Genomic DNA, 71,770 nt, shown 5'->3' with positions numbered 1-71,770 from the left:
TTAACAAAGGACTGCACAGACCTGTGGTTAAAAAGTCTGCTTTCTATTTCAAAGTACATAGGTCAAATTTAGTAGGTACTTGTAGATTTATTTTTATATTTTAATGGGCCAGATTCTCAGTTTGTGTAAATCAGAAGAACTCCACTGATGTTAAGGGAACTATGTTAAATTGTATTAGCTTAGTATCCTGCTTCACAATATTTTTTTCTCTTTGTATTCAACTCAGCCTTCAGTACTCATGAACTAACCATTTGTTTGTAGTCTGTAACTTGATGCCTTTTTAAAAAATCATTATAATTAAAAATATAACGTGGATTTTTGAAAATTAGTAGGGTCTGTGAAGGGAAGGTTCATCTTTTCATTTGCACATTGTCCAAACAATGGCTATACCTAAAGATGGCCTATACCTAAAGAGTTAGTTAGGCTATAGATCTGTCAGATGCATATATCTTACTCTATTATAAGATAGAAGACAGACTGAATGCAGCAGAGCTGTGGGCCCTGTTAGGTAGCTAACGGCTGATCGGGGCTAAAAGGGATAAGCAGTGGAGTGAATGGACATGGGAAGTCTTCCTAGCAGCTTCCAGGAATGTTTCTGGTTGAGTCACAGTCATTTCTGCATTTTATTCCTTTTTATTCAGGTAGAAATGGTATCCAAATTAGTTGAATAGGGGTCACAAGGTTCCATGAAGACAGAGACAGGCAAGGCAGCAGTGCCCATGCCATTCAGGCAGTGCACTCACCCTTCCAGCAGGCAGAGCTACTAAGTTTCCCTGTGTCTGTCCTCTGAAAGTCCCTCTAGCAGCTCTTTCACTGAATGCTAGATTTTTGTTTAAAATTTTTACAGACTGATTAAGTTTGCAATGTTTTTAAAACCCTTTAGAAATTTATAGAAGTAACACCACTTCTATGCTGAATGAACAAAAGATTATTTGAAAAACAGCAACATAAGGAGAGGCCAGTTTCTGAGCTGCATACTACAACTATAATCAAACCTTCACATACAATTAAAATTATGATGATGTTTCACCAGGCCTATAAAAAATTAGGATTTGTGCTATGTGATTCCAGCATATGTATACAAAGCACAAGAGACTAAGAAATGTAATAATAAAAAACTTATACGACAGTGTGTGATATTGAAAGGACATTTTCTTGAGCTTTTCCTCATTTCTCTTCTTTGCTTCTCTGGCAGCAAGCTTGCAAATTCAAATTTGAGATCCTATGATTTTATTTATCACGTAAAGAAGACATGCATCTAAAAACTACCCTTTCATCTACTATTTTTTAGAAGATTTTAATAAATATTTCTATACTTTCATATGAAGTTCAAATACTATTTGACTGGTACTGCATAGAACAGGGTGACATTTCACACCACTTATATTAGCTTAGCTCACATTTATCCAACTTTGTGAACAGATTCATTTGTTGTAGTTGGATTAAATTTAGTGCAGATAGCCATGAAAACAAGGTATTTTTTAAACCAAGCTAGCCAAATTTGTTCTCATTTACCTCCTGTGGAAAGCCATTAACTTTCATGAGTAGAAAGGAGAGCTGAAATTGGTTTTGCATAGTGTGGAAATCGCTTCAATGCTCTGCAACTCCTTCCCTTAAGCTTATCATGGTTAAGACCGTATGAGATGACAAATGCAACCAAAATTTCGACAATGGATTTTTGGCTAGAAAGCTGAAAATCTTCTATTTAATTGAACTCTTTGTAAGATCAAAAAACTCCCAGAAAATACTATATTTATTTAGCTCATTTGGTTAGAGCAGCATGCTAATAACACAAAGGTTGTTGGTTCAGCCCCTTCAGAGTTGGACTTGATGGTCCCTATGAATGCCCTTTCAACTCCGAATATTCTGTGATTTGAGATGTATTTCTCAGTAGGTGCAGAATAATTGAAGATAGGAGCTTATGAGTACATGAGAAAGTGAAGTCCATCATGGCCTTATCTCTTCAGCAGTTAAACCACAACACAGTGGAAAAAAAAACTGCACATAAATCCTTCACTGTTCCAGAAATGGTGAAATCATGGATATTTTCCCTTTCAGGATGAATACCATCCAAGTTTCCCATACTGCACATAGATGAAAATGTAATCAGCAGTAAGAATGGAAACACATAGCACAGGTTTTGATTGTCTAGAACTTAATGATGGTGCTGATAGAGTTGAGTGTTTGTGGGAAAGAATCATAGGGAAGGCCAACAAGGCAGATATTCTCATAAGACTCTGTTATAGACAAGCTAATCAGGATGAAGAGGCAGAAGAAATATTCTATAAGCAGCTGGCAGAAGTCTCACAATCGCTAGGCCTTGTTCTCATAGGGAAATTCAGCTTACCAGATGTCTGCTGGAAATACAACACAGAGGAAATGAAACAGTCCAGAATGTCCTGGAGTGTGTGGAAGAAAAGTTCATGGCAGAGCTGGTGAGGGAGCCAACTAGGGAATGCACTGCTGGACCTATGGTTTGTGAACACAGGACTGTTGGGTGATGTGATGGTTGGATGCCATCTGGGGCACAGCTATCACAAAATGATTAAGTTTTCAGTTCTCAAAATAAGGAAAGTGGCTAGCACAACTGCCACCTTGGACTTCCAGCAGGAAGATTTTGGCCTGTATAAGAGACTGTTTGAACGGCAGTCCTGAAGAAGAAGCTCAGGAAGGCTGGACTGAGCTTCTTTCCTTCTTCAAGAGGGAAATCTTAAAGGCTCAGGAACAGGCTGTCCCCATTGGCCAAAAGACAAGATGGTGGGGAAGACCAGCCTAACTGGACAGAGAGCTTTGGCTGGAGCTGACGAAAAAAATTAAACTTTATGACCTTTGGAAGAAGGGGCAGGCAACTCAGGAGGACTACAAGGATGTTATGAGGTTCTACAGGGAGAAAATTAGAAGAGCCAAAGTCCAGACAGGACTGAAGCTGGACCTTGAAATGCAAGTAACTTTGTGTTGAAAAATCCAGAGAAAAAGCACTATCAGGAGAAAATATGTTCCTTGATCCAAAAAAAAAACATTTCTGTTTGCTGATCTGTGAAGAATGTTAAAAAACATGTGGTTTTGTTTCCCTTGTAGAAGAGAAAAATATGTTGAAAGATCAAATCTTCCAACAATTAAATAAGAATGCTCCCTTGCTACTCTAGTAGATCCTGAAAAGTCCCCCCAAAAAGATCAATTTAACTGAGGAGTTCTCAGATTTCAGTACAATTAAATACAATACAGACATTTTGCTGGACCGTCTGTGAGGAGATGTCTTTATTAGGAGACACAGTGGCCCTGCAATCCCTTCTTCACACATGTATCACAGCAGAGGCTTCTTATTATATGACTGAGACCATCCAAGCAAAGTTCTCCCTGCTTCACTTCCAATTCACACAAAAAAACCCAACATTTGGCCTTGAAATATTCGCAATTTCCCCAAAGACACTGAGACATGGAAAAGTCCATGATATCCACATGTTTTGCCTCATGTGGGTGGCCACCTGATAGCCACAGACTTTAGTGTAAATGCCACTGTCCCAAGTTTGCAGATACTTCTCTCAGATTTTACACTGGAAGTCTTGGTTTGGTCTTTGGTGTATTACATTGAAAAATTGACTTTTTTTTTGCTCAGAAATGTTACATATTCCATTCTACCGTGGTATTTGTAGTATGTCATGAACTTTATCAAGACAGATGGAACACAGTCAGCCAGATTTCACTACTGCTTCTTGGGTTTCTGTTTGTTTATTTTAATCTTCATTGTGTCTGAAATCTGCCCTCAACCAAACAAAGCACTTTGATCAGGCCAAGTCTTAAAAAAAGAAAACAAAACACTGGCACAAGAATATTCTTATGCTATTGGTGATTAATATGTATACAGTGTTAGTTTAGTGCCATCAAGTGACCAAAAATATGAAACAGCACTCCTATTTTTTCCGGGTTTTTGTTTTGTTTTGTTTTGTTTTTAATCTAAAGAAAGCTAATATGTTGTCCTTTCAATATAAGCACAAGCAAATAGCTTCACAAGCAGTTTATCACCTACATTTAGGGCATTTCAAGAATGAAATTTTCAAGTAAAAATTCCAAAGTTAGTTTCAAAATTTCCTCCACACATTGATACCTCAAGGTCTCCTCTGTTTTCACAGTTTATGAGGTTTGAAGTACTTCACTCACCTCTGGCTGAAATCTTTGCTTTGTAGAACTCAATAGGAGATGTCTCCAAGGTGAAAACTCATAACATTTTTTATTGTGTGGCTGTATCCAAAGGCTTGGATAGAGGGTTTTTTAATGAAGGACATCATAAACTGTGTGTATCAATTTTTATTTTGTTTTCTAAAATGCAGTAGCTATCTCTGTCAGAAACAAGAATCTTAAATGGATTGAAATGAATGCACCAAGAAAAATGTTTAGGTTTTAATATGTCCACTTACTGTATGATCAAACTGTGCACAAACAAACATAGGTAATGTAAACTTCTAAGAAAATATTTCTGGAGATTATTTTTCCATGTTTTGTCTGTCTAAAATAAATGTAAATACATTTCAAACACTCATTAATGTATAAGATGTAGTTTTAGTAGTAGGTTTCTGATTTATTAGAATGGAAACAATCTCAGAAGCATCAATCTGAGGTGGAGTGAGTTTGTTTTGTCCTGGCTATATCACACTGATTTCCCAACAGAAGACAGAAATGTGTATCAGCCACCAGGTAAACTTAAGGCCTAGAACTGGAAGAAAAGCAATGCAAACACTTTACTAAACACACTAGAGAGTGAAAGGAGAAGATGGCAGAGCTTCCACAGACAGAACAGTAAATAGAAGTATTTTAAAAGTCCCTGCTCATGCCTTGGTGTGCAATAAACAAGCTTCAAGGTTACTGGTCTGGCAGGGCTTGCTGTGGTTGAGAGCAGAGCAAAATATCACTACAAATCATATTTGTTACCTGGTAGTCCAAGTAGCAGAAATAGCACCACAGGTGATTTTGTAAAAGTATTTTCTTGATAGTTTGTTGCATCTCCTCCTTTACAAATTAATTCCTGTATCATCTGCTGGCAGTTGGCACTTGTGGTTACAGCTTCTGGTGAAATATAAGCAAGAACAAACCTTTGTGGTGTTGCTATTTCACAAGAGCTTGTGGTTAACAGTTAGAAAAACCCTGCAAAATTGAAAGCTCTGCATATATCTCCTAGTTTTTAGAGTACTTTCTTGTGTTGGGTGGCAGTGTCCTAAGTGCAGGAGAGCTGTGTAATCAGTATTCATATATTTAGACACTGCAGAATATTTAAATGTGTGATAACTTCCTGTCTATTCATTGTACTTCCTCATGGTTTGTTTCTGACTTTCCTATGAAATGATAAAAATGTATTAGTTAAAAACTAAGTTATAACTAAACTAATATATAAGTTAAAACTTTCTAAATATCTTGAGAAAAAGGTGGGGAGAAAAAAGTTGTCCAATATCTGGAGACACATAACAGTGACAAGAGCACAAATAATATCACAGACCAGAGAAATGCCTGTTGCAAAGATATATGCATTTTCTGGCAAAAAAACTGAAATACATTTTTTAAAAATACAATTCCTTTAAACATCTCTCCTAAATTATAAGCTTTGAAATTGTGAAAGGTTTTGGTACTGTGATTGATTGAGAAACACTGGTCAGAGTAGAGGAAAACTTGAATGTCAATCAAATTCTGTCAGTAATTGACTAGTAGAATCTTACCATGTCCATCACAACATTTCCTTTTAGTAATGGCATTTGCTTATGCTCTCATCACTTAATTTAGACTTCTGGAGTCTTGCTGGTTTCCTTGACTTTCTTATCATCCAGGTGCCATCACCAGTGACTAATATAGCTCAATTGCTGTAATTGGTTTAATGTCATGAGCCACAATATCCTGTCACATATTATACAAATACAAGCAAGAGATGGTCCTTCTCCCAGAGAAATAACTTTCTTCTTGACATAAAGAGGTAACAAATCCTTACAGTCAGATGAAGGAAAATAATCAGAGTTAAAACCATTCAACACACAGGTACAACTGGCTAAAAGAATGCAGCCACATGTAGGACATAGATATGGTGGTCCATATAGTGATGAAAAACTGTACCCCTGTCTTTTTTCTTCTGTTCCTGTCTTCTGAAACCACCACAGTTCATTGCTTAAGTTGCCAACCAGAGTGCTCTATCCTTTAATGCCTGACCATTACAGATGCTGAGCATACATGCTTCCTTTGAAGCATGGATTTCAGGTTCAAAATCTCAGAGGAAGAGTAGGTACCTTTTGCATTAGACTTCTAAAAATTCTTGGGTACTGGAAGTATGTCTTTGCAGCATGTGAAGTCTTTAATGTTTACCATCCAAGAGTGACAAGCCAAATACTCCTTCATTGTCTAAGCCATCTTTCCAATATCCTTTTAAAAGAAGAGATCAGGTAACTTGAACTTCTTCCATTAATGGTCTTTCACTTTAGGAATTTCAAAAAAACCTAAGTATCAGAAGGCATACAGCATGAAGAGCTGTTCAATTTATTTTCTGCATATTGCTGAGTGATGTAGTCCTAAGTACTTTCTCACACCCTATTCGGTTCCAATTCTTTGAACAGAAGGCTATTGAAGTCAAGCTATTATAATGAGGCAGCAATATCAAGTACTGCATTTTTCTCTTTCATATCATACCAAGTAGGAATTCTAAATGTGATCCTGTAAAAACTACCATATGCTTATGAGTACTGAGCAGAAGCTGTAGCTTGGTTTTGGAAATTTTTCAGAAAACACAAAACCCCAGAATTTCACCTCTGCTCCTCTTAAAATGCAAAAGACTGCTTTTCCTCTCTCCTTCGAACCAGTCAGCTGATAGCAGATATGTTTCCACCACAATTAAAAGCACAACTTACAAAACAGCTATATGAGCAGTGTCATTCATGTCCAGGGAACTTTATCTCCACAATGATGCCTGGCGTCCAGCCTGTCCAGGCATGTCTGATTACTGTGAGATCAACATGGTCACAGAGATTTTGAAATGCTGAAAATGTGCTAAAGTTACTCCTGCATATGTGTGAATATGGCAATGGGTAAGTTTAATCTTCATGGCAAATTTGGGGTTGCTGTTAACAAATAATGCAGACATGGCTCATTTTACTCAGGTGTAGTAGCTGTACCTTAAAATTGAATGTCTAATCTATGACAGTCATCTGGATGCTCCACAGAGTGAGCAGAGATCCTATAGGAAGCAATCCATTCCTCTTAGGTGTGATGTCCAAGGTAAGAACAGTGAATCACCCATCTCTCTCCATGATGCACAGTAGAAGCCTGAGAGACTACCTTAGACTAAAGGCTTAACTTGCATATTGGCTAAATTTAGATGAGAAAAAATTATCCTTAGTGCTTCAAGTGCAATTATTTCCTGAAGAGATTCTGTTCTAAACAACTGCTCTGAATAGAAGTGTTGTTTATATTCATTTGTCACTTCTGCAGCTGCAATAAAAAATACATATAACTCTATTGACTGGTGACAGAGGAGAAAGCATTTTCCACTTTAGAAAAAAATCTAAATCTTACATACAGAAATACAGTCATAGGACTTATCTATTATACATCATACAAAGCATGCCAAGTTTTCTACATGGGAAAGAAGAAGGAAAGGCTTTTATATATTTGTTGTATGTTCTTCAATATAAAAACAGTCTAATTTGTTTATGCAGGCCTTAGCTGTGCTGATCTTGTATCTCCTCAGTTGATCACAAGTCTTAGCTTTTAGATAGGACTTACGATAACATAGGTTTGCTTTTTATCTTTTCTGACTTAGGAAAAGCAGGATAAAGTCAACCAATACACAAGAATATATGTCAAAGAAATAATTCATTCGTATACATGTCTGAAAATTAATCTAAATTATGTATTTGTTTTACTGATTTAAAATGGAAGCATGAATATTATTCTTCAGTTCTTCTTTGCAGCAAGAATGCTGTTGGACAGAGAGTTTAAGTAGCTACTACATAAATAGCCTAACACATCTGGGACTATTACCTATGCAAAAAATATAGGCATTTAAAATAGTCTTCGCTGAAAAGTTTTAAGAGTTTTAAAAGCCAACTGTGTAAGCAAATTAAACAGTTTAGCTCTTCATCTCAATCCTGCTTTATTTTCCCTCTCCTACATCCCAAGAAAAACACCCTCTGCCAGAACACTGAACCTGTAGACCAAAAAAAGGGAGACTTGTGATTTTAGCATTTACAGAGTGGGATTTAAACATCCCTTTGTGTTTTATACACATATATTCTTCGACGTCTAGTCACACACACTTGCTCATGAGCAAAGGAATAAAAAAATGTATTTATCAGCTAACTAATGTTCTGCCAACAACTTAACTGGGCCCATTCAAAATGAGGCAAAGCCCAATGACATTACAAGTTACTTTTTAAATTTAGATTTAAGTGATATGTTATGGTGGTGGATAAAATGGAAACTGGTATTTAGTCTGTAAAGTTTATTAAATACTGCTTTTGCATAGAATATCTATCCTTAATAGGTGCTCCCTCCTTCCCTGAGACTTTTCAAGTTTTCTCTCACCACCACTATCCATGTTTATTTTCATTACTATGATATAAATTACAGCTCCATTGTTCTATGGACTATATGTAACAAGATTACTAAAAGGCCTTTCCTTAAAACTCCAGCTATACTGAAATATGACTCAAGGGCTCATCCATTTTTCAAATGAACATTTGTGGCACCACATTTAGCAGCTCTACAGCAGAGCAGAGTGACTCATGCATCTAATGACATGAAGTATGTATGGGTGTTGGAGGGAAGCCAAGTCATCAGCTCCATAAAGTAACTGGAACACTGAAGGGGTGTGGGAGTATCTTACTCGATGAAGACATTGGGCTGTTATTTCCATATAGTTCACATGTGTTCCGATTCTGTTTTAATAAAGTAAATATATTTTTTTCTGTTACAAATTTGTCTCTGATCTTTAAAATTTACATGCCTTTAAAGAGACTAAATCAGTATTATTTTCTTTCCCAGCAGTGCTGAAATATAAAAGTGTACCAAACTATTTCTGGATTACCATGCACTCTGCCTTATTTTATGAGTCCTCTTCAAGATGCTTCCAAAATGAAGTGCAAGGATCTGTATATGCAGTGTGTACCAAACCAGTGGCTGAAAATCCAGCCCTGGAATTCTAGAGAGATTAACCTATGAAAACCAGCTTAATAATGTTAGCAAAGGAGCAGAGAGACCTGAAGGAGATGCAATCCTTCAAGGAGTACTAAAACCAAACCAATTTATAATCAAGTACTGTATTTCAGAATGGGTGTGGTTTAGAAGGATTTCACCAGAAACATTTATTTTACATTAAATTTTCAATTTAAATTGGCATGTAAAATAATTGTACAATTTTCTTACAGAACATCTTTAAACGTTGATGCTTTAAATTTCTCTCTAGGATTATTTTTTTCTCCATTTGTTTATTGATAAATTTGGTTTAATTAAAATTGATTTTAAATCAAACACACACTGTGTACACTTATAAATTGACTTACAACTAGCTCAAAAAAATCTTAGCAGAATTTAGTACAAGAAAGGTGATTACAAACTAGTTTAAATGTGTTCAGAATGGAGCCGGCAATTCTATCATGAGGGTAAACTTTACATGATTGTTTTTAATCTAGTGGATTTTCTGCATGTACCCCCAGGTTTTCATTCAGATCAGGGCAACAATAGATGCACATCTAATTGTTGTTGATTTTGTTATTGTTACTGTGGTAGAAGCAAGATGTACCAGTTAAGGATTTATTTATTATTCTAGGCTCTGAGTTCACACACAGTGAAAAGACTGTGTGTGTCACAGAAAACTGGGACCAGTGTTTCCCTTGCAGAAGTTAGTCTATCCTAAACTTCTCCTGAAAGCAAAACTATTCATTCATATCTTTCAAAAAATGCTTTCTTTACAAAAATGCAAACTTATTAAATCATTTAAATGTCATTGTAACAAGAGATAACTATGTTGTTTTTTTCCCCCATTACAAAAATGTGTTTCTCTTTTCTGACTAGTTCTACTAACAATAAGCTAAAGTACTCTTTACTAGTTTTGCCTTTGGTTAACGTGTCATAGTTTGGCTATTGACATACCTTTCAGAATAAATATATTATTGGATGAATCCTTGACCTACACTCAGAGTCTTTTATACTCCCAACAGGAACTTCACCACTGACTTCAACAGTTGAGGTTAAGCCTACTCTGAACATGTTTAAAAATGCCCAATAAAATAGAACGGATTGACAAGAAACACTTCAGCATTGTATTTAATGAAGCTTTTTAGATACCTGAAAGACAAAGCTTTAGTGATTAAATACCATGGGGAATATCTGCCAGAAACCAAAAATGAAAAAAAAAATTAAAACCACTTGGAATATTTGAAGTCAAATGCCAGGGATCCAGTGAACCTAGGGCAAAAAATACAGGTTTAGGAGTACCCCAGAGAGATGGAGCATATCATAAGTGATAACTGTATATTAGAATGCTAGGGAAAATGGGCACAGTAAATCAGGGGATGATGATTCAATGCGTATTGAATTCAGGAAGAGACAAAAGATACTGTTCCTGGTGAAAATTAAAAGGAGGAAGCAAAATTACATTATGATTCAGGTCTATTTTTCATAGTAGACTACAGCTGTACTCAAAAGGAGGAAGTTGGTGTTTTTTCTGATGTATTCTGAGCAACTAATGAAGGTATTCAAGAAGCTTGCCCATGAGATAACAATGGATTTCAATCACTTGAATACCAGTTTGAAGAACAATATGGCAGGACACAAAATGTTCAAGTTATTGTACTATTTTAGGGATGAACTTTTGCTTCACAGTACAAAGGAAGTTACAAGAGGCACTACCAACTGGAACTGCATGACAAGTAGAGACAAGCTCACTCCGATCTTAAAGGCAGAAAGTAAACAGAGTGAAAGTGATCATGACACATTTGACCAAAATAGACTTCCCTACTCTGTGCAAAAGAGGAAGAAAAAGCATGTCAGCACTGCCAACTAAGGACTGCATTGTTATGTAGAAATAGTTAAGCTAGCTTTAATCAAGCTAGTCTAGGTACTAAAAGCAGGCTCATCATAACAGCATGCCATTCTATATGAGTTAATTAACTTCCTTTCTGTACAGTCTAGGCCTGAGCTCAGTCATTTAAAGCTAACCTAGATTTTCTACAGAGAACAATAGACTCATTTTTAATTAAACATACAATAGCAAGGTATCTTGATGTGAACAAAAGGAAGAAAAGGAAGCTTAAGTAGACTGTATTAACATCACATTAAAAGCCCTTCAAAGATTTGAAGAAAGAAGTCACAATAAGGGGACATAACTGAAGGGTAACATAAAAGAATATTAATAAAAGAATAAAATTACAAAGCCTACAGTACAAAATGAGTGACAGGTAAGAAAGAGTATAAAATGCAACAAGAAAATATTCTGGAAATACATTAGAAGTGCCCAGATACTTAGCTAAATTTATCTTACCATAGAGCTTAAAGAAGGAATGAGCTAAAATCTATATAAATTTTATGTAATCAAGTTAAAAGGGCCTAAAGAAATTTACTTAATAATATACCAAAACCAATCTCTGAATTGCTAAAAGGCTATATAGGTTTAAAGAGACAAGAAAAGGATAAAATTCATCTATCTAAGGAAAGCTGGTCTAAAGCAATCCAGATTTATTTTGATGTCAAAGAATAAGCTAAACTAAATTTCACGATTAAGAAGTTACCATAAGGTTGTCAGGAACAGATGCTCTCACACTACTCTAGTGCTCTTTTTTTACACTCAATTTCACTGATTCGGTAAAAAAAGAGGAACAGTAAGTATCATAGGTCTTGAGTTAAGTATCATTTAGACATTTTCCCATTACAGTTTCATTAAAACAAAAAGCAAGAGAAACATAATTTTCATGAAAGTACTAAGCAATTGGCATGCTGCTTACAAAAATCAAACTTGGAGAGAACCTGCAATGAGAACCCCTCTGTTGTCATTTCAGTTCTATTCAGTATTTTCATTAGTGATTTGCAAGATGCAACAGAACATACATATATTAAAAAACCTCTCACTACCGTGAGAGCTAGAAGACAGTATCAAATTTCAAAACTATTTCAAAACTATTTTCTTAACTAGGATAAATGTCTAAAGTTAGCAAGATTAAATACTCATGGTTAAGGCAAAATATTAAACCTGAGAAGAACTTACATATATACGAAAAAAAAGTGGAGAACTAGATGGCATTATGTTAGAATCAGTTCTGAGTAGAAATTTCTGTCACAATAAGACAAGCAAGTCCTTACTGGGGTATATTTATGAATGTTCCTCTCATGTGTAACACATGGGGCATAATTACTGCACTCTAGTTGGTGCTGATGCCTTATATCCTAAGATAAAGCCAAAAGTCATACTGGAAAGAAAGCAGAATAAAGCTGGAAGAATAAATCATTTATGAGTGTAGTCTATAAGAAAAGTGAAAAAAATGTTTAGTCTATGAGAGGATGATATACATATCCTCACATATAAACAATTATATGAATAAGTATATATTTATACAAAATATTTATTAAAACATATGTGAAGCACATAAATACCTTTCACCTTCAAGTACTGCATTCAGCTCTGGGGTCCTCAACACAAGAAGGATATCAACCTGCTGGAGCAAGTCCAGAGGAGGCCACCAAGATTACTGGAGGAATGGAGCACCTCTTCTCTGAGGAAAGGATGAGAGATTTGGGATTCTTCAGCCTGGAGAAGAGAAGGCTTTCAGAGTGACCTAACTGTGTCCTTCCAGTACCTGAATGGAGCCTACAAAAAGACGGAGAGAGACTATTTACAAGAGCGTGTAGTGACAAGGACAAGGGGCAATGGCATCCAACTAAAAGAGAGAAAGTTTAGATTAGATGTAAGAAATTCTTTATTGTGAGGGTACTGGGGCATTGGAACAGGTTTCCCAGAGAACTGGTGGATACCTCATCCCTGGAAATGTTCAAGGCCAGACTGCATAGGGCCCTGAGCCATCTGGTCGAGTGGAAGGTGTCCATGCCCACAGTGGGGGCGGGGGGGGTGGAACGACATGGTTTTTAAGGTCCCTTTCAACCCAAACCCCTTACATGATTCTGTGATTCCATGATTTCCACTAGAAATATGACAAGGAATGCAGCAAAGAAAAATCAGGTTGGCTATTGGATAAATATATATATCCACAGATGCCATTAGAAGTTTGTACAAGGTACACACAAATGTTGCAGATTTTCTCCAAACAGGTGCTTTTACAAATTGGTTAGAGATAGGTGATGAAGCAGATGATAGAAGTGGTTTTCAAACTGTGATCTGTTGCCCTCTTAGATTCTATCAAGTACTCCTGAAGAGGACTCTGAAAGACAATTAGCCAAAATAAACCTGCCTTCTGTAATACAACAGTTCTCATATTTATGTCCACAAATTGAAAATATTTGAGTAACACTGATCAACATATACGTGAATCCATCTGAGTGCAGAGAGTACATCAGACAATCTCTTGAGGTCTAGAAGCCAGTAATTCTTTTAATTTCTATGTGAAAAATTATATCCTCTCCATGAATCAATTTTCCTAACCTATAAATAGGCAAAAAGCAGGATTTTTCTACTGCACAAGAGATCGTGTCTGTAAACGCATAATAAATTGTTCAGATACAGTGGCAGTTCAATGCATTGAAGGGTTTTTACAAAAAGTAAGAGATTTTACTTAACTCCTCTTTCCATAGAGGTCTTTCTAGGCAATGATAGCACTTGAACAAACGGCATGAAGCTGAGTCAGGGGAGTTTCAGGCGGAGTAGGAGGAAAAGGTTTTTCAACTAAGGGGTGGTTGGGCACTGGAACAGGCTCCCCAAGGAAGTGGTCACAGCCCCAAGCCTGACAGAGTTCAAGAAGCGTTTGGACAGTGCTTTCAGTGCGTGCTGTGACTCTTGGGGATGCCCTCTGCAGGGCAGGGAGTTGGATCCCTTCCCACTCCGCATATTCTGTGATTCTAGGCTTTGAACACACCTCCTGCCTGGACAGCTTCTGTCACACGCATTACGGGCACAATGATCTCACTGCAGTGGCACTGCATTTAAAACTTTTCTTTTAGTCCACGTAACGAAGCTGTTTCACGATGTAACACAGTGTGAGCTTCTCTCCGTGTGCGCCGCGGAGGCCCCGAAGGGCCGCAGAAACACCGCAGCCCGGTCGAGGGCGCAGAACTCTCGGCACCGACTGACTCCGTTTCCCCGGCCTTTTCCCTGTGCCACCTTCCTCCGCCTCTCCGGCGGTATAAACGGGGCGGGCCGGGCTCGCCAGCCCGGCTGCGGCCGCGGCCGGCCGCTCTCCCCGCCTCCCTGAGGCGCGGCCTGGCCGGGCCCGGCCTGCTGTGGCGGCGGCACCGGCGCCTCGGCCGGGCGGCTCCATGGCTTTCATCCGCAGGCGGCGGCTGGAGCGGGAGCTGTACTCCAAGGAGAGGTGAGCGGCACTGCCCCACCGGCCCCGGCCGCCCCAGCTCGGCCCGGGCTCTTCGGAGGGCCCGGCGGAGCTGCGGGCGGCGGGGCCTCCGGAGAGGCCGCGGCGCAGCGCCGGGAGGAGAGCCCGGGCGCTGTGCTGCTCTCGTTGTTGTTACTGTTGAGATCAGGAGGCTGATGGTTCCCCTGAGTTAAGGCTGAAAAGGGTGTCGAAAGGACCTGGGAAAATAGGAATGCTGCTTGCCTTGCATGAAAAATAGCGTCTTGTAGATTTTTGAATGTTAGTTTGTTCTCAGTTGTGCTTGTGGCATGGAGCTGTGCTTCACTGTAGTTTGTTGTAGTATGTTGTGATATTTTTTCCTTTTTTTTTTTCCTTGAACACTGTAGTCAGTGTACTGTCAGCCCTTGAATTACAGGCTCTGTGTTGTCTCTTTAAAGCGTTAAATTCAATTTGCGGGCTCCTGTTTGCTGACTGTAATCTTTGTTTTGTTTCTGAACGTACAACAAAGGCTTATCACACATGCTTGAGTGTATCCTGAATTTACTCTCTTATTTTTAGGTAGTGTCCCACTTTCTTTTGCCTGGCTTAGCTATATCTGTCTTGTCAAAAAGTTTCAAAATCTTTTGCAAGCCTAATATTTCCCACTAGGAAATCTGTATGCGAGCAGTAGGTCACATAGGTCACAAAGCAGAAGGACACCACCTTCTCTGCGGGGGGATCAGGGATCCCCAGTTGTTTCCTGCAGTGGGAACCAGGGAAACAGCAAGCTGGTCCTGTGAGAGCCCTGCGCTAATTCCTGGTGCAGGTCTCTGCTGGTTACGCAGCACTGTTTATTGTTAATGAGAAAACCACATGATGAAGAGCTGGACTCACTCTGTCCATATAAATTCTGATTCATAGCTGTACAGCCCATGAAGCTACCTACCACATCCTCTGAAGTGTTTTTTTTTTTGTTTTTTTGTTTGTTTTGTTTTTTTGTTTTTTTTTTTGTTTGGTTTTTTTTGTTGTTGTTTTTTGTTTGTTTGTTTGTTTTGTTTTTTTAAGTACAGATGTGTTCTGTGTCACGTTTTATCTTCTTGTATATCTTGTTGCTTTGCGGGGGCTGAGTTGTAAGGGGCTGCAGGCAGAAAGGACAAACTTCCAGTGTAGAAGGAAAAGAGAAATATTTTGAATTGTAAAGGATGCATCTTACTTGTAGGAAAAACAAGTAAAATGACTGTGTTAGCTGTGTTATGGATTTAATGTAAATAGTCTTTATTTTATTTTTTTGGGGGGGAAAGCTGAGAAAAAAGGCCAAAAATCAGACTTGTCCCAAAGAACCCAAATGGGATCCAGATCTCTTCTAAAAAGCCCTGAGAACAAACTCAGCATATCAGTGTCAGAATTATTGATCTACAGTTATTGATGAGAACTTTTTTCTTTGCTCCTACTTGAAAGCATATCAGGATCTTATTTGATCTTGTAATTTGAGCGCTTCATGAAAGATCAGTCTCATTCTCATCTGCACTGGCAACTTTTCCTATATCTGAAAACCTGTTTCTCTTTTTTTTCCCCTTGCCTAACAATTGATAGTAATATAAAATCTAAGTAAATTTATATGTGTTGTACCCTATATCAGGTCCCTCCCTCTCCCTCTTTTCCTGTGCTTTTCTCAGTTAGAAAACATTAAAAGCATTTAAGTGATTTAAAATATTTTGAGTTTAGAAATATCAGATCAGAAACATTTTTGTATTTTTGTTGCATTTTGTCCTTATAATTCTACCTTAAAACAGCAAAAAAACAGCTTGCTATGACTTAATTGAAGGGACACATTCTGAGAATTTTTTTACCTAGGTGCTGGGTAGCTGTTAGAGACACCAACTTCTGCTTGAAAGCTTTGCTTGATCTTTGTATCCTTGGGGTAGATATTTACTAGTGAAATGAACAGGACTGCTTAAAATTTTGTGGCAACTGCGTTTGATGTGTATTTTGGTTTGGGGTTTGTTGGGTTTTTTTTGTTTTGTTTTTTGTTACTTGTACACTGCTTTCTACAAAACTTTAAGCTATAAAAGTTCCAGTTAAGAGTAGTATGAAACTTTGTAAGTAAGAAGTTAATCTTCTTATACAGTTGCTTTGGGGGGGGAGGAAGATCAGATTAGTTTTAAGTGATCTGAAAAAAAATATTTATTCGTAACTAATTAGTCCACTTTAATATTTAGTTACATAAGCCTTCTTTTCTGACTATATGCCATTTTCTATAAGAAAACAAGAAATGCTGAAATGTCCTATGTCCAGTTCAGTTTACTTAATCCCTAAAATATTCATCCTTCATGAACAAACTTAAATCCCTAAAATATTCATCCTTCTTTTTTACAAACAATTTTAGTTACAAACCATCAAATTAGATGATGTGGTGTTTGGCTCAGGTCATTGCTTTCTTTATAAATTGATTTCTCACTTCTGCTGGCAGTATGCCCAAATGCAGACAAGTGTAAACACTTGGTACAGGGTTTCTCTATACAGTGCTGCTGGTTTGTCTTGCACCCTGCTCGCCTTCCTGTGTGAGGGGTTCATCTCTTCTGCTGGATACACCACTCACATGAAGCAACCTACTGGCAGCATGTAGGTGCTGCACATGGATCTTTGGTGTGATGGTTGCTTGGACATTGGATTTATAGTTATTTATTTTATCAGTAGTCTTATCTTACTCTCTTGAGACAAAATATGCATAATGAAGGCCTTTATCCAAAGATCAGCAAATTAGTCCTACAGCTGGCGTATACATAATTTGTTCTTGTTGGGAGGAGGAGGTTTAATTTTAGAGTTGGTTTTGCATAGCTATGTGATGCTGCTAGATTGGGCTGCCCTGCTTTTTCATCCCTGACAGTTTCCTTCTGTTATTAGGACTGTACTTCCTTTTTCAGGTCAAGTGATTGTGCAAGGTGGGTTGGATCAGCTACTTGAAACCCTTGAGTCCAAGTAGATTTCCAGCATGTGCTTTTCTGATGAAAGGACAAAAATAGTCAGGCTTCAATCACAGATTATGAATTTAAAGCAGATCAATGGGTATCTTTTCTGGGTGGTATAAACAGGATTTTGCCAAGGCACTGGTCCCAGCATGGTCATTCCTGTGTCCAGTTTGAATAAGTCCAGTGCTTTGGTTGGTAGGTGAAATTGGTATATAAAATAAACTGTGGACTTGTTTTGTTTTCCACTCAGATGTTGAATGTCTTAGTTTTTTTCGAACTGAAGTATAGAGGGACATGCGCATCAAGCAAAGTAACAGTAAAATTCTCAAGTAGACTAAGCCTGATGCAGCACACTTCTATTTGGAGGATATTTTGTAGCATCTTGGTAGGAGTTACAAATCCCAGGTAGTAGTTTGTAAAGGGTGATTGGCTTCTTGGCTGCATACTCAGAACAATGCTAGGAATGTTTGGGTGCCTTTGGGTTCCCAAACCTTGTGCATTGGGAATGACCTCATACAAGCTGAAGTTTTGCAAGTGTTTTCTTTCTACTTAGTGCCGAGTTTTCTTATGTGTCTTGGGTGTGTTCTTGACTCATACTCCTCAGGCCTTTTCTGAATGGCAATTATATGGTGGCTCTTTGAAAAAGGATGTGAGTTCTGTTTTTCTTGGCAAGATGGTTACCTTTTTCTTTTTTTCTACCTGGAGGTGCTTCTCAAAGGAATACTGATTCCCTTCACAAGAAAATACCTTCCAACTGACTGGTATATGAATTTTTCAGTTATTCTTACTACAGTCTTTCTGGGACTATACAAAGACAGGAATTTGAAATAGATCTTCAAGCAAAATTATGTTGGCATGCTTTAATTTACCTCTCCCCTTAAGTGTAGGTGCTTAACTTTTAAGCTCAAACAGCTCCTCATAGACTGTTAAAAGATTAACTCTTTGCTCTACCAGATTCTGTATACTTTTAACACTGTGGGGATTGAAGATGTTCCAGCACAAAAGCTCTTGCAAGCCTCCATCAAAGTTATCTGGGGGGATGTAAGGATGTGTGTGTCTACACTGTACCAGTCATCCATTGCTGTAGCTCCCACCTCCCAACATATACCCTCAGACAGACAGGCACAACTATGGCTGAAAATCTTTTTTCCATTTTGGATCTGGGAGACTCCTTGTGTTATTTAAGTTGGTGGTGTTGGTTTTTCCAGCTGTGTGAGTTGTTACAATAAAAGATATTCCCTTATCTTGCATGTTCTTCCTTCTTCCCTCTCCAAGCTGCTGCTGCTGTTGATTTTTGGATGCACAACTTGCATTAAACCTGAGATGTAACAATGTAAGTGCCTTTCCACCCACTCTAAAGCTTAAGGCTTTGCCATAGTGGCAAAGTGGTGGCTACTGATTTATTTTACCCTGGAAAGTGAAACTGCCTCTTTCCTAGCATCTCTTGATAGCAGAGCTGCTGTGGGGGTTTGCTGCATTCCAAGGGGTAAAGTCTTGTTCCTGACCACCTTGTTCTTGTGCCTGACTCTTTCTCATGGTACTGTTTCTGGTATTCTATGTACCATTCCATGTGCAAAACTATCCTGGGAAAACTCCACAGCTCTGAATAGAAGCTTGCATTATGGTTTGTCTGCTAATGTGATAACTTTTTAAGTCAAAATTGGCTGGTCTCCACAACTGAAAGTAGTTTTTGAGACATTACAAGTGTGTGTGACTAGCAAAGTTACTGAAGCTGCTTTTTTTTTCCCTTCAATTTCCATTTTTCAAATATTACACATAGTAAGAAAATACAGTCCTCTGAAGGTTTATTTGCTGTTGGTGAGATATTGAGGATAAAGGCTGGACTGTTAAGAGGCTATAGTATAAGACATTGAACATCTTGCAGACTCTCAACCCTTATAGCTCCTTCCATGCATGGGGTTTGAACTTTTTTGAAAATCTTGTCTAATTTGTCTCTGGGTCATTTTCAGAATAATATATTGGGGTATTTTTTGGTAGTGTTTTTTTTTTTGTTGTTTTGTTTTTTTTTTTTGGTTTTTTTTTGTTTTTTTATAGATTAGTATGTCAAGTTCATTGTAGAAGGAATAAAAATGGTCAATGATCCCTGAAGACATGCCTGTGGCTTACTAACTTGATCAATGTGTTGCAAACCATTAAATAGCATAGTGACCACAATATCTGTGGGTATAAACCTGTCTTTATTAGGGCACAAGCATAAAAACATCCTATAATGTGTGAGTTTTATTGCTGGATTTCAAAGGATTTTGTGTCAACAGATATTCAAATTGCTTTCCAAGCTATAGCATTACCTTTCTCTAAGTAGATTTTTAATAAAAACTCATTAATGATTTATACTTGGGAAGTTTCAAGTAACAATTGGGCTATTAATTTTGAAAATGGATCAAAATTACCACTTGCTGGTAATAAGAAAAATGTCTCAAACTTGATCCTTTTCTGTTTGCCTGAAAAATAACTTTGTGATATTTCTTTACTACTGTATTACAGGAATACAAAGATTTAGAGCCTCAGGCAAAGGTGTTTAATAGAAAATGAAGGGATCTGCTACAAATATGTAAGAACAAGAACTGGGCTTTGTTTGTTGGTTTGTTATTTGGTTGGGGGTTTTTTTAGATGCTGGTTCTTCCTGATAATTTAAAAGTGAAAAAAAAAAATCAAAACCCTTTTTCGTTTTAGATACCAAAGGATTTTTGTGCATTACCCAGTTAAAACTTTTGATTTGCCTGTCTAACTGCTTAGATTGAGAGGTTTTAATGTCTTGGGATCAGACTTGAAGGCAAGGAAGGGTAGACTGGGGACCCATTTACTTATTGTTGCTTGTCAATCTTGACATTGATTTTTTTTTTTTTTTTTTTTTGATTCGGGTTGCTATTCCAGGTCAGTGTGATAAAGTCATAGGTTTACAGTGTGTGCTGTTAATTACACAGCACTGGGAACAGTACACCTGCTCAGTGGCTGAAAACCAAAATACAGTTTTCAACTCTTACAGGTTTAACCAGTTTCTTATACAGGGTATCTCATGCATTCTCTGCCTACTGTTATTTGTTGATTTTTTTTTCCCAAGTCTTTCTGTTGTGTGCAGAATTAAATTACTATTTTAAATGTATGTTATACATGCATACAAATCCTTGTTGTAGGACCACATAGCAGTTGATAGTATATAAATTTGGTATGCCAGTCATCTTGATATCACAAGTGTCTGCCTCCTTTAGCTCTTTGAAGGCAGTCAGCCCAAAGCCCAACTGCTTAGTTGTGTGTTGAAGATCCCCATTGCTGTAATTTTATAGCTATTATGAATGATGTCCTGTTTTTTTTCAGGCCTTCACAACGCTGTTTGCCTACTTATGCAACATGCCAGAGACTGATCTGTACCCTTGCTATCTGTAGATACTTGTTAAACCTCCTGGCAAGCCTGAAGTATCATTATGTGCAGTGATGGTTCTCAAGAGGGACCCTGTTGATACAGTGACTATCAGTGGCTCTGTTTATTATGTGAAAGATATTTCTTCTGTGAAGATACAAGGCTGACACTGTAATCTAGTAACATGTGATGAAACTTGACTTTTCTTTGACAATTCTATGGTTCATTAACACAGGCAAATGAAATTGAAATACTTAGAGCAGTAAAGACTGAGATGAGTTGAGAAATTCCAGAAGGTTAGTCCAGAGATCATGCATCATAATCTTCAGAGTTCATTATTAGTAATAACTTGAACTGGTCTAGATTTGTTAGCCAGTAGTGAGATGCAAGTCTGAAAATTTTGCTTTCACTTACAGTATCATATTAATTTTAAAAGGGGCGGTTTTTTTTGGCATAGTCTTGGGACAGGCAATAAGTTAGTTCCAATTGCAGTGGGTGCTTGAGAGAAGTAGAGACTTATGATCGCAATTGTGGAGATTTTATATCTGGGCTCTGTCTGCCTGCAGAAATGACTTGTTGCAGCCTGAAAATATAGGAAAATGCAGTTAGAGTAAGTGGACTTGCAAGTAGAGTAGGAGCAAGCATAGAAATGCTAGGAAGAGGCTTCCGAACATGGAAGGCTCTGCAGAGAGTGGGAGGGGAAGATAAAAATGCAAAGTGCACTTGGCCTGTATGATGGACAGTGTTTGAGGAAAAGTGTTTTAACAACTTCCAGCACAGCATTGCAACCCATTTTCCAGGCAGCAAAGCTGATGTCAGTGAGCAGGAGATCATTGCACAGGAGGTCACTGGTCTCCAGCAAGAAGCTCTACAGTGATGCTGTCTCTGTGAGCCTGGAGAATGAGTACTCATGTGGAAGAGACAAAGAGAGAATAGCAAAAGGATAAACTGCATGCTGCTAGAAAATATGATATTTAAAAAGGAGTAAACATACAGTTTCCCCACAGTACCTATTTAGCCTATATAAAGAGTTTATCTTGAGTTTTTGTGCATATCTTTGCTTTTTTTTTTTTTTTTTTTTTCTTCATGACACCTTCTGGTTCAGCAGCAGTAAGTGTTATGCTGGGGAAATAATATCTCAAATTCTTAAATTCTTGCCTACAGCTTCTGGTTTTGGGAAGGTGAATTGATTTATAAAGTGACAAGTATACAAAGATACAATAGTTTCATAGAGATAGTTATACTGAAAATTTTCAAAGAGAACTCTCTTGGTTTATGTATTTTGGCTTATGTTGAGCATATTGTAGTTACTGTGAATAACAGCCAATGTTTTCATATAAAAACATAGCTTGTCTTGAATACATGAGGAATGACTGCATTTACCAAACACTTAAAAATCTAGTAAATACCAGTGCTGTCAACAGGTAAATTTGGAAAGAATATAAAAATGTGAGGAGTTTGTTAAAAGAATAGGTGGAGACAAAGAAAAGAGCCCAAGAGTGAAAAATTTCAGAAACTAATTCTATTGAACAGGCATTGTAGTTTTCTTGGAAAAAAACTATTTGTGGGACCACAAACGCCATTTCTCTGAAGCTCATGTTCCCTATGTCAATAGTGGCTTTTTCTTGATGAAAGAGAATAGATTTTTTTTCAAACAAACCTGGGTGCTACCTTTATTCTTGACTTTTTTATTACTTTAATAATAATAATTATATGTATAATACACATATATATAGTATGCTTATACATACTAGAAAGAAGAGCATTTTACTGGTGAATTGCTCTTTATACATCCTAACATAGCTTTATTAAAAAGCTTTTAAAATGTGATAGAGCTTGCAAGATCTGAGTTTGCAAAATCAGAAATTTTAAGTTTGTCCTGGATGATTTCAACTGGGTGATATGTTGAAAAATGGGATATAATAGGATATGAAACATAGTAGCTTCCCCACAGTTAATGAGTATAATTCCATATGGCACAGAATAGTCCTTGGTCAGCTAGGGTCAGCTGTCCTGGCTGTGTCCCGTCCCAACTCCTTGTGCACCTCCAGCCTCCTCACTAGTGGGGTGGAGTAAAGCAGAAAAGGCCTTGACTCTGTTTAAACACACTCAGTGCTTAAATCTTTGAATTACCAACAGTTTTCAGCACAAATCTAAAACAAAGCCTCATAGTAGATACTGCAAAGAAAACCAAGCCAAAACCAGCACAATGGGATCATAAAAAAACTGTTTTCAAGAGAGGAAAGTAAAGATAAGGCCATTTTAAAAAAGCAGCAGAGCAGTAAGAGTATCTTGGAAGCACAAACAGTTTTGAGTATATAGACTTACTGTTACTTGTAGTTGCAGTAAAACCTGTATTATGTTCTGTTTAAAATAACAACCACAACACAATCTTTAAGTGGACAAGATGTATTTTCAGTAGCACTATTTTCTTCATTGTGAAATATGCTTTTTAATGAACAGGCTGTTCGATTCACTCAGTTCACTTTGTGAACTCTTGACATAGTTATGGCTGTTTGAATACTGCTCTGGGGACACGGTGTTTATTAGTGTTTTCACAGGCATTTCTAGTGAAGCACATCATGAGCAAAGTACAAAAAGCTCAAAATGTGGGTGTAAATAAATACTAAGTACTTGTGCAGATCAGGTCAGCGCTGCACACAAACAAGTTGTACTTCCAACTGGGATTGTTTTTGCTTCTCCTGCTGTGCCAGTATCCACTGGCATTCTTCTCTACAGCTGAAACACTTAGTGACTGAGTGTTCACCCTGTTAGAAAGTTGTTGAGTTTTGATCACTTGCAGCAGTTTTAGTTAAGTTGGTAGAGAAAGCATTTTCATGTTCCCCCTAATCTGGCCTATTTGCATTTACTTGGTACCAGCACTGGCATTACTATGATCCTGCAATTAAATACTTTTGAATACTTCAATTTCCTATTTTTGTTTTGTTGTTGTTGAAGTTGGTTGTTAATCACATTAGTCCATGAACAGGCTTCCTGGGGGCTGAGCAGAGCTGTGGAGGAAGTACAAAATGTGGTTGGTGAGGAAGGTAACGCTTCCTCAGAGGGCATCCATTGAGCGACTCAGTCATGTTGTAAAATCTGTGCCAATGTTGTCACTTAACATTTTAGACCAGTTTAATTTGGCTTGGCTTCAAAACAATCTAATTCTATCCATTCTAAGTGATTAGTTCCTGCCCTTCCTTTTTGTGTCATTGTATATTTTGCCTGGTATACATTGATCAGGGCTGAAGCAGAAAGCCTGGCTATATTAGAATAGTTTCCACCTAAGACATCAGAATCAAATATCTAACCTTATATGTGTTGGAAGAGCATCAGCTGATCTTCTTCACAGATACACAGATTTTCCATATAGGCTGTTATTTTAAAAAGCTAAATGAATTAAGTATTGGGGTACAGCAAAGAGATCAGTGAAAACTTTCCAAACACCCGATATGTTTTATTAAGAGTACTAACTGTTACAGTATTTTCTCTTAGAATAAAAGATTTTTGTTTTTAATTTGTAGGTTTTCACTGCTTCTTCTGAACCTGGAAGAATATTACTTTGAACAGCACACAGCTAATCATATTATAAATAGAGATTGCAAAGATGAAAGGTACAAAACTCTTACATACCGTAATTTACTGGAGTAATTCTAGGCTCATGTATCTCGAATGCATGCACAACTTTTTTTTTTATTGTTGTTCCTTTTAGAAAATTCAGAGGCTCCCTAAAAATCTGTTCCAAGTCAATTATCTTTGAACCAGATGACAGTATCCAGCCCATTATCAAGGTAAGCAGTGCAAACTTAAATTCCTTGGTAACTAAAGATTCTCTTGAAAAAGCTTTTAACAAAGACTGTGTATTTTTATAACTTGCTGCAGATACCGTTGCGGGATTGCATTAGTATAAAAGCCCCAGAAGATAATGAAGCAAATAACCCTTTCACACGGTAGGTAAATTTGGGATACTGTATTTATTTAACTTCCTTTAAAGCCCAAATTCCCATCATTTCAAATATCATATTTACATTTTAGGAATACATCTGGAGGGATTTCTGTTGTATGTAGCCAGGTAAGACATGCATATAATAGATTCTTGATGTATAAATGGGTGAGGTTATATAAATGAGTAAGCTTATGTTCCTTAATGGTATTTTTCCTCAAAGCTGTAATCCAAGAGTGGGAAATTAACTGAAAACAAAACTAATTAGTGTTAGCATTAATGTGAAGCTGTTGATGCTGGAAATTGCAAACTGTTAATGACTTCATTAATTCAATAAACTGAACATTTTTGCCATGTGCATTTTATAATGGAGCTTAGGGAAACCTTAGAATTGAATGAAAAAGGAGAATGAAGTGTAATAAAACTTGTTATTAATCATCTTTAGTTTGTTTGCTTTTGTTACACTGCTTTCATCTGCTTTCTGCAGCATGTTGGGGTAATGGCAAAGCAATCTCAGTCCCTGTGGTTCAGCTTTGTGAAAACTCTGGACTGTACTGTGTGTCCACCAAATAGTTTTTAGAAGGTGTCCTGAAATATTGTCATCAAATTTCAGTCAAGAGTTGTGATTGTGGATGTATTAATACTTAGAGTTAACCAAGGGGATACACTTTAAATTTTGATAAATTTGAGTTGATGGGTGTTCCAAAGCTGTAAAAGTTAAAAAAAAAAAAAAAAAAAAAAAGTTTAAAAAAGTTTGTGTTCCTTTCAGGATAGAACAGAGTTGAGGCAGGAAATATAATACCAGTGCCCAAAACTGATGGCCTTGCTAACTTACATGCTGCTGCAGTCAAAAACAAACTCAAGCATTTAATACTGTCTATGTCAGAGAAGTTTGTGGTTTGTTTTGTAGTAACCAGTATATTTAATTTAATTTTGAAACTGCTTCTGTGAAAAATACACTGTAATCTATTTCTTGAGTCTGCAGGTTTTCGGTGTACTGAGTGATTTTTAAAAAAGTATTTCTAACTCCTCCAGGCAGTGCTTCCATTGTACATCATTACTCTATGTTCTGAAGAACAAGAGATTATAAGAAACATCTTATAAGAAAGAGGAATTAAGTTTCAAGATGGCAAGTGTGGTTAGCACCCCCACTCCTCCCATTTGTAGCATGCCAGTCATCTTCCTATCTCTGAGGAAATGTTCTGAAATGCTTGGGTGGCATCATAAATACTGGTATTTTGTATAAAAGGCATATGGACTTCAAGTGTCAAGTAGTCACTGGTTGTAATTATGACAGATCATTATCTGTTTAAAAATATGTGGTTTTCTTAAGTAGAATTTTGGCCTTGTAGGAAACCACACATAGGGAATACTTGGACCACCTTAAACATTTTTGCCTTTTATAATCATAAAAAAATGTTAGTACATAGCTGGATAAGCAGCTTTTCTTTATGTAACAGACAACTTAGAACTAATGGCTTTAAAATATAGTAAATGGGAATAATAATTTGATATTATTTCAGTATTTTTTCTTGAGATAAAACTGGGGAACATCCTCCAAAAATAGGAAATTCATATACAGTATGCTTAAGTTTTTGCTCAGCTTACAAGTAAAGAAAACCAAACCATTATGTCTACTTCTTATGTAGAGTGCTCAGTATATTTATCCTGCAGAAGAGCAATGAATGTGAAGGAGGTTTCTCATTCTGATTCTCCTATGGCCTGATTCAGGTCTGTACATAATGATGTCAGATGAAAGACACTAATTACCATTGGTTTTTAATGTAGCACTTAGAGAGGAATGCTGAGCGTGTGGGCTTCCGAGCCTACCACTTGCTTTGGTGTAGCTGGATGTTTCTTGGAGCAGTCATGGGGTGAAGATTGGTTCTGTCAGTTGGTGGGAATGGGGAAGGCTGTATGTAGCAGCCAGAAGGGTTCTGAATGAATCTGGGAGTGTAGAACTGCAGGTGTGCTACCTATAGGAAGGAAACTGAGGCACTGGGAAAGGACCTGTGATCAACCAAGTTTCTTGGGCCAGGAGTAGAACACAGTAGGTTATGCAGTTGTCACCCCAGGACAGCAGTCCCAGTATATTTTGTTTAGTTCAGAACCAGTCTTGAGCTTAGGCCTGAAACTTAGCAAATTTAAGCCTTCTCTACAGACAGCAAAAGCATAACTTGTTTCTGGCTTGTTGCCTTTTAGATGGTGGATAGTAAGGCACACCTTACAAATTAGTGTGCTACCAGTCAGGTCTTTTTATAGGCGTTGTGAGAATGTTCTGAAGAAGGAGAGTAGTTTTATGTGGGTTTTGGAGAGGAAAGATTTCTCAGAGATGAGGCTAGCACCAGAGAAATAAAACTGTTCAAAAGCGTGGTTGGATGAGGGAGGGTATCTGGTGTTCATTGTGGTTGGAGCTGGAAGAGAAATGTTTAGCCGTAGAAGAAAGGCATTAATTTGAGAAAGTTTGAACAGTGTATGTTGCCAGTCTGGGGTAATTCCTGTTTGGGCAGAACCTTGAGCCACTAAAAGAGAGGGAGGATCTGCCCCACTGAATGTAGCTCTTTGAAGATCATATGATTAGGATAAAAGCCCACTAATCAACTGTATAAGTAAGCCTGTGAACAAAATTGGACTCTTGCCTTCCTTGCAGTTAGCTGATATAAAAGCTCATTGTTTTTCTGCAGTTTATCTAGGGTAGTTAAAGCAGGATATTACAACTCAGTGTTTTGCTTGCTTAAACAGTGTTTTTAGCTTTGTATTTACCAATACTTCTGATTAATTTTATTAATTTTTTAAGGTGTAAATCTGTAGTGTCTTACTCTTTCAGGTTTTTCTCATTAAAGAAAGAAATGTTATTGCACCCTATAAAACAGTAAGAGTAAGTATATATTTTTTTCACTACTCTTAGCAAAGTGGAGTTTTGTAAGAATTTATGTTCTCATTTCTGAAAGAGTAAGATAATTAGCATTTGAGAAATATGACAATGAAGCTTTAAAAAAATTAATTGCATATTGAAAAAAACATGTCTGAATTCTTCTGTGATGGCTTTCTGATACTTCTTGGAGGACATACTGCAGACTTGACACTTGCCATTTACCTTGATGTGTAGCTCTATGGGCTCAGCAGTCAGAGCTGTCAGCTGACTGCTTGTGTACAGTGGACACTGCATCCTGGCTAAGTGGCTCCTCCTCAGTTCTGCTCAGACTGAGATTGCTGAGATTCTGCTCAGATGAGAGATTGCTAATTGATATTTCCCAGCTGAGTGTTTGTCAGTTCAAAGAAATGGTAGATAAGGCTGCTCACAACAGAATTTGGAGCTTGCTCCTGGCTGCTTTCTGCTGATGGGGTTGGTCTGCTCTGATTCTGAGCCTGGAGGCTTCAAGGCGTACAAGTATAGGTTCTTTGCTTAAATTATGAGATTAATTAAGACACAAACACAAAACTTTTATTTTTCAGAGTTAATTCACATTTTGCCCAAGAGTTGAAAAAGACAGAATTATATTTCTCAATGTTTTTGTTTAAGTAAGAAACTTCAAGAATGATGGAGTCTATAAGTCTGTATTACTGTAGTGAAGAGCAGAGAGACAAGAGAGGATCTCTGTTTTCTCAACAAGGGCTTTGGGTTGGTTTTGTCATTAGATCTGCCTCTAGGACTTTAAAAGGTTTTTTCCTTTATTTTTTTTATTGTGATAATTCTTCATGTGTTGAACCTATTTTGCCTTCTAGTCCTTCTATGATTTGTTTTGCAGCCATGTGCAAGATTTATTAAGTATCAGACAAATACCTTATCTCATTGCCAACACAGTGGAAAAGGAAAGAATCAAAAAGGTTGTTTGGAAAGGTTTTCACTTCATTTTGTCCTAAGTTATGATTCATCCACAGCTAAAACATTTCTGACCGTTAACCATCACAATTTACTTCACTGAAGTGCAGCTTTTTTTCCTGCATTTTAAAACAAGAAATCTAGTTCACTTCCAATCTGTTCTGATTTTCTTTTCTGTTGCTGCTAAATATCTTCTTATTTAATTGTTGCCAGTTCCATATATGTCACTGAGTGCTGGAATTGAGTAATACATTTTATCTTCCTTGTCTTTCTTTGATTGTTTCAGATCAATTACAAAATACTGAGCTCTTGTCTTTGAATATGACTGGAGAGCTACAGAGACAACTGCTCACAAAAATTGTCACATTGTTGGCTGTAAGCAATAGTTGTAGACCATTCACTGGGATTTCTGAGAGCTGTGTTTTTTTCCTTTTGAAGGAAAATGATGCTCTGGGTGAAATGTTGCAATGCTTTTATCTAAATTGCTACTGAATTTAATGTCTCCCTATAATCCAGTTCCATTTGCTTTTCAAAGCATGCTTTCCTCTTGCATTGCTGTCAGTTCAGCTCAGATAACATACATTACACTGAAGATCATCTACATTTTCATATCTTCCTTCCTTCAGTTTAAAATTAATCCAGCTGTATCTACTGACCAATGTCTTGCTTTAGTCTTACTGATCACTTCATTGCTTTTTTTTTTAAAGTCTAGCCTGAGAAATCACAAGATGCTACAGAAACATGTTGATATAGTTTTATACTACATTCAGGGGTCATGAAAGTATTCAACAACCTTTGGTAAATATGAGTTGTGAGTAAAGTTAGTGCCAATTGATCCATACACATGCTTTTAATATACTTAAGTAAAAGCAGGAATGTCTACTACAAAATGACACTTAAGAAAGCTGGGAAAACTTTGTAGGAGAAAAAATGAGTGTGCCACATAAGCTGGTTGATGTGTTAGTGAGGCTTTTGTGAATGACTAGTCAAAGTAGACTGTGATTGGATTTGGGATCTTTTCAGCTCAAAACTACTTATGTAGATGAGAGTGACTAACTTTTTTAGCCTAGTCTTTAAAGATTTGATGGGCTGGTGTCTTTCATCTATAAGAAATACAGTAGCTGTTTAAAATGTTACATGTCATTTGTTAGTTCTATATTTGCATGTGTTTAAAATAGATATTAAAATAGGCAGAACAGCTACTGATTTTCATTTGCTGATGTTTGCACTATAATAACTTATTCACTTCAGAGCTATTGTGCTGTGTTGTAGTAAACAACACTGCACAGAGAGCTTTCCCCAGGCAAGATATATTTGTAAAGAAAAAAGATCAACATCTGTTTTTGGGATCTTTGAGATATAACACAATCTTTAATAGCATAGTTTTACTAAGTTTTAGAGTTTTGTTATTTAGGGGTTTTTAGTTTTGTTTAATTTTTTTCCACAGAGTTCTGCTTGACATTAATTCACAGTAAATGTGCTTTTAATTTTAGGGTAGAACAGAACACTTTTTCCAGCTGGATGTTGCTGGGAAAGTAGGAGATGTTGTGCAAACTCTACATCAGGTATGTGGCTATTTGATATCCCTGCATAGCTTATCACAGCATCTTTTGATTTTTAGTGTAGAGGTTTATTTGTGCTCAAGGTGAAAACCTTGGAGTATCTATTTTTAAAATGTGGACTTGAACACAGCATCTAGTTCTGACAGCTGTTGTAAGTGATCCATATTAGCTTTCAGTTTGCAGGGTGGTACTAAGCAAAGTAGTAACCTGGCAGTAGAAGTGAATAAATATGTCGTACTTTAAAAAGAAATCATAACAGATCTTTTAGTATGCCATCACTAAGAATGCTGAAGCCCCTCCTGTTTCTCTTGACTTCTGAGCTGTGTGGGACACCTCTGTGCTATTTCACTTAAAGCTCATTGTTTAGCTTTACAGGGCTTCTTGTCTAGATAGGATGGGAGATCAAGCTGCTATGGTGAGTATCTGATTATTTCTAATATCCCTGCTTAATAATGAAATTGTGATATCACTGTTTAATAATTAAGTTCTCATTGCATTTGAATCAGATACCATATTAATTTTTCTTTCCTTCCACATTAGATAACTGCTATATTACAATCACGGTTGGCTAGAACTTCATTTGATAAAAACAGGTACTTTTCTAATCACTTTCTTCTTGGAAATCATTTTCATCTTGTTGGTTGATTAGTCTACTGCACTGATAGTTAGATGGCTGGTTGAGTTACTGAAAGTTCTCTAATTCAGAGAGTTAGCTTCTTAGTATTCTGAAGTATCTGGAATGTAGAGTGGGAAATTCTGTGTTGAGAAAATGAATGTGTTACTTTGTCTCCGAAACGTTTCATTTCTATGTGAATTTCCAGCAATTGGGTATCGGTATATGCCAAATAAAACTATAGTTCTAGAGAAGTCAACTGGCTTACTGCCCTGAGACTGTAGCAGAATGTAGCAGTGTTCCTTTCTGGAGTGCCTGTTAAAGTGGTCGTCCCAAAAAAGAACTTTATTCCTACGCAAAATAGACTTACTGAAGTCCCCATTCTGATGTCCCAAGGCTATAAGCTAACTAAAACCTTTCTAAGTAATTTAAGGGTGCCTCTACCAAAGTAAGAACTGGAGGTAAACTTACTCCTTTTCTTCACTTGTAGATTTCAAAGCATTTCTGAAACGCTGCATATGGAGTGTAAAGCAGAAATGGTGACGCCACTGGTGACTAATCCAGGGCATGTGTGCGTTAGTGATGCTAACTTGTACTTCCAGCCTCTTAATGGATATCCTGTAAGTGCCTCATAGATGGTCTTGCTTACAATGTGAGCACGCTGCCCTGCTAGTGGACAGTTTTAATTTTCTGTACTTTTTCTCTGAAATGCACGTAGAGTTCATCTCCAAGAATACTCTTTTCAGTTATATTTAGAAGGTCATTAGTTTTCCTTTGATCTCTGCTGCATTCAGTGTATCTCTTCCGCTGAGTCTTCATTCTATGCTAACTTGCTTAGTTTACCTCCTACTGACAAAGCACAAAATGCCCTTTACTCATTCTCTATTAATAATTTGAAGATCACTATTTGTTACATTTTATTTAAAATAAATTTTTCAATCTTAGTCTGATACTGTTCCAACTTAGTGACAGGTTTATATACATGTAGTTTACTTTGGGAGCTCTTAGCTAGATTTTCTATTAAACTGACCATTTCTTTCTCTGGGGGAAAACTGAGTGCATGGTACTGATGGATTACTGCTTTGGAACTTTATCATAGAAACAGAAGTGATTGTCTCAGCAGGCCACTGACTTAGCTATGATTCTGTGAAATACCTTTAGTATGGACATGGCAGTAGCACTATCACCAGAAAACTTTAATTCTCAGATTAATTTTTTTTTTCCAATTTGCTTGTCATCATGTGAGGTTGCATCAGCAGCCCTGGTGCTGCTCCAGCTGGGTATGACTGGTCCTGCAGACTGGTGGAGCAGTCTGGCCAGGGATGAAGTACCAAGCTAGACCCGTCCTCTAATCCCAGTGCTGAACTGCCAGTTCCCTCCACAGGGCTGAGGACTGGAGCATACGTCTAGCGCTCTCATCCGCTGGTACCCTATGTGGAAAGAAAGGAATCTGCCTAATTTGAGTGCCCTAAGGACAAGGAAAAGACAAGCAGAAGATTCAGTGGTGTCTGGAGACTCAGACACAGGGAAAACAAAGGGAGATCTCTGAGTAAAGGAATATTAAATTAGAGAGATCACGTCTGTGACAAGAGGAAGGAATGTTTGGAGCTAGTACAGAGAGTGGAAAAGGGATTTGGAGAAAGTGTGTTTGACAAAGGAGGAGGAATTTGGGGAACAGACTTTATAGCAGGGCCTTTTGCTATATGCCAAGGGTAATAGTTTTAAACTAGAACAAGCTTGATTCAAACTAGATAGAGGAAAAAAATGATTTTTACAATGAGGGTGGTAAAACACTGGCACAAATTGTCCAGAGAGGTGGAGGATGCCCCATCCCAGGAAATAGTCAAGATTAGGTGGGACCACATTCAGAGTAACCTGGTCTAGTTAAACATATCCCTGTCACTGCAGTGGGGTTGGACAAGACAGCCTTTAGAGGTCCCTTCCTACCTGAATTTTTCTATGATTCGAACGTGCTGGAAGTTAAGTCCAAGCAAGGGAAAGGAGTTTAGGGGGATAAGGGTGCCATTCTGGTTCCACCCGCCAGGTGGCACCCTTGGCACAGTTTGCCCAGCAGCCCAATGACTTCCTTTTAATACAGCGTATTGTGCTCTGCTTCTCTGGTGCATGAGCGCTGCCACTGGCCACAGACTCGGGGATAATACACTGCTGCTTACTTATTCCTGAACTGCTCTGCTGCTCAGGCAAAAACCAACAGCAAAGACAAGCTTCCTCTTTCTAACATAACTGCTTAGCATCACTATTCCACTGCTAAAATTACATGGATGGCTATTATTTTCATATTGCTAGTATTTGTAGTCAAGAAAAACTTCAGATTTTCTGAGGAGGGTAAGGTAGAGTTGAATAAACCTACAAGAATGTCTCCATCTTTTCTTCCCCCTCCCTCATCCCCCACAGAAACCAGTAGTACAAATAACACTGCAAAACGTGCGTCGCATCTATAAAAGACGACATGGTCTGATGCCACTGGTAAGCTCAAGTATTTATTTTATTTTATTGCCTTGCTGTATGTATGGTTTCATAAACAGACCAGCTGAAACAGTCTGCATCATTAGGTAAAAGCCATGTGTTCTTAAAACCTCTGTATTAAATAGTAAACAGTACTCAATGATCCTTTCCAGTTTTTTAAGTGTTTTCCTTTGTTGTCAAAAAGATGAAAACAGAATGAATTTTGACAAGAATGAAAAACTTCTTTCATAAGCAGTCAGCATAGGAGAAGGGAGTACCATTAGGAAGCAATTAATTCCATTTATTTACCTATCACGGGATAGAATGAATTTCTTTCTCTTGGTGTATTTTCTCTGGATTGATTAATGGAGGAAGTTTGGTCTTTGCTTCATATTGAGACTAAAGTGGAGTGATGATTCCTGCTGTACATGACTGAGGAATGTCAAGAGCTCTGCAGTGAAACCTCAGTTGTGTGCTTTCAGTGTTAGCACTGAAATTTCAATCTTGTAAAACTTTTTTGTCTCAAAACACATTTAAACCAAATATACTTTTTTTTTTTTGCCTAAGTGAATGGAGTAATGCAAAGAATTAAATGTCTATTACCTAGGCTTAATCAGTCCAGACAGAGCCAATCTATTGGCTCAGTGTAAACCGAATGCTGTTGTGATTGGAAATAGAAAATTGAATATGTTACATTCTTTGGGCAAAACTGCTACCCAGTATAGAGTCATAAGTCTTAGATATTAGTAACTGGAACATTCTGTTAAAAACCACAAGTACTACAGCTTGTTAATAATTGCTCTCATTTGTTTTTCCCCCTTTTAACATTTCAGGGGCTTGAACTATTTTGCACAGAAAACGATCTGTGTTCTGACATCTACTTGAAATTCTACAACTATCAGGATCGAGACGAGGTCTATCGCCTTATTGCAAAATATATAGGTTTGGAGTATTTATTTACTAATGTAGTGTGTAGTACCTTGTGAAGGGAAATTTGCCTGCATTTTGCTTTGCTGTTGTGTGGGAAGAATGAGAAAAATAAACAGATATATAAGCTGTAACAATTTCTAATAGAAATAAGCAAAGATCAGAATGAATGTTGTGAAATGGCACCAGTTTGGTTGTGTTTGAAGAGTTGGGTGTGAAAGCTGAGGAGACATTATTGAGGCAAAACTAATTTTTTTTTTTATTTGCAATTTGATATACACTGTCATTTAACAGTCCCCTTTCCCCCCTTCAAAAAAAATAAAAAAACCAAAACAAAAATCAAACAAATGAAACAAACAAAGCCACAAAGCACTATCTTCAAAGCAATGGATAACTAAGATCCACTCAGATAAATTGTGTTTTGCTGAAAAAAATATAGACTAGCTTGTGTATGGATCCCCCAAGTCGTCATTTAAGACCCTATTGAGAAACTTCCTGCAATAGGTGGATTTCCAATGCACACATAAGTACCTGAACTTTCCTCAGTCTTAGGAGTGATTGATGAAAATTACCGTTCTGAAACAGCTGAATTCTCATTTATATTAAATCTTGTATGCATTAATTCCTAGAAAGTGATGGTTATTTTTTTTTGCAGATTATAAACAGAAACTTCCTAAAATGCGTCCTGTGGAAAAAAGGGAGAAAAAGACTGAGATTTTTCTGTAATTTGAAACACTGAAACTCATATTTACTGCCAATATTGAAAATGTTTATGTAAATTTCCTGGTATTTTGTTATTGTACCAGGACTCTAGTTCTGTTCCAATGAATTTATCTAAATATCAGTTGGCATTTCCCTCCTGCTTCACAAAGAAAAATGGAAAGGCCACAAAGGAATAACTTTCTTTTAGAACTATTTTTAGTAGATTTTAGATTTTTCTTTGGAAAGGAAATAGATTCTGACATAATTTTCTCTGCTGTTAAAATACCTGCAAGCTGTTACCGTGCTTCAGACTTTCTCTGGATAGTTTTCCAAGGTGAATTTCCAAGGTGTAGATGAAAATGCTGATGATGTTGGAGCTTAGAAATAAAAAATGGTGAGCCCTTTCCCTAAAAGTGTTTGTAGCACCTTGGTATCTCTCTGGCAGCAGAAGAGCCTCTCTTTGAAGGTGCTAATGCTTTTTACTTGTAGAATTTAAAGTACTAAAGTGAAGGAAAGATTGGAATGTCTTTTCAGCCTATGCTGAGCTAAAATAGAGGTCTGCCATAATCTAATCCAAGTTTCTTTCTTGCCATCATGCCATGGTTGCAGTCCTTCAATTCTGTTTAAGGCACTTGCCCAGGTGCTGTATATGGAATCAATGGAAGAAAGTTTAAAAATAAATAAATAACCCAGTTTTCCAGCAGCATACCTTGACATTACAGCTAATAAGCAGGGTAGTGCAGATTGAATGTACTGAGCTCCTGCCTATACTTCAAAGAGAACTCCAGGTGCATAATTCCTGTTTTTTTGAGTGTGGGCTAAGTTTTCTTTTCCTCTACTTTGTTTCAGTGGATCTGAAATGAAATCCTGTTCATGTACATACATGACTTTTTTACTGATAGTGGGCATCCTTGGTTGCAGTAGGAAAATACAATTCATTTTTTTCTTGACTCAAGCAGAACTGCTTCTAGAAATTTGAAATTCTAAAGGTTACCAGATTGCTGAGAGTTGTTCATGGTCTGCAAATATTTTTCCATCCCTATGTAAATATTCATCCATTCTTACTGTGTTTGGTTGCAGCACTCCTTCTTAATGTTTTTTTTTTTTTTTGTCAAATGCAGTTGAGACCCTTGTGCAGAGATATTAAAAAATGTGTGAAGTATGGTAGCTACTAGGTAGCTGAATACTGTTGTGATTGGAAATAGAAAATTGAGTATGTTGCATTCTGAAGTTGCCAGTTAATTCTGACTTGTTCTATTAAGAAACTGTGTCCTTAATTATTTTAAAGTATCTTGCATATGTTAATCACATTATAATTTGGGGGCTAAAATCCAAACCTCACAACTCTTAATGTTTTATTTTATTTTAGAAAATCATATTGCAGAGCACACAGCTGAAAGTTATGTGTTGCAGTGGCAGCGAGGACTTATATCAAATTACCAGTATCTTCTCCATCTCAACAATCTGGCTGATAGAAGCTGCAACGATCTCTCCCAGTATCCTGTATTTCCTTGGATCATAGCAGACTACTCTAGTTCAGAGTTAGGTATGTGTATATATATAAAAAAGCACGTTAGTGCATAATGACCAACCTGAAATGCGGGGGAGGGGCTTTTGCACTGCATAAACTTCATGTTACATCAAAATTAACCTGGCATTAGTGGTCTTGGGTGTTTTCCTGTGGACTTACCCCTCTCCTTTAGCTTAGGGGACAAAATACCTCACCTTTTTCTGTTAAGTATTGCACTACTCAGATACAGAGTATGTACCAAACATCTGCTTGGTTGCTTTGTAGATCAGCAGTACTGAGCATTCAAAGACTTTCTGTGATTCTTATAAATGGAAAAGAAGCAGTAAAATGTGTTTTGAGTTTTTTGTTTTTGTTTTTTTTTTTTGGAACAAGTTAGATGCACTGAAATGTGTAGAATCCAGGTGTTTTTTATATATCTTAGGATTGCAGATTGAATGCAAGAGGCTGACAAGGCTCCTGCCTAAATAGGCTCCTTGATTAAGGGTCTTAGTGCAGTTTGTGTTGGGATTTTGTCCTTTTTAAGGATTGTGTCTCCCTGCAAGAAGCAGAGTAGGGGAATCTCATGGAATTCATCAGCACCTGCTCAAACACTTCAGTCTGATTGTATGGTGGGACTTAACTGTAGCCTGATGGAATGGTTAATGAATAGGAAGAAGATAATACCAGCTGCTTTTGTGTCTTTGGTAGCAGTACCTTGATTACATGATAATACTTATAATAACTGCCCCATAAATTAACTATTAGTTCTTAAGCAAGAGGTTTGAGATTATACATACTTGGAAACAAGATGAGTAGCCATTTACAGTAAGACTTAATGGGATTGCAGTTAGTAGGGAGGGAGAAAATTAGTTACTGGAGGGGTTCTGTGTTGGCTTTTGTTTTCTTTGTTGCTGCTTGGATAGGTTAGGGGGTTTTTTGGTTTGTTTTTAAACGTTGATTAGAGTACATTAAAGTCTAGTAGAATGCTTAGAGTCTATAATCAAGCATTTGGTTTTGTTTTTTTTTTTAAGATCTGACAAAGCCTGAAACATTTCGTGACCTTAGTAAACCAGTTGGTGCCCTGAATAAAGAAAGGCTGGATAGACTTGTGGTATGTATATCTTGGCACTTATATGCCAAACGTTTTGTACCTTATACATATTGGCAATAAAAGGAGCTTTGTCCAGCAAGCTTTAGGGATTATGTCTTATGAATTATTCTATCAAAAGTTAACTATAAACTTTATCAGAAGCATACCCCTAACCATTCCACATTTATTTTGCAGCTTAATTTCATCAGAACTGTTTTTTCCAGTACTAATTTAAAATTATTTGAAACCATTTCCTCTCTCTTACTACTTTTTCATACATATATACTTTTAAAAGTTTTGCATTACTTTTAAAATAATATCCTGAAATCCATTTAATACATATATGGTGGCACTGAGATGCTATAAAATACATAGATTTATGAAACTTCAAAACCCATGGATTTAAATGCATAATGTAAAACACACATTTGAAAGAAATAAGAAAAAAGTAGTAGAAACCTTGTATTTCCATTTAAGAAAAATACTGAATTTGAGAGAGAGTACTTTAAAGGGAGGAAATTTGGATCCACGGAGGACAGAGCACTAACTTGAAAATTCTATATACTTATAATAGTGTACCAAGTTTTTCTATTTCTCAAAGTGGGCAAGCTTTCCTTTCATAAACTGTCAAACACATACGTAGAGACTAAGAAGGTCCTCAGTTACTTGGCTTTTAATTATTTGTGTAAAATTGTCTTCTATGGAAAGTTAATTATTCCAAAATAATTTACAGAACATTAGAAAAAATACTGCCAGAATAATTCCATTATATTGATGAAAAAGATTAAAATGTTTCAAAATCATATAGCTTCCTAAGATTGTGAAATGCAAGAGAATATGAACAATATTGTGTTTACAGTAACAGTAAATAAAGTCTTCTTTCTAAGATCTGACTTTCCTCAAACTGTTATTGGCTTCATGCTTACTGCAGTAAAAGTCATTCTGTTTTACTATGGTAGGTTTTAGAGTAATGCATCGGAACTGCAGACAGGAAGGAATCTTCTAGGCTGATGGAAGTCAGTATGTTCTTCCATACTCTCATGAAACTTCATGTGAAAGACAGAAAAGGAAACATTTGTTTGCACTTCTTTGAATTTGAGCCACTGCAGTTATGGGCTAGAGTGAGAGGAAAAAAACACTGAGAACATGATAGTTCTGGATGATCAGTTATGACAACTATTTTGCCATATTGATTTACTGCTCTGATTAAAGCTGCAGAGATATTAGAACTTAAAAGTTTGTTTTATCATTAGAAGAAAAATTGAGGGTGGGTGGTCCTAACCTGTGTCTTTAAAAAGAAAAAGTGTGTATGTGTTCAGTATTGAGGGAAAGCAGCAGTGCTGATTTGAAACAGACGTTTCTTTCTTCTTTCTATGCTGCAGACACGTTACCAGGAAATGCCAGAGCCCAAGTTCATGTATGGAAGCCATTATTCTTCTCCGGGTTATGTTTTGTTTTATCTCGTTAGAGTTGGTAAGACACCTTTTATATGCTCTCTGAGCAGACAGTTACCTCCAAAGCAGACAAGGTTTGGAGCAAGCTGATGCTGTTTTTCTCTCTCCTTAGCTCCAGAATACATGCTCTGTCTGCAGAATGGAAAGTTTGATCATGCTGACAGAATGTTCAACAGGTTTGTTTACATTTTGTCTATAACTAGGCTGGTTTTGTTTTCAAATATGCATCAACAGGGAATGCAAAGACTTAAAAATATTTTTTAAAATAATGTGTGATTGATCTGTCTTATCTAGCATTGCAGAAACCTGGAAAAACTGTTTGGATGGTGCAACAGATTTCAAAGAGGTAAATAAATGGCTGGAAAATTATTCAAATCTTCTCATCTGTGAGAAGAAGCTTTCTCATCTACTGTTGATTTGAGAGTGTTTGGTTGGAGTGTGTTAGGTTATTTTTTGTTGTTTGTTTTTCAGTTGTGTGGGTTTGGTTTTTGGGTTTTTGTTTTTTTTTTTGTAAAGCTGATGACTGCATTTTATGAATCCTTTATTAACTGTATATTAATCCTATATCAACTCCATGTTTGCTCATCTCTGCCTGCTTTCTGGCTTTTAGTTTAACAGAAGTATCATTGTGAATGTTACTGGAAATACATGGGAATTACTAGAGTGTGCATTAAGGCTGAAAAGACAATTTTATGTATTGTCTGCTGGAATCTTGTAAGGATTTGGCTGTATTGCAATGCTACATTCAGAGAGTTAAACTGTAGAAGTAGTATCTTGGGTTTTTGAGCCTTTAGAAACTCTAACTTGTAGAATGTGTTAAGAATAATAAACTGTCACATAGTAAATACTGTTAAACTCCTTTGTCAAAGTAATGTTATTTAATACAGTGATGCTTTAAATAAATAGTCTACAGCCATGGTGGTATTTAAATAATTTATTTAACTTCTGAAATTTGTCATAATTTTAGTTTTATTCTAGATTTTAGTCTTGACTCTTACTTGATGTCTTAAAAATGAGAAAGTAGCTATGCAATGAGAGTTCTGAAGATACTAGTAGATGCTATGGATTATTATGTCACACATTACTTGTTAAAAATGTGTACCACTCTGAATTTAGCAGTTTAGCTCAGAGAACTGACTTGTAGAGAAAACCTGGAAAGCCTGCCCAACTTTAGGGCTTGACATATGAACTTTAATAACTTTCTTTCCACTGAATGATCTTTTTAAGTGTTCAAGCTAATATTAAAACTTGGTTGTTTTTTTGTTTATTTTCTTTTTTTAAATTCCAGTTGATTCCAGAATTTTATGAAAATGATTCTAGTTTTCTAGTAAACAGTTTGAAATTGGACTTGGGAAAAAGGCAAGGTGGAAAGATGGTTGAAGATGTAGAGCTTCCACCTTGGGCATCAGGTAATAAGAGTCAAACTTCTTGTATTATAATTAATTAAAAATTGCTGGAATCGTGGTTCTTCCTAAAAAAATGTACATTCTGATTTCTTCTAAATAAGCTCTTTCTTTAAAGCACTGACATAAATTAATAGGTGCTTTTAATTTTTATGAGAAAATTGACCTTTAATGTGAGGTGTTTTGTTGGCTTTTCAAGTGTGAGGAGGAAGAGAAATGGATACCAATGCCGAATGGGATATTTTCTCCTTTAAGTAAACCTTTCTCTTGTCAGGTCCTGATGACTTTCTTCAGAAGAGCCAAGAGGCTTTAGAAAGTCCATATGTATCAGAACATCTTCATGAATGGATTGACATCATATTCGGCTACAAGCAGAAAGGAAGTGAAGCAGTTGCAGCTCACAATGGTAAACACACATTTATAGAACGAGCAGAAAAAAAAGGGGATGTTTCAATTAGGCAAGAATAGTAAATCACAACATACCTGTAATACTTATTTTGTTTTGAGTGTTCATAACTGTGCTTTGAATGCTTGATCCTTACTGGAAATAGTGATTTATCTGGTAGCATTGCCTTCGTGGTGATTTGCATCTTTGAAGATGGGCTTCAGAGGGTGGACAAGATGATTCTGTAGCATTGCTGGGAATTGCTTGCACATCACAGTGTGGCAATATAGTATGGAATTACTGTTTCCCAATTAAAAATGGGAACCTGCAGGGTCTTCAAATAAACATGTATTTAACCTTCCTCCACTGTAATTTCAGTGAGAACTTCAACACAACTTCCCCCTCCTCCTGAAAGAATTGGCAAGGGAAAGAATGGGCTAATGGGCTCCAGGTCTTTGGAGCAAGAATGAAGGAAGAAATGTGTGTTGGTTCATCTTTGTATACATACACATGACTGCATGTGAGACCTTTCACTGTTTGCAACCTTACTCTGAACATGTATCTAGCCACTGTGGACCCTTACAAAGGGGGGTGTTGTTATGTTACTGCTGTGTAGATGTGTTTATTTACACCTGATGAATAAGTTAATCCTTTACCAAGGATTAACTTATTCATCAGTTTGATATTTTAGCTGTGTATGTTACTACCCAATAAGGAAGTACACTCTTTCAAAAAAAAGAGTAGCAGATCGGATTTTTAGGGTGTTTATTCCAGAAGCCCTGATCCTTTTGAAGGACCACAAGTAACAGAAAATGTTGAGATAGTTTGCACTTAATAAGATAGAATAAGTTTAGAAAGAAAACCTTCCTACAACAGTGGTGAGGGTAGGAATAAACAACTCCTCATTTTGGTACTCAGTACTTTCTACTTTCAGGATAAGATAGTTGAGATAGCAAGGATCGTTTTGCTGGGGTTTGTTTGGTTTTGTGGTTTTTTGCTGTGTGGTTGGGGGCGGGTTGGGTTGTTTTCTGCTGTTCATTCCTTTACAGTGTACTTTCTCTACATGTCCTTAACAAATGATTGGCTAGATTTTAGAACTGTAGGGTTTGGCATCCAGTTATACTGTAAGCATAGGTGTGAATTACAATGTACCAGAGATTTTAAATACAGTAAATCAGCATGTTAATTATGGCACCTATATTTTTACCTCTCAAAAGAGAGCACTAATGAGAGCACTTTTTATGCATAACGTGATGCTTCTGCTGCAGTATGGATTTTTATTAGCATAATTGCAGACATTTAAGTAGATAAAAGAGTCAGAAGGGATCTGTGTATGAATGAACTTAGCTCAAAGTAAATATTCTTAAGCAGAGGCCTCAAAGTCATTTGCGTCATGGCAATTCACTTGGAAAGGTGAATACACAGATCTTTCTGATAATTCTTTATTACTTTCTGTTCCCCGTCTGAAAATTAACCAAAGATCCAGTTATGCAACTGTGCTTGCTTGCTTGCTTATTTATTTATTTATTTATTGGGGGTAGGTATTTAATGAAGCTTAAGTAAGCAATCCTTCCTCTATGAAAGTACTGATTCCTTCTGAAACTTTCTGAAAATCTCTTGGAAATCCTAAGTTTTTTCAGGTAAAAAAACAGTATTAAAATGTAAGACCTCAAACCCTAATGCCTGCTAAAATAGCATATTTGTGAGTAAAATGTAGCTCTGTTTGTAGGAAGACAAACAAAATGAGCCTTATATATCTACATTATACAAATAAACTTTTTTTTTTCCAGTGTTTCACCCATTAACTTATGAAGGAGGAGTGGATTTAAACAGGTAATTAACAAGAACCTGGATGTTTTTGTTAAAGCAGTTAGCTAAGTTTCTCAGTACCTCACCAGGTTCTCTGCCAGCTGTAAAAGGGCTCTGTACATGAATGGTGTTGCTCTTCCATTTTATACTCCCAAATATGCAGAGAACCAACACCATGTTCTCAGTTTTAGCTTGCATTGAAAAACTGTTTCTTAAGCATTTCTTCAGTCTGGCTTTTGTGCAAGTGCTTCATTTTTTCAGTCATTGGGAATATTGTTATTTTACATTAGCAAAGTTATGAAGCTCTTATATGACTGTAAATCTGCAGTAAATCAGATCTATAAGAATGTGTGATGGCCTGTAGTGCTGTAGTAACTGCACATGCAGTTCCATGCTTTTGGGGAAGGGGAGGGAAAAAAGTACTTCCTTGGTTTAATTATATATCTTGCTTTGTAAAGTATTATGGACCCCAATGAAAAAGTAGCTCTGCTGACACAAATCCTGGAGTTTGGACAGACGCCAAAACAGTTGTTTACAACCCCTCATCCTCAAAGGAAAATTCAGAAATTGAAAAGCTTGTCTCGAACATCTAGTCACAGCATTTCCATAGCTGAGTCTCCAGGTAAATGTTTAATAGATAAACTAACAATGTGAAGGATTTGTAATTTTGAGTAGTTTCTTTCTCCCACAGGATCTCATTATACAGCTCTCTTGGCTACTTTCCCTGTAAGCCAACTCAAGATAAATCCATGAATTAAATCTTAAAGAAAAACAAAACTAGACCAGTTTCAAATTTCAAAATACAGGTGTTGCCCTGTATTTTGCCTTCTGTTCCAGTGGTCTCCTCTGGGACTGTTCAACCTCTGCTTCTGAAGCTGTGGGAGGGTGATCATCCCTGGCCTTTCCTGACACTTTAAATTCAAGCTGATGTGACAGCAGTTTCAATGACCATATCTGCAGGCATTCTAAATGATGCAAAGATTTGTTTGGGTTTTTAACAGGAATGTCTTTGGGGGGGTAATCAATTAATTAGCTTGATCAAAGTAAACCCTAAGAAATTAAGCATCTGAATTTTTTCTCCTTTTCCATGACTTGAATGAAAATCTGAAAGGAAATTTTTTTTCCCCTGTACTACTACATACTGTAGGGACAGAGTTGATTTGAATAATTTTCTTCTAGAAAAGGATTGTAATGCCCTCACAGGCTTCTTTTCAGGGCAGGACTTAAACCACTACTCTGAAACTAAAATGCTATTGTCTTCATAATGTATATAGTGATTTAACTATAAATTGGGCTGAAGATTGAGCCCAAGGTATCGCTTGGAAAGATTTTTCTCATTTGTTTGTCTTCAATTCACTTACCATTTGATGGCCTTCACTTTCAAGCAGAAGAGTGACAATGTGTGCTACTTAGCATGGTAACCTGTAGCATCCAATGGCAAGAGGGGCTTTGAGAGTTGTATGTGGTGATAGTAATGGTTGTGTATTGAGTAGATTTGCTGCCTGAGTCATTAATTCACACATCAACAGTTTCTCTTGGGTTTGACCTTTTTATAATTGACATCTAATTATCTCAGTTTTGTTGCATTTTTAGTCCCTTAACTTTTGCAACAGTGAAATGAAGTTGTTTTTACGTTTTCTTCTTTTGTTTGTTTGTTTTCCATTTTGGAATCACATTCTGTAAAGTCTGCTGTTTAAATGCACTAATTTGTTGAGAAAAATCCTATTTTTGACTGTGTAAGCCTATGCAAATCCAGCAAGAGATTTGGGAAGAAAAGTTAGTAATCTTGTCACTCTTTGCTTTAGTCTAAGGATCTTATTCCTGAAGCTCTGCATGATTTCTGTACTTTCATATTTATGTCAGCTACCTAGGTATTTGAAATGTCTTTTTTCTATTTGTGATGGAACTTTATTGTGGCATTTTATTGCAGTTTCTCCAAATGAAGAATCATTTGAAGATTTGACAGAAGAAAGTATAACACTTGCCTGGAACAGTATTGCCAAACTAAAATTAGATACACAGTGTAAAATTCACAAAGAGTAGGTACTATTCTTTCCAGTCAAAATTCTTCCACTGAATTGCGAGGGGAGGATCTGTGTGTCAGTCTGAATGATGGGTTAGGGTTTAAATACTTTTCTTTGGGAGATGACTTAGTGATTTGATTATGCAGGATGAACTTGAGTATATGATGGGCTATGAATCCAGAGAAGGTATTTGTCAGCTTGATTTTTGCTATTTTTTTTCCTTAGCTCTAGATCTGTATAAGTTCATTATCATTTTAGTACCCGATGCAGATATTGATTACTCTTCTCTAAAACTGATAACAGCAGCCAGATAAAGACTTCCATTTATATTTTTTTTATAACACCAGGAGGACACAACTTCATCCCATCAGATTTGAAAGGTTAAACACTTAAGTTGTTCCACTGTACACCTCAAGCTGCTGCTGCATGAGCAGTTTGCCAAGTCTCCAGCTATAGATTTTCAGTTAATCCAGGTACCAAACTACTGTTCTGGTGGATTCCTAGGGATTCAAGAGTCAGTAGGGGCACTTTTCAGGTGAACTTTGAAAATACCTAATAATGAACAACGTCAGCTATATTTTAAAGAACAGGTTTTCCTTTGCCCCCATCTCTTGTCCTAGTGACTGGGCTGGTACGAAGGATTTCTTACAACCTCAAGTCCAGCTACTTTCTTGGTGACTGTAATCAAATCTAGGAAAACACAATCATGTCCCTAAAATAAGGTAATATTTGTAGTCAGAAATCTGTTGCCAGATTGTTAGCATTAGAGAAATCCTGATCCTGAAAAGAATCAAATTACAGCTTCTGATTATTTTTGTTACTTTTTTTTTCTTAAGACTGCTGAGAAATAATGAGACACAGAGCTGTGTAACTGAACTTTGGCTGTGCAGGATGCTCTGTGCTTCTGAATTCCCTGACATAAGCTTTGTCTAAATTTCTACCTGTAGTGACTTAGCCAGTGTCAAATTAAAGGAGAAAAAATGTGCAAGTTCCAATTCCCTACTCTTGAGGTATTCAATATCTGCTTGTCAGCAGCTTCCTGACTATTTGTAGCTAATACAGAATTGTAAAAACTAAATGTGAAACCATTTATCTTCTCACATGGGCAAATCCCTTCTGATGAAGATAGAGTTCTTACAGAACACTATAGGGATCCTGTCCTGGTGTTTCACATATTATGTCAAGGTATAGTTTTGTCTCTAGGCAGATAACACACTACTGTAGTGTTTTCAATCTCCTTGAATGTCTTAGCTCTTGCAGAGCTCAAATAAAAGATTTCAACTGTAGTCTATTTACAATATGGTGGTTAAGTTTCAAAACCTATGAAGTCACCCACAAGCTTACTTGTATTAAACAGGGCAATTACTGGAATAGCAGTCACTTGCAATGGGTCTTCTGTTTTCACTACATCCCAGGGTAAGTATTGCACAATTATTTACCACAACCTGCAGTGTAAATGCAGGTTAATATTGGGTTTTTTTAACAAAATGGCATGAAACTGAAATATATATCTGATGTAATTAAATAGCTTAACTCTATGAATTTGCTCAGCTTTAGATGGTTTTGACTCAAGCATTTCAATATTATCTAGGCTTGGAAGATAATTTCAGTGATAATAATAATGGATAGTAATGGAAGTTTGTCCATTTAGATACCAGAGTTCTCTTAGAGTTTGAGCATGGGGTAGTCCATCTGTAACTTGTACAAAACAGGGTAGTTCCAGGCCCAAGTCACAAGCCTTATAAAGTTCTCAGAGACTATGAGAAACCTGGGTCTGCTTTTCATACTAAGATATTCAAGCAAGAGCAAACTTATTAGCTTCTAGAATATAAAATAGTCATTTTATTTTCTATTTTGTCCCTTATCCCCAGATTCAACTTTGAAGATGTTTTCCAAAGACTCGAAAACCATCCAGAGAAGTGTGTCCTTTTCAAACATGGTAGGCTGCTGCAAAATAAGAATGAGATTACTGGGAATCTTCTGAAAGCTGCTCAGTGAGATGGCTCTTAGCATCCATCAATGCATCTTTTCTTTCCCCTGCCTACTCAGTTGTATTATGTGTGAATAATTTAGAAGATTGAATTGAGACTCTCTCAGGCCACCAGAGAGACAAAGCACATTCTGCAGACATGGGGAAGAAGCATTAAACGTTTACACTGGCTCTGTTCTGAGTTGCCCTGCTATCCAGGGAAGAGCTTGTAGTAGACAGATAGTCTGGTATGAGCAGGGGTGTCTTCCTGAGCAACCTTGAAGCCATTTGGACCAGAATTGCAAAGCTTAAATTCCACCCACATGCTTGCATCCAGCATTGCCTTACTGCACCCAAGTGTTTGAAGCATGTGGGTCAGCCAGCAGAGGAAAACCAAGCACAGGGAGTGGAATCTGTGCTGGATGAAAATGAGCCATCCTTCTTCCATGAGCGATGATCTCAGCAACTTGTGAACACTTTCCCTCTGCTCCTAAAAGAGCTGGGAAAAGGATTCTGAATTTGATTTTCTGTCCTTGAGCACTGTGGCCAGACCTGGGTTATAAATATACACTCCCAGTTGCCATATTCAGTCTTCTATTGGTGGAAGACACCAAGTTATATCATTTGCCTCTCTACCACCATCTCTAGCCCAGACAGCAGCCATAGCATGCTCTGACTGGTCCCCAAGTAAATTGCAGGATCAAGACCCTGTGGTCTGCCATGGGACACACTAGCAGGTGAATCTTGATACATCAATTCCTAATCTTTAGCAAAGGGAAACTTGGGAACGTTGTTTCTTGGCACTGTAAAAAGGGAGCTCTTTGACTCCTAAGCCAAAATTTTGTTATTCATGAGAAGGCTTTGTATACTCTTATGCTTTTCCCCTGTGGTTGTAGTGCTGATCTAAACACTTCAAGCAATGCTAAAAGGAGTACTGTTTACAGTCCAGCAGATTATTGCTTTTCAAACAGACCTAAAACATGACCAGTAATGATACCAGGTAGAAGCACTGGGCTGATTGTTGGTTTTTTCCTTGCCATTTCTAGTGACAGTAAAGTAAATGAGCAGGTATCTGTAAATAATGTTTCTTGTTGAGAGTAGCAGGAATTAGACAGTTGTATTTGTTCTTTGATGATAAGTACCTGTGATGGAGAACAAAAATCAAAAGAATCTGCATTTTTAGTTTCTGTTAGCTATTTGTGTCTAGAATTTAGAGCAGCTTAGAAGATGAAGAGCTGACCCACTTACTTCTGAGTGAGGAATTACATACCATGTGCTTGAAATACCAGTTTCTTTGGAAAGACTTATCAGTTCTGCATGTATTTCTGAATGTTTCTGCTACCTTTATTTAATAGAGATGAAGTATTCTTGATGTTCAGTGTCCAGCCTCTTAAGTTTTTTTTCTTTATCAGCGTTCATATAACATCTGCATGTTATTTTTATAGAAGATTAAAATGCTTCTTGTTCTCCAAAAGCATGTTAATGTACTTGAATTGGATTTGGGGTAATAAATTGAGTATTACTTTTTTTTTTTTTTTATTACAGGCTTTGTCATCTTGTCTAATCTTACCAGGAGATACTACTGTCATAAGTTCTTCATGGGACAATCATATGTGTGTATTTACTTCCTATTGACTTTATTGAATTGCATGGATTGCCTTGGTTGCTATGTTTATGGTTTTAGATAATGATAATGATAATATCATTATCTTTTTAAAATCGTTATATTTTTAAAACACAGTGTCTGTATTTCTATTTTTTACTATTAGATTTGTTAGAAACTACAGAAACAAAGTTACTTTATTTAGAAGAAAAACCCTTAAGTTTTATAAAATGTAATGCTTTTATAAACTTTCTCTGTCAGATATTTTTATTCAATTGCATTTGGAAGACAGCAAGATGTTCTATTGGGCCATGATGATGCAGTCAGCAAGATCTGTTGGCGTGATGGGCGCTTATTTTCTGCATCTTGGGATTCCACTGTGAAGGTTTGTAGATGGGATTGTTACAGTTGCATGACTATTTATAGCCAGCACTTCGTAATATTCAGCCAGCCAAATGCTTTGGGATGAATGTACCTGTTGTACTAGAGTAATAACCTAGCTAGTATCACAGTAAGTTTATTTCCTGATTTATTCTTCATTTAGATTTAGCTCAACTGTTTCAAAGCTAAAGTGTTATTTTTCAGGAAATTTCATTCATTATAACTTACTGTAAAAAATGAGGATTCTGAAGACAAACTGTATTTGTTGGAGAAACTGGAATGTTTTGTGACTTTGATGATTCTGTTTCTTGGGTAGAATAGATTTCTAAAATGTTTAATAATTTTGTAGTTTTACATTCTTCAGCTAAGAGGAGCAGAAACTTGCTAATCTAAAGAGCATGCCTACAGTTAGGTGGAAAGGTAATTTGGAAGCTAGAGACAGAAAAAACTTTCCCAAAGCCTGCTGCGTATGATTTTTTTGGTAAGTACACATTTAGTGCAGTGATATACCCATTCTTAGGTAGGCTCTGTAGGCTATCTGGAGTCAGCAGAGTTGTGTTCAGCATGTGGCTCTGCTTAGGGTAAAGGAGTTCAGGTGCCATTGCTCTACTCTGCCACGTAGGCAAGGCCCACAGTGAACACAAGCAGCCTTCCTTGTAATGTGAGAGTTCAGCACTGAAGGAATTCATCTGGGGTTATATTACTGCTTCCTTGTACAAACATAACTATCTGTGTTGTAGGTGTGGCACTGTGTTCCTGGAGAGACCTTGAGCAATAAAAAACACCACTTTGAACTCCTTGCACAGTTAGAACATGATGTTAGTGTAAGTATGTTGATACAGTGTCTGAGAATAAGAAAATTAATTGATGATTTAAATCATGATCTAGTGGTAAAGCACAACGATTGGGTTAGGGGCTGAGGGATGTATTTTGGGTAATGTGTGTAGGGGCTTTTTGTTTTGTTTTGGGGTTTTCACCGTCTGATGGTTCTGCACCAGTGTAAACAGAGGTTTCTTAATTTGTCTTACTCAGCTTGTATGCACAGAATTCCTATGGGGGGCAGGAAGGATTGGGTGGTTTTTGTTTGCTTCTTTGGTTTTGAAAACAAATCAATCTTTTTTCAAGTGTTTTGATTGTTACAGCTTCCTCTTAATGTAAGGCAAGCAAATGAAAAAGAAATCCTGAATTGTTTACCATGCTATCACAGTAAATATCTTACTGAATTTCACTGTAAATATACACATTGTGTGCAATGAATCATTAATATGTAACTGCATACTTTTGTTTATAGCCTCTAACATCAGTCTGTGAAGATACTTAGAATGAATGTGTTCTAAACCTTCCTAAGAGTTAGTTTTTTAATTGGTCACAGCGTTGTCAAATACTGAAATGGTTCTGATAACATTTAAGAACTGTACCCAAGAGAACTGGAAACAGCTGATGGGTAGGAAATTTTTTAGAAGTTAAAAATTTTACGCTTAAGGGTAGAGTCTAACAGTTAGATGGAGAGTATTGGTACTAAAAGCAATCTGAAATGTCACAATTTCTGATTCTGGAAAGCAAAAGCTGTTTAAAATATCTTCAAGGTGACCTATTATTTCTTATTGTTTGGATTTTTCATGCTTGTACTTAATTAAGGATGTTGAGAATTAAATTCAAAGCTTTTCATAAATAAAATATCCTCTTAGGGATAATGGGCTTGCTTTGTGTATTTTTAAACCTGTCTTAAGATGGTTCACATGAAAGAAGAGGAGAAGTCATGGGATGTTTAACTTCCTAGGTAAATACAATGGACCTTAATGCTGCAAATACCATCCTGGCATCTGGAACAAAAGAGGGTACCATTACTGTTTGGGATGTTACTACAGCAACAGTGTTGCACCAGTTGCCACATCATTCTGGGACTGTATTTCATGCTGCTTTTAGTCCTGGTATGTTGGATTTCAGTTTTTAATATGCACTGTTGGGAGTTTCAAAGGGAATCTTATTTCCTAATACCATGTTATTATCTTTCTTATTGGAATTACTGCTTTAAGGGGGATGGTGAGATGTTTTGGATTGTCACACATCTCCTCTGTAAAGAACTTAATTGTACACAAGGCCATGCTAGGCTGTAGACCAGTGATCTAGACTCTAAACCAATCTTGTTTATCTTTGCTTGCTTAGAGACTTAATTTCCAGTACATTATTTATAGATAAGTAGGTCAGGTAATGTCATATCCAACATGCTGATCACAGAGTGCTTTGGCAACTAGAACTGAATATCTGAAAATTCTTTTATTTGCTGTTTCTTTTGTTTGCTTCCTTCTTTTGTACAGACAGCAGACATCTACTGAGCACGGGGGAGGACTGTTGTTTTAAAGTAATAGATGTACAAACTGGAATGCTCGTATCTTCTGTGACCACTGAAGAGCCACAGAGGTAATGCTGAGAACATGCGCGTTATGGAGTTGGGTGGAGATGGCTGGTGACAGCAGAGTGGGAAGGGCAGTAATACTGGGAACTTTGTTTTATTGAATCCCTTTTTAGAGTGCAAAGACTGACATTCTAGCATGTTGTGTGCATTATGATCAAGCTTTCCAAACTGGGGCAAAATCAAGCAGCTCTCTAAGTGAATAACTTTTCAATAACAACTTTCATGTCACTTAAACATGATGACAGCTGTAGCTAACCAGCTCTTCCAGCAGCTGAGCTACTGAAATGTCTAACAAGTTGAGTTGTCTTATTTGAATAATCTCTGTCACTAATATTGATCTGTTGGGTTTGTTTTAATGTTTTATTTTCATTTTGATAGTCTTCAAAAAAAGATTGGCTTTTAAAATCAAAGACCGATCACCTTTTTCCATCAACTGAAAAGTATACAGTTATTTATGGTTTATCAGATAAACAGATGGAATACTTACTCAGTTACTGGAATAAAAATATAGCAGCTATACATGGAATACACTTAATTTTTTTTTGTGGGTATACATAACTACATATGCATGTTCACATATATATTTTCACTAGTTATTTACCTGAAAGTCATCTTTACTTTTTAAATGATGGTTTCAGGAATATGAAGTGGCAGAAGTGAAAGTGGTGGCTCATGAGAGCACTGGGAAATCACACACATGCCCTCTTCTGTTATGGGATTATGTTTCATACTGTGCCAGGGGAAGGCCTGACTGGGTCTAGGTCTTTAAAATAATTTGGGAGTAATCTTTCCAGAAAGACTGTGTTGAAAGGTAGTTTCCTTTGGTTTCATATCTCTATTTCCAGTTCTTTTTTGACCTAGTTTGGAAATGTTTGGCTGTCATCATGCAAGAGCTTGACATGAACTAATTTCAGATTTACTTGCAGGTGCTTCAAATGGGATGGAAATACCATCTTATCAGGATCTCAATCTGGTGAATTACTGATTTGGGACCTTCTTGGAGGAAAAGTTACTGAAAGAATCAAAGGGCATACAGGTATGCCTGAACTATTCCCATTCTCAAACTGAATGTGAGATTGCTATTTTCCAGCTCTTTTAGTACTGAAAAGTTTGAGAGTCATGTGCTCAGCCAGCTGGCTGTTCCTGTTCAGCTTTATCTGAAACACAAGAATTAAAAGTAGGTCCATGTGAGCCACCTAGGAAATCAAGTTAAGAATGGAGGAATATTGCTTTGTACAAGACTGGCCAAAGGGAAATTACTTTCAATTTTTTTTAATTCACACAACATTGCAAAAGTTGACATTTTTCTACCTCTTGGCCCTCAAATATAGTATAGACTGTATTGTATCCTTTGCCACAGTCTGTCCAGACTGAGTGTAACAACATTAAGTACTCTAGTAAACTTATTTTGGATGGGGATTTTAAAGGCTGATTAAATGTACCTGTATAGTTTCAGTACATCAGCAACCAGGATGTGTGGGGAAAAACTACCTAAGTTTTACTAAGTTTTTAAGGCTATTTAACTAAGAACAGTTGTTTCAGATGTAAGTTCCCTACTGTAAGTTTTATGCTGGAACTTGACCTGTGGCGAGGTCATTCTGTAGTTAGGGACTTTTCAGAAGTGGGCTTCTGAGGCATATCCTACAAGATGTGAATACACTTTTAATGAAAATTCCAAACAGCAGAGTGAAAAAGCTCATTCTCCATGAATGCTTTCCTTAGTTGCCATCTGGATTCTACACTGCAATGATGTTGTCCCTCTAGTACCAAAAGTCAGCTGAGGCAATGGAGCGTGAGATCCTTACTGTGAATAAGAGCAGCTACCTAGAACCCTACTAAATTTCCTCTTAGCATATATGGTGTCAGTGTAATCCAATGCTCAGACTATGCTAAACTCTCTCAAAGAAAGATCTGTACTGTCATCTCAAGTACCACACTTGCATTTGGATTTACTTGTCCGTGATTTTGTTTCCCAGGTGCTGTAATGTCCATGTGGATGAATGAACAGTGCAACAGTGTTATTACAGGAGGGGAAGACAAACAAATCATGTTCTGGAAACTGCAATACTAAGTGCCTTTCCCTCCAGTCATTTAAATGAACTCTAATTTTAAACCAAACCTTTTAAAGGAACTTAACTGTGTGCAATGATGGCTGCTGAAGTTCAACCAGATAGGAAGCTTTGTTCAACCACAACTTTCTATGTTATGTTGACTTCGCTGAGAGCTCTTAACTTCCATAGAATATGCAGTTGTTTTTCATGGACTATCATACTGAAATTGCTTGTGTAAAATGGTATCTGATAAAAAATTAAAGACTTATTTTTCTGTAATTAAAGAGCTCTTAACTTGCAGTCATTGTTTGATTTACATGGAATGTATCATAGCTTGCTGTTTGACCTGCTTTGAAAGAAGCAGCATTTGCATTCTTAATTTAAGCCTTTTAGGGTGTGTGGAGCTTAATGCTGTCATGTCATGTGCAGTCAACATTTCTTCTTAGTGGAGATGCATGTGATTGTAAATACTGCTTTGAACACTGCAGCAGCTGCTGTTCTGAGCAGTTCCCAGTCTGGGCTTCTAGATAGTATTTAGCTGTGGCTATTGTGCGAAGGCATAGAGCACAATAAAAACAAATTCTCTCTTGCTTTTTCGTACTCAAAACCAGTAGTAATATATTGGTCTGAAAAGAAGACAAGCATAAAATTGATCTCCTAGCAGACCAGCTACACATTACTTGTGTTGGGATAAATATTCCCCTAATCCTGTGCCTGAAGTTGGAGCATAAAAGACTATCGCTCCTTTTTCTCATTTATATTACTATCCTTTTCTCTTAGCAATCTTCCACATTTTCATGTTTTGTTTAGTGTTCCTTCTTTAACTCAAATCACCTTTGGGATGGAATTTCAGTATGGCATTTAAACAGAGGTACAGTTCCTGGGTTTATCCAATCCCCCAGCTGTCTTAACCCGGGAACAAAGCAGAGTTGGACAAGGATTACTTTCTCTGTAGGACTTCAGGGTATCTTTTCCTGGGAGGAGCTGTTCTGAAGTAAAAGGCTTGAAATATTTAAATAGTTTAAATGAAGTGTTTAAATGGTTTGTTTACAGAAATAAGCATTTGCATTTGTAATGCTGCCTGAGTATGACTGAAGATCTATTTATTTCTCTGCTGGTGTTCCCTACTGCTGGTTTTGAGGTGCCCTGGCACTGTGTCCAGGGCAAGTGTTCTACTAAACTGTGTTCAGTTGGATATTCTGCCTTGGGTTTGACACCCAATGCCTATTCCAAGGCACAGCAGATTCTTGCTGTTGTAAAGCAATCAGTTTATGGTTAGGTGTTGTTCTCTCATTCCCTCAGTCTTCTATTATGATGGATTGTGAGCTTATTTTTCAGTAAGGTAAGGCTATTAAACCAAAGTGGTATTTATTTCAGCTGCACTACTCTCTTGACTTAGCAGATAACTGGATTTTTATGTAATCAATGAGTTTGTGTGAAGCCACACATGGCAAAAGACTAAACCATACCATGTATGCCTGCTGTACCAGTCTTAATCTTGCAGGAGAATGTTTGGTGTCTGCCCTGTTTCTTCACCAGAAATTTATTTATTTCCCAAACATATCTGTGTGTAGGCAAAGATGATAGAACGTGACATTTCTACCCTTGCCTGGAAACTGCGTGGATGAATTCTGGATTGCCCTTTGTCACTAGGGGGCCTCCTGCTGAGCTAACAAATGAAAATAACTCAGAACTGAGGAGGCACAAGCTTCAGGGTCAAACTCCCTCAGAGAATAAACCCTTTTGATTAAATATGGATGCATGGTATGCATAGCTCTTGAATGCAGCTGAGGTTACCTTCTGCTGTAAAGCACACTCACAAAACAGCCCTTACCCTGCTCCATTGCCTAAAGCAACCATAGCTTTTTAAAGGGAGAAAAACAGTCAAGTTAACCCTGTTGACTGGATTCTTCCTTGCAGTTTCTGTGAATTTGTGTATATGCATTTAATCATAAGTTACTCTTCAATGCTAGCTAATTTCTGCCTTAAAACAGGAGCTTTTTGATTATTCTTTTACTTCTGGGTTGCTATCTGCTATAGCTGCAATTTGTTGTACTGACATTCTACCACTGTTTTTTCCAATGGATTGCCCCAGTATTTCCAACAATCTGGCTGACAACAAAAAAAAAAAGTATTGTCATCTTACATTCCCTCAACATATTGTTGTTTTGGTTTACTCTTTTTTTCAGTTTTAGTTTTAGCATGATTTGTTTAGTAGGGAGTCACAAGATTTAAGTAACCAAATGTCACTTGTTAAGCTGTAAACAAAGAGTTTTAAAGTCCAATTAGATCTGTAATCAGCCCTTACTGACTCATCTGCTCCTAAGTAAAAACTGGTTAGAAGCAGAGATCAGTGTCTGGGCTCCAGGGATTTCACAGCTAAGCAAAGGAGCTCAGCAAAGCCCTTAGAGATGACTGCAGGCACAGGGCTAGGCCCATGAGGCTGAATTATACCAGTGCTACATAAAGCCACCAATTAGTGCCAGTGTAGGCTTGCCACAGTGGCTCCAGACACATCATTTAGTAACCAAACAGTCCCATTAAACTGGCTTGCAGGATGAATTTGATCACTTCTCCAGCCTGAAATGCTGTAATGGTTTTCTCTAGGTTAGCATAACAGAAAAATTCATTTGAGAACAGCAAGCTACATACCAAGACACTTCTTCACTGCTGAACTTCAGTCCTCCCTGGAAGAGCAGGTCTCCCAGCCCAGGAAAAGCTACAATTAGCTACACATGCTAATGAGGAAGTGGCAGATGAGACTAGTGCAGACTGCCACGCTCTGAAGTGTTTGCTTTTCTTTTTGGTGTGATCTCTTCTAATCTTTTCCATATGTCCCTTAAATGGACAAGCAAAAAAGAATTAAGATGCCACCACCCTCAGACCAGTTCTTGATCCAAGTAAGTTCTGAAGGAATAGCTAAACTGATTCCCCAAATATATCTTTACAAAATAATACCTCTACTGCACTCAAGCTCTTTGCTTTGACTTCATGCTGCTGCCAATTAAGAGGAAAACTGAAGTTCAGTCTGTAATGTAATCCTAGATTTCATAGCTGAAACCTGGAACAGAGCAGAGGGGGAAAAATAGTAAAAAAGCAGTCACTAAACTTCAAGTCTCAGTTGAACATGCCCTGACCTGTTGTGGTGGGCTGATCGCAATGATCAGCTGAACCCCTCCTGAGCTTCTCATTTACCCTGCCCCACAGCAAGAGGGGCAAGAGACTCAAAAGGGCAAAAGCTATGAAAATTTATGGATTGCAATAGATGGGAGAACTAAGCAAAGGGAAAATAGGAAGTGGGGAAGAAAAAAAAAGTGATGCAAAGGTGCACCAGCAGACTGATGCCCAGACCAACAACTGTCTTAGAAAGGTTCCCCCCTAATCATTGCTGAGCATTATGTCAAATGGTGTTGAATTTTTCTTTGGCCAGTTTGGGTCAGTGGTCCCAGCTGTGCTGGGGACAGGGGACAGTGTGAGAAGCAAGAGAGGCCTTGACACTGTGCACATACAACTCAGCAAACACCCTACTGTTATCAGCCCTGCTTTGGTCACAGGCCTTCAACACAGCCTCACACCCACTCCTACAAGAAAATTAACTTCAACTCCTACTTCATTAACCCAGCCAGACTCAGCACACCCAGCAAGCTGTAGGTCATTTTACACTGAAATTCCGACTCTGTAATTAGTACATCTTGTAGAACAGCTGGCTGCTATTCAGTATGTTAAGCGTAAGGTGTAAAGAGAGTTAGAATCGTAAGAGGGCTTGGGTTGGAAGGGATTTAAAGATCACCTAGTTCCCAACTCACAGCCGTGGGCAGAGACACTCTCCACTTGACCAGGTTGCTGGGGTCCCATCCAGCCTGGCCTTAAACATTTTGAAGAATGGGGCATCCACAGCTTCTCTGGGCAACCTGTTCCAGTGCCTCACCATCCTCACAATAAAGAATTTTTTCCACTCAACACATCTTATTTAAAGTAGCCCAGAGCTACCCCTTCTAAAACATTTCAACGTTAAAAGGAGTAAGCTTGTTACAATATTTTACACTGCATTCCCTATCTTAGTTGTTGGCTGACTTTGTTAAAACAAGCCTGTTTTAGCTCATCTTAAGTAAGTACACACACAGGATGTAAAGTTTTGGTCATTTATTTGGTTATGTCTAAATCCTTAAAAGAACATGGTTAAGGCGAGAGAGAAGCAAATTAGTTACAATTCATATAACAAATAATAAAAAGATTTGAGTATCTGTACACTACTTTAATTAATGCTTACTTACTAACTGATGCCTTGAGCTATATTCAGCTAGGTGGCATTTTTGTGTAAACAGTATTTACTAGAACAAAAAATTAACTAGTACTAGTCTTACTTCTAATATGCTATTTCAAATCTACTCTTGCAAACAAAAGCAGTAAAAATACTCATTTTTCTTCTACATACAAAGCACAGCATTGTCCTGGGTAACAACATGTAGCTTTGCAAGTGATACCTGGTTCCTTTAGTTGCAATGGCTTATAGTAGTAGTAAGCTAAATAAAAGACCTACGAAAAGAAGTCATAACACAGTTGGAATTTCACATTGTCAAGCATATAAGGCTGCAAGTTTTACAGTGTGTGAATACACGAGATATGTTGAACAGTGACATTCCCAGCCATTATTAGATGCAAATACTTGATGCAGCATATCTTCTCTCAGCCTCCAGAAAGGCTCATGTGCAGAAGAAAGAGATCACTGAGTATAATAGCCCAAGTTTAGTGGAATTATCATTATGTACACACACATCCATGGTGCAAGTTTAGACTTCAGGAATAGAGTGATCCATCAGGCTCTTCATGATGCTAGTTGCCATCCTAAGGAAAAGGAAAAGGCATTCAGGCTTGTAAGACAACTACAGAAGACCACGCAAGCTTCTGTTCACAGTAGCTTTGTCCTGGCCAGTCCTTCAATACAAACCAGAAGCTAGACTTTCACTCCACTCCTTTTACAAGTTGCTACAGACAGCTGCACCAAACTGCACCCCAAGATTGAAGAGAAGCCCACAATACTCAACACTTCTATTAGCACCTGAACTGTGTTGAGGTGGTATCTTCCAGGGTATGGACATGAGTGCAAGCAGAGAACAAGCACAAGAGAAGGAGAGCAGAAGGAAAGGTGGCTGTTAGACTGAAAACTGCTTTGTAGAAAGAGAATACCAAGCCAAGGGGTTGTCCTTTTCCTTTACCCAAAAAAAAACACCAAGAAAAAAAGACTCAATTACACCTGAAGCATTATTAATGTCTAGCAACTTCAAAAATATTTTTGCAGGACAGATTTAGTTATAGAAAGCCATTGTTGCCAAAGGATTAGGAAGAAACCCTAAACTATCCTGTCAAGAATCACTTTTATGCCACAGGAATTACTTGCACTACAAACAACATTTTAGTTACAAAGTAATAAATAGTTGTAGTATTCAGTTCTTAGAAATTCAGGCTTAGTCAACAGAAGTTTAGAAAAGGTTTTTTCCAGAGAGGAAAAGGCAAAGGATCATCACAAAGACAGAACAGGTTAAAAACAGTACCAACACACACCAATTTGACCAAAACATCAGATTAAACAAATTTTCAGGCACCCTCACCCCTCCTCCAATCTTCAAGTAAAGTTTGTAATTAAGTCTTGTCATGAGTACACTTTCCAGTCACTGTTGACTGGATTGTAATTAACGCCATGGCTGCTTTGTATTACTTACCTCTTTATTATATAGTCATAAATACTGGAAGGCATGACAGTGATGGTCACTACGTTTCCAGCTGTTGCCAAGATGTCTGCAATCTGTGAGTCCTGTTAGTAAACAAGAAGTCATATGAGCAACACAACTCAAGCTAATTAAGAAAGCAGCAGTTCAAGAACTTTTTCTAGACATATTTCATGTGGCTTTGAGATGCCCCCCAACTCCTTGTTTGGAACACTCAGCGATCAGGACAAATCACTGAAACTGCAACATCACTTTACAGATGTTTGGTTATGAGTATCTTGCATGAACTGACTACAAAAGGGACACGAATTCCTGCTAAAATTTGATGCAGGTTGGAAGGAGGAAGCTTCCCTTTGTTTTGCCAGCAAGATAAAAACAGAGGGCCAGCCTTGCCAGGTAGAGGCAGAGAGGATGAGAATGAGCTGTCCTGACAACCAATGCAAAACTGCATAGAGGCCCAAAACATCTATGTCTCTCCAGTCAAGTTACATCATGACTGAAGTTTTTATTTTATGAACACTAAACAATATATTACAACCTTTTTTCTCTCTCCAAAACACACTATGCAAACATAAAAAGCTCACAGCTATCTACACCCCCCACACAGTAGTTATTTTACCTTCAACCCAATTACATTCTGGCCATTAATTTCACAGATGTTGTGCTCTGTCAGAAGTCCATTTCTTGCAGCAGAGCTGTCTTTCACTATTGAGGTTATTTTTCCATTCTTGAATATGAAACCAACATGTCCTGTGCTGTCCTTATGCATGGTAATAATTCGTTCAAAAGGTCTAAAAAGACATTTAAAATAAAAATCTTCAGTCTACTAAACCACAGAAAAAAACACATTCTATTTTAGCAACTTTAGAGTACAATTACTTTTTATAAGCTAAGAGACTCATATCTTTTCTATAATAAAAAGCTGTTGGGTTTAACTTCATTTTGTTAATGTTGTTGTATTAAAATATATTTGTTTATAAACCTTACATGTTTTCCCTGTTCTACAGATATTTCACCATCTGGATTAATAATAATACAAAAATCCCATACAACACCCACCAACCCACCACACCAACCAAACATCCATTAAAGTTTTCTAGAAACATTACAAGGTTGATAAAATAGCACAGGCAGTTTTAACAACTCTAGGTAGACCACAGGATTCTGAGTACAAGACTTATCCAACAACATGTTGGGGACAATAAACCTTTAAATTGTGTCTTAAAAAGTCAGTAGATAAAGGAAGGGGGTGCTATGTTGGGCACAAAAGTGCTAGACGGAGCAGGGAATCTACTGCCACAGTATTTTAATTCAGTGTTTGAAATAACTGCCCTGATCAAAGCAGCTGCCCTCCATTAAGTCAGGCTTGGTTCTTAAGCAAGAAAGAACATGGAAAAAACATTGAGGCATATACTTAGTCACATGAAGTATCATCTGTCTTCTTGCAGCCTACAGGCCTTATGTTGAATCTGACCTGTTGTTGCTACATATAGTTAGCTACAAGATCATTATTTAAAAAACATACTGGGTCATCAAGCATGCTTTTAGTAAAACTGGCATTAATTCCTATGTAAGCAACAGAGTCCACAAGAAAAACTATCATGCTACATAAAATGCAAACGTATTAATTAATGCAGCAAACATTTTGTTACTATCTTTTATTGTTGACTTTCACTTAGACTAAATGAAAAATATTTCATCTGAAAAAAAACCACAGAGCTCTTCAATTCAGAGTTTAAATTTAACTTGTGTCGTCTCTCACTCACTAGTTTGTTATGCCTCATCATGCCCAGGAAGTTTACAAGTTAGGAACCATTTTGATTGCTCCTCACAAAGGGAACATTTCTGAAGATCTTTACAACTGAAGTACACGGACAAACAGATTTTGTTAAACCTGCTCAAGCAAGGGGAGACCCAAACCTCTCAGAATTGGATACTCAGTGATGGATAATGGCAAATCCATATCTGCAGCTGGCTTTACCTGTCCCGAATGATCATTGAAATCCTTTCTGCAGAAGCCTGTTTCAGAACTTTATGTGCTTTATCAGAACTCCAACCTGCACAGTTTTCACCATTGATCTGCAGAACTTGGTCCCCAAACCGCAGACCAGCAAGGGATGCTGGAGAGTTTGCCTGAACTAATTGGACAAATATACCCTACAAAAAAGGGGAAAAAAAGGGAGGGGAGAAGAAGAGGAAGTTCTTGCTTAAAGATAAAGACTAATCATAGATCACACAGCCCCTAAAGTTTCACGTCCTACACAATATCAACCAAACAGACAAGACAGAAGGACTTGCTAATTATCTCTTCTTAAAAGGCACTTTTGAAATTTCAGTCTGTTTCTAGATGTATTTAAAAGTCTGACAGATACTTAATGCTAAAACAAATTCAAAAACAAGCAAATCTATCTAGATCTCTAAATATTAAAAATAAAAAAAATAAAATGAGCATAACATTAAAGTCTTAAGCCAAGGGGTAAATACTTGTCTGTTTTAAAAGGTGTTACAAAATTATTTCTAGTGAAACTACCCCTGAAAACAAAGTAAAGCATATCAAAGCAAATTATAAATAATACCTTTGGGAGAGAGGGGTGTTAAAAAAGAACATCACCACACCATGCTACTCTAAGAAAATCCCATTTTCTGTATTAGAAGAACTACAGAAAAGTATTTTAACCCTGTATGCTACCTTCAGTACACTTTTTAAAACATTCAGATTAAATGGCTTAAATGGTTTAAGCACCTTTTACAAAAAAAAGGAGATACTTCTAGACTTCTAAACTAAAGGAGATAGTTCTAAAAGGATATACAGTTTACAAGTATGCTCAGCAGTTATTACATACTGTTGAACATTAAGTACGGCCCAGTAGTTCCACAAAGGTAAAGACAAGCAGTCCTGAACTGATAAAAAGTATCACAGCAACTATGCAAGGACAAGTTCACACTCCAAAGTGAAACAAAAAATATTGTATGTATTTTTCAAGTCTTATAAAACACATGGCATTAAACTGTGGCTGTAAATTCAGATCCTAGGCCAGCGAGCTGGAAATCTAGTTACAAGTCTAATGAAGGACTTTAAAATTCTGGTAACAGATAAGAAACTGTTATACAGAAGACTATTTCTGTGTAAGACTGACCACATCCTAACTTCACTACTAATATAGTCCAGCAGTATAACCTCTAGAGGCAAAAGCAACTTCTACACTTACATTATCAACAGACTTAAGGCGAAGTCCAATTCTGCCATCTTGATCTTTACACAAAATTGCTTCACGGATGCCTTGCTTAATTTCTGCTCTGCGAATTCCAATATCATTTCCAGTCACTGGAGCTACCATGTAATTAGTAGAAGGTCGTGTTACCAGTTGCTGATTAAAACAAAACAGCCAGACAACTTAGTTTCAACTTTTAAGAATAGCTATATGTCAGTTTGTATGAAGTGATATTAAAAAAAAAAAAAAAATACACAAAATAAGCCACAACACCAAGTCCCCCCCACCCCCTCCCAACATTGGAAATGGACTGCTTAGTTTTAGAACAGACACTAAAATAGGTACTGCAACTTGAATAATTTGCCTCTCAGTCAAGTATGGTACTTAAGGGAAATAATAATCTGCTCTCTAGAATGCTAGATACACATTTAGTCTTAAAACTTTTGTTCTCTAGAATATGCTTGACTGGTACCTACACCCTGTGGCTGAGCAGCTGCTGCCACTGCTAAGTTTCTCTGCACCTCTTCCTCATTTAGGCTCAGGCCCATATACTGAGAAAGTTCTGGATACAATCTGGGGTACAAGCCTACAGGAGAAAAACAAAACAAAAATCAATACAACAGTTGATTTAAAAGAAGGAGCAGTTAACTGCTTTCACATGTACAATTACTCCAATAAATCTTGTGCTTTTGTAATTATTTAATTGGAAAATTATGGCAGAAGACCCACTTGAATCAGAATTGTTATTCTGGCCTGGTTCAGAAGAGTAACCAGACAAGCAGCACTTCTGAGAAAGAACTTTCAGTTCTTTCTGAGGAGAACTTTCAGTTTCAGTTACTCTATTCACCCTTTACAATACCAACAGACACATGGTGACATGTTCCAAAACCAACAGTGAGCTGCATTGCATAAGGACACGCCCTTAAACTCTAGAAATCCTGGGCAATTAGTGGAGAACTGCTCTCTTCCCACCCCCAAACCAGGTGTACTGAAGAACACACACACAGACCTTCTACCAAGTTCAAAACAGCAAGAAACATTCATGCCAAGGATGTTCCAGGTACGAGGCACGGGAAGGTTTCTGCAGAAGCCTCCTGGTTCTAAGGTTCACACTACAGTCTGCTTTGAGTGTTCATGAGAAAGTAGCTGTCATTTTGTCACAGCTTCAAACTGAAGGGGCTTTATACATGCCCCTCAACAAGACAAAACACACACAGCCTTTAAAACATCCCTCAATACCACAAGCAGAGGGAGGCACAAGGAGTAGGAGGAAAGGAAGTTGAACTGACAGACTTGTCAGACCTTGAGCTGAACAACTCTGGAAATAAACTTGATATTGCTCTTGACATTCCACAGATCATTAACTGGTGCCATCTACCAAGTGCCAGTAATGAGCACTCTTAAGAGTCCCCCTGACATTCTCACTAAATGAGTGAGGGCAGAAAAAGCTGCTTGGAGAGAGAGGCAGTGGAAAGAAGGGCTTCAGAAGCAACCAGACTCCCCAGTACACAAGGCTTAGGTTTCTAGTGCTCATTTATGGGTATAAATGTATAAAAACAGCTATTATAAGAATCCATGTCTTACCAGCAACAGAATGTAATTTTTCTGGGAAGAAGCAAAGGTCAATGCAAGGTGAATGCCAGTATAAACAAGAGATTTTTTTAGCTCTTTAATATGCTGCTTTGAATGAGAACAGTCTGATCATATTTCTGGACTAATCCAGAAGCTTGTAGCTTCATCAATATTGTTTAAAAAGCTTTTGATGAATAAATTTTCTATTTTTGCTTGTTTTTTCAAGCCCCTACACAACACAAGATTTCGGCAGCTACCCAATTCTTCTGTTTTGTTCTTTACTACACCAGATGCATCTTTGCTGGCTGAATTAAATTCTCATTTAAAACAGAGAGCGCTCCAAATAATGGAAAACATAGCAGAACACAAAATGTTGGATGATGTTGGATAGTCTCCTGTTTCTGTCAGGACAGAAGCATTTCCAGTGGGTCTGGCACATCCTATGGGTGATGGCCTTCTTTCGTTTGGGATATATTCAATAATTTCAGCCACAAATTCACACACAAACTGATGTCAAAATTATGTTTTGGTTCCTGCTTGCCAAATACATGCAGGAGAATTCAAACTATTGACAGCAGTAAAGATGCTGCCAAGACTGCTAAAGTAAACTCAAATCTGGTCTGGTGAGGTTAGGCCAGATAAGTACCTAATCCAGAGAGCATCTACCAGAGGCAAATCTGGTGAGCTATGGAAACATCTGCCTTACAGTCATCTTAGACACGAACTGGAGACAAAGTTCCATCCACCAACCTTTAATATCTGATCAACCAGCAGACAGACCACTGTTCCAGCAGTGCTGCTGGTCTTGCTGGTTACAAGGCTTTAGGCCTTTTAGACTTCCTGTTAGGAGTAATTTACTAAAGCAAAGCTCTAACCTCAAAAATACCTGTGCACCTTTGTGGATGTACATGTGCATGGGAGAAAGAAGGAGAAAGTATAAGTACAAATCATTCAGCTTTAGATCTGATGGATTTCCAACCACATATCTGATTCCAAAATCTGCTGCAAGCTTTATGTTGATTGCACAACAAGATTAACTGCCAGCTTCCTGGGCACTTGTTGACAGAGATTTGACTGTGTCCCAAAGCAAATTCACGTGTAGAGGAAAGACGCTGACTCACACTGTCCTCTAAAGCTTACAAATATGTATGTGATAAATAAGGACAACTAAGTGTCTGAGGTAAGAGCTAACAGAGCCCAAAAGTACCAACATCAAATCTTGTTATGCTAGGCTCACTTGGAAAAGGTTGTAAAAAGAGAAGGGCGACTGCTTGCCACAACTTCCTTTTATAAGCAAGCACTGTTTTTTGACTCCTATAGCACCTTACCAAGGCGGTGTTAGCATTTCCAAAATGGAAATGGAAATAGGGTAACATTTGTTACCGTTTGTAAATAGGGTAACGCACTTATAGCTATTTTTGACTGTAGTGTTACTAAATAACTTTAGAATTTCATAACTGCTTTCCACAACATTATCCATAGGATACTATGCAGTACATGAGCTTACCTCCATCACAAGGAATTGGAGCAGAAGCTTCAGACAAGATTGCTGGATTAGCTGGATTTGAAGAAAAGGCAGTCTGAGCCTACAAGCAAAGAAATTCACTGATGTTATCTTGTATAAGAAAAAATAAATCTTAATTATGCAGGCAGGAGACTCAGTATTTTCTTTTTTCTTGTACATGCTAATTACTATTCATCTTGAAGTAATGAAGTCAAACTTTTTATGTGAAATAAATAGCTTCAATACAACATGCTGTAATAGTATCAAAACTACTCTGGCATATCAACTTGTATCTTCCTCAGAGACAAGCTACAGTGATAATGCAGAAAGGCTTTCCTGTCAACCTGTTCCATTTACATCATCAAGCAAGTTAAAAAGTCTTAAAGGAAACATTACCTTTGTCCAAAAAAAGCTTATTTATAAGTTTTAAGGTGTGACCTTCAGCAGAGTGTTTTACAATTATTTTTTTCAGATAGCTAGCAGCAGTTTTATTTCTTCACAGCATTTACAGAAATTGTTAGTGAAATCCATAGTTGTTTTCAGGTGTCAAGCTCCACACAATCCAGTGCGACTAGTATATCTTCTGAAAGAATCAGATTTTCCAAGATGATTTTTCTACAGCCACTACAGTGAACTCTTTTATTTCTGTATTGCTGACTGGCTTACTTTATTAAGTTCTCTTATATTTGTGAGTCAGTTTCCTTCCTTCTCAATACCTCAGCTCTATTTTTTGGCCTTGCATGTCCATGACCAGTGAAAAATACAGTCTTAGAGAGGCCTCCAAAGCATGATGGAAATAGCTATTCCAGTAACTTTGCTGAGGTTGAATGTCGAAGGTGGGGGGGGCAGGGGGAGGAAGTACTCAATGCATACTGAAACGTTAGGCTGAAAGGACACATACATTTTCTAACACAACATGACAGTCAAATTACTTCATGATGTTAAGGAAACGCTTAAAAATAGAAAACTTCTCAGTCCTGTTCACTCCAGGAAGTTGTCTTTAAAAAAAGGTTTCACAGCAAGAATGAGTCATTATTTAGCAATATCACGTGTATTTAGAAACACAGGCTCCAACTCAAATGATGGACAAAAAGAGCAGGTTAGAATAATATTTAATGTAACAAGTCTGTTTGTTTTAGCCAGCAGTCATTTGAATCTTAGTCACTCATTGCAGATACAGATGTCTTTCAGCACTCAGCCCCCTCTTGTCCTAAGAATGCTCTCAGACTTATTTAAAGAGACAGCATTTTTATAATGTATTCATTGGGAAAAGAAAATGATTAAGCCTTTGATGCCAGCAGGTCAAGAAAGGTGTTTCTGCCTCTCTTCTTGGCCCTTGTGAGACCTCACCTGGAGTGCTATGTCCAGATCTGGGATCCCCAGCATGGGAAGACATGAACCTGTTGGAGCCGGTCCCAAAGAAATTATCACAAGGCAATCAGAAGATGGAACACCTCTTCTATGAGAAAAGGCTGCCAGAGCTGGGGCTGTTTAGCCCGGAGAAGAGAAGGCTCTGGGGAGACTTTACAGCAGCCTTCCAATACTAAAGGGGGCTTATAAGAAAGATGGTGACAGACCTTTCAGCAGAGCTTGTTGCAATGGGACAAGGGATAAAGGTTTTAAACTAAGAGAGGGTTAGATTTAGATTTAGACCAGATATGAGAAACAAGTTTTTCAAAATGAGGGTGGTGAAGCACTGGAACAGAGGCTGTCCAGAGAGGTGCTAGATCCTTGAAGACATTTAAGGACATTTAAGGTTGGGACATTTAAGTCTCCGAGCAAAGTGATGGAGTTGAATATGTCCCTGCTTGTTGCAGAAGACTTTTACCCAAACTACTCAGTGATTCTATGAAAAGTACCAGTGAAAATGGAATGGCTTACTGATCATATTTATGACAATTTTCAACTGCAATATATAAACTCTAGCAGTTGGTCAATACAAGGCCAAAGGAGCATGTTCTTGGCCCCAGGCTACTCAATTTTTAGTTCAGCATTACCAGACTGTAGATAAAGGACTGTGGTTACATATGAAGAATGGAGTGGGTGGACACAACATAGCACCCACAACTTCAAAAGCTCCACCCCACACATATAAACACAGATGAGACAGGGTATTGCATTTTGGGATACCACAGGACAGTCAGGAAGCTGTTCTTGTAGTTTGCTTGATTGCTTCCCAATGAACACAGCAAGGACAGAAGTACCTCCCACCTTAAAACACACTATAACACCTTGCTGTTGTTTAAACCAGGAAGGAATGCAGGTTAAGTTCAGGAAAAGGTAAAATGTTGAAGAAAATAAGGAAACTCCTTGTGAAATACATCCACATCAAACTTCTCATAGAATTTTTAATCTATTAAAGTGGTTTTCATTATTTTGTTTCACAGATATTTTTTAGTCCTCATCATGTCTAATAATAAAACTACCAATATTCTTACACATAAAGGGTTTTGCACAAAGGTGATAATCTTGAATGTACTGTGAGAACTAGTCACTACCATGAAATAGCCAGAGGACAAATCTGATTCCAAATGGTATTAAGAAGACAGCCAGTGCTTCTTTTTTTTTTTTTTTTTTTTTTTTTTTGTGCTCAATTGACCACAAAATCTTTCTGCCACAGATTCGGACACTGGGAATGAGATGCAGCATCAAGTTTAGTTTAGTCATCAAGTCAGAGCTGAAGTATGTGAAGAGACTAACTATATTTGTCTACTTAAGACCGTGTATCTATACTTAAAAAAACCGAACATATTAAAGACAAATGAACACAATGAATAGATAAAGCAAAATAAATATATCCAGGTGGCAAAATAAGAATTAATCATATTAGATCAAGCTACAAAGTAAACAGGCTGTCTTTTCCCTTTCAGAGTGAGATGGTAAAACAATTTCTCAACTACAATAAGTCTCCCCTTTCCTGGATTAAATATCAGATACATTATTGTCATCAAAATTAATCTTTTTTTAAGTCTACCATACCTGAATAACTTTGTCCACCTTCAGATCTTCTAGGGAAGGATAGAGAGACATTTTGATGAAGTCCTACTGGGCAGAGGGCAGACTAGAAAAAAAATCAAATTGAAGAGCAAACAAGGATTAGCTTTCAGATAGTTACTGAGTTTAACCCCTTCATTTTTTTCTTTTAAATCAATTAACCAGACTAAGTGTTAAACAAGTATTCTGTGATCTGCCCGTCAGTAGTAAGATATCTGGCACTACAGATGAATTCCATTAAGACTACCCATTTAATCTGTTATCAATAGCAGCCTTTGGCTAATAGGCTTTATTTAATATACTTAGCACTGTCAAAGTTCAGGTCTCAATGAAGAGAAAACCTACACAGAGAAAAACACAGGAAGCAACGAAAGACTTTAGGAGGCCAAGATGCAACTAGGATGAGGCTTAAGAGGGAAAACCTAATCACTCTTGTCCTAACAGGGACAGTATTTTACATTCAACTGTGGAAGCTTCCACTCTGTTGTCTAAAATATTAAACACTTTCAGCACTTCTAATATTCCACTGACCTGCTTTTGGCTGGGATAGAGCTGATGTTCTTCCTAGTGCCATGTTTTGGATTTAGGATGAGAATATTAATAACACACTAATTGTTTTAGTTGTTGCTAAAAAGTGTTTGTACTAAGTCAAGGGCTTTTCAGTTTCTCACGCCCTGCCAGTGAGAAGGCTGGAGAGGCACAAAGAGCTGAGAGGGGACACAGCCAGGAGAGCTGACCCAAACTGACCAAAAGGATACCATGTGGCATCATGCTCAGTATATAAACTGGGGGGAAACCTGGCCAAAGGCATGGGCATTGGTCAGCAGTTGGCAAGCAGTGGCAATTTGCATCATTCATTTTATATATTCCAACTATTTTAATTTTTTTTTTCTTCCTTTTCTGTCACATTAAACTATCTAATTACATCAGCCCATGACTTCTCACTTTACTCTTTTGGTTCTCTCCCCTTATCCTGCTAGGGCAGGGGGAATCAGGGGGAATCAGCAAGCAATTTTGTGGTGGTCAGTTTTCAGCTGGAGCTGTCATGAGATCCAGCAAGAAGCCACTAGGGAGACCTGGCTTCCCATCTCCATTTGCAACACATTAACTGCAGCAAGCGACCTGTATAAACTAGGGAGATTCAGTCAGTAGTGAGCTTCAAAACACAGAGATTCCAGGCTGGCTGTCATGTGATATTCAGAGAGCCCCTGTGACAACTTATCAGGAATAAAAAAAAAAGGGGAAAAAAAAAAAAAACAAACCCTAAGCAAAACAAACAAACAAACAAAAAAAAAAAAACCCAAAAAAAAAAAAAAACAAAACCACTTCACATGATATTCTAAGGCACCATGCTGACATCCAGCTCTCCTAGAACCAGTCACTTGAGGCTTCAGGAAATCCCATTTTTCCAGAGCTCCTTAATTCACACTCTCACTGAGATCAGCTGAACTTTTGAAACCCACAATAAAACATTCCACATCAGTATATGGGAACATTTTAGTGAGAGGAAGGGAGAGGGACATAACCAGAAGACAACAAAATGTGATACAGTTTTCCAAGTCACAGAAGGTATTGAGAACATACTTAATACAGAAGTTTTATTAAAAGTTTTTGGTTGGGGGATTCATTTTCTCATTCAAAGAAAAGAGGTTCTTATTAATGTAGGATTTTAGCAAAAATTTCAGACTAAAAGTGACCACATAAATCCTCAAGCTATTGCTTTTTTAAGTGCAAAGTCAATTTCTAAATGAACACCACGCACACAGATGCCTAATGTGATACTGCAGTAACACAATAGACATCTCTTCATATTACACTAAATTCATCAACAGCTTTTGTGTTTGTTCAGCAGTGCCCAATAGCTCCAGTATCATGTCAAACTGCAATTAAAACTTCAAAAAAGCATCCTCTAAATGTGACAGAGATCTAAACTGTAAACGTGTAGTCTGTTATATTACAGCAATTAATTGCCACTGACTTTTTTGATTAATTGTTGCAACTTTACCAAACATAGTTAAAGCCTGGAAACTATAAATTAAACACATGCATTTAAGGTCAGTTTGAAGTTCTGTTTTAATCCAGCATCGACCTGAAACTATGAAATGCTTTTGCTCATCCCAAATGGCTAATAGCAGGCGTAAGCCAAAGCCCTTGGTCAGGTAAGTGGTTCCTGGATGCTCAATTCTGCTGCTCACACCAGTCAAGGTACACACAGCATCAGACTCTGCATCCCCTTCTGTGCTACAGCAGCCCTAGTAGATTCAGGTGCTGGTCCCAGCACTGGCACATGTTCAGAGTCAGCACACCCCTGGCAGCAGGCAGCAAGAGAGGGCAGGCCAAGGACAGTGTGTTCCCAAAGGAGTCACCCCATGGAAGGGCGATGAGGGACGCAAGAGCAGCACTTTGCAGGTGGTGATCTTGGCATCCAGAGCTGCAGAGAGCAGCACAGGGAGTGCCAGGTCCCCTGCCCCAGTGACCAACTTCCACAGAACACCCTGGCCAGCTTTATTTCTCCTCCACAGATCAGTCTCTGCATACAGTAACTTGTCACAGACAGGCAACCTCAACCTTCCGCCAGTTTAGAAAGAGGAGCACAGTGCTTTCTGTAGAAAAGCATTAGCAAAGCTAAACATATACTAGTGTTCAGATAACATTAGAGAACACTCCAGAAGTTTATCCTGCCCCTTGACAACCCCCCTCAGCCTTCCCTCCCCAGCAAAGGGTTAACAAACCCAAGTGTTTGTCACCAAGGTTCTGCTGGGCTGGCTCCCTCATCATAAACTCACCAGTTCCTTCCTGGTTTTGGTTTTCCAACTAAATAGCCAGAGTAGCAGTCACCACTGTAACTGCATTCAGTGAGCTCATAACTTTGCATATGGTAACACAAATACCCCATGTTAGATAATGTGAGAGCCACAAGAATATTGTATTTAGTTTAAAAAAAGATTTCTAAGTAACAATTGACACCATCAAGGACCACCAGTAATTGCAGGAAGAACTTCTCCATGACTTCTGTCCAATGTTATTCACAGTAAAAACGTGAATTTCACCTGGTGCTGTAACGGCTGTAGGCACTAGGGAGTGGTTACCACAAAACGTGAGTCACTACAACCTCCTCTTCTCTCTTAAAAATCTGCACCAACATCAGAATCACTTTCCCCAGTCATTTCTATACTTGCACATACTGTGAGGAGAGCTAATGTTTAGGGACGTAGAAATGAAAACAAAAGGAAGGGCATGGGGCAGGGGCTGTAACTCAGCTGGTGACCCACAAAACCTGGCAGTAAAGACCTCGCCCCCCTCTTCAGTACACTTGGCTGGAAAGTCTGACCGCTCCTGCCAGCACGTCCCACTAAGGAGATCCTGTTTGCCAGAGGGAAGTACCGGGCCACCGATCGGAGAAGCATGAAAGGCGTCACTCGTGACACCCTGAGCCTGCCAGCAGGAAGTCTCGAAGGTGGGAGTGATCGCGAACTGCTTTCTGTGGCGGTGCTGGGAGGAGACGGGCTTCCCGACGCATTCTTCAGATCGGAAAGCATGAACACAACACAGGATGGTCCTACTAAACCCCAATCTGGCCAGCCTGTAGTGACTGCTGTCTTTGAAAGCACCAGCAGCCAAAACTGTGGGAGGGGGAAAAAACACAAAACAAAAAACGCCCCCACCATATGTCTTCCTCCCGTAGCCCGTGGAAAAAGTACAGCAGGTCACAATGTTGGCACCTATAGTGGAACACTGGTTCCCACTTCCAGAAATTAGAAGCTTATGAGCCCCGAAATTCATCTTTAAAGCAGATCGAGGACAAC

At 37.6% G+C, this 71,770-nt stretch overlaps 2 protein-coding genes across 4 annotated transcripts in view; one reads left to right on the top strand and one right to left on the bottom strand.

Moving 5' to 3' along the window:
• The first annotated feature begins 14,420 nt into the window (after positions 1-14,420).
• NSMAF (neutral sphingomyelinase activation associated factor) lies at positions 14,421-53,256 on the top strand. Of its 3 annotated transcripts, XM_053932843.1 has the most exons (31): positions 14,421-14,501; positions 24,350-24,439; positions 24,538-24,616; positions 24,708-24,775; positions 24,861-24,897; positions 27,596-27,646; positions 30,085-30,156; positions 30,521-30,568; positions 30,694-30,746; positions 31,257-31,386; positions 33,182-33,253; positions 34,066-34,174; positions 36,231-36,407; positions 37,403-37,482; positions 38,844-38,934; positions 39,028-39,091; positions 39,210-39,261; positions 40,204-40,324; positions 40,593-40,724; positions 42,494-42,536; positions 42,971-43,134; positions 44,443-44,551; positions 45,894-45,952; positions 46,408-46,475; positions 48,051-48,118; positions 48,370-48,493; positions 49,230-49,313; positions 50,270-50,420; positions 50,808-50,910; positions 51,832-51,941; positions 52,882-53,256. In XM_053932843.1, exons 1-31 carry the CDS (start codon positions 14,449-14,451, stop codon positions 52,974-52,976), a joined length of 2,757 nt encoding a protein of 918 aa, XP_053788818.1. In that variant the 5' UTR covers positions 14,421-14,448; the 3' UTR covers positions 52,977-53,256. The 3 variants fall into 3 exon arrangements, with proteins under 3 accessions (XP_053788818.1, XP_053788894.1, XP_053788959.1); XM_053932919.1 differs by lacking the exons at positions 14,421-14,501; positions 24,350-24,439; positions 24,538-24,616; ... (14 more) ...; positions 40,204-40,324; positions 40,593-40,724 and adding an exon at positions 41,206-41,223; XM_053932984.1 differs by lacking the exons at positions 14,421-14,501; positions 24,350-24,439; positions 24,538-24,616; ... (17 more) ...; positions 42,971-43,134; positions 44,443-44,551 and adding an exon at positions 44,991-45,009.
• A 3,828-nt stretch (positions 53,257-57,084) lies between these two features.
• SDCBP (syndecan binding protein) overlaps positions 57,085-71,770 on the bottom strand; it is a 15,414-nt gene continuing 728 nt past the window's right edge. The window contains exons 2-9 of the mRNA XM_053957836.1: positions 67,950-68,031; positions 64,974-65,052; positions 62,371-62,480; positions 61,892-62,050; positions 60,664-60,839; positions 59,302-59,473; positions 58,677-58,768; positions 57,085-57,801 (exon numbers count right to left, since the gene is read on the bottom strand). Of these exons, the coding sequence (XP_053813811.1) occupies positions 57,747-57,801; positions 58,677-58,768; positions 59,302-59,473; positions 60,664-60,839; positions 61,892-62,050; positions 62,371-62,480; positions 64,974-65,052; positions 67,950-68,000 (894 nt within the window). The 5' untranslated portion in view covers positions 68,001-68,031 and the 3' untranslated portion in view covers positions 57,085-57,746. The remainder of the gene's footprint in view (positions 57,802-58,676; positions 58,769-59,301; positions 59,474-60,663; positions 60,840-61,891; positions 62,051-62,370; positions 62,481-64,973; positions 65,053-67,949; positions 68,032-71,770) is intronic.

The sequence above is a fragment of the Vidua chalybeata genome, chromosome 1, assembly GCF_026979565.1.
Source record: "Vidua chalybeata isolate OUT-0048 chromosome 1, bVidCha1 merged haplotype, whole genome shotgun sequence".
Classification (NCBI taxonomy): Eukaryota; Metazoa; Chordata; class Aves; order Passeriformes; family Viduidae; genus Vidua; species Vidua chalybeata.
The sequence above is the reverse complement of the archived record's forward strand: the minus strand, read 5'-3'. Positions and strand labels throughout refer to the sequence as shown.

What these genes read in the sequence shown, in the direction of transcription:
- NSMAF (XM_053932843.1), top strand. Translation starts at nt 14,449, where the DNA reads ATGGCTTTCATCCGCAGGCGGCGGCTGGAGCGGGAGCTGTACTCCAAG. An exon ending in TGGGAGATCAAGCTGCTATG is followed by an intron (nt 30,569 to 30,693) that starts GTGAGTATCTGA and finishes CTTCCACATTAG; the next exon opens with ATAACTGCTATATTACAATC. An exon ending in GTTTTATCTCGTTAGAGTTG is followed by an intron (nt 38,935 to 39,027) that starts GTAAGACACCTT and finishes CTCTCTCCTTAG; the next exon opens with CTCCAGAATACATGCTCTGT.